The sequence below is a fragment of the Vigna radiata genome, chromosome 9 (genome assembly GCF_000741045.1).
Source record: "Vigna radiata var. radiata cultivar VC1973A chromosome 9, Vradiata_ver6, whole genome shotgun sequence".
Classification (NCBI taxonomy): domain Eukaryota; kingdom Viridiplantae; phylum Streptophyta; class Magnoliopsida; order Fabales; family Fabaceae; genus Vigna; species Vigna radiata.
This window is the reverse complement of record NC_028359.1, coordinates 11,539,615-11,611,703: the sequence shown is the minus strand read 5'-3', so window position 1 is coordinate 11,611,703 and position 72,089 is coordinate 11,539,615. Positions and strand designations below refer to the sequence as shown.

Below are 72,089 nucleotides of genomic sequence, written 5' to 3'. Positions count from 1 at the left end.
AACCCTACGGGACACACCATTTCAACAGAAACTAGGCAACCCCTGGACGGGCCTTCAAAAATATAAGGAAACCACCCATGAGATTGGTTTATGCAACGCACCATGCAAAGGTGAAGAAGGAAGGAAACCTTCCTCTCCCTACCATTGAAACGTTCATTGGATTCAAAAGAACCCATGAATTCTTTAAATATTTTCTCTCTCTTAACCAAAGAAACAATTTCATTTGCAGGAAGTTTATTTTCTCTCTCTTCCATTCTACAAAAATAGTAGCTTGCAATTGAACTATCTTGCATGAAATAAACATGTATATATAAACAAGATACCCAAATGAGAGGCAATTTCTTACCGAACAAAGCATCGTTCCTTCTTTGAGCTGCAACACAGTTTGCAGCAAAAATTAGAACACAGCCAGAGTTCAATTCATGAAGATGGATGCATCTCGTGCAAAATTGCACATGTACATCAATACACATAGATAGTTGGACTACAAAATCCAAACTACACAAAGAGCAGGATTCTGAATAATGCCTTTTATTTATCTTCCATTAGGCTCATCAATTCGGGGTATTCTGCCTCCTACTTGTTGTCGTTCCATGTACTTCATTACCCTCATGTGCTTTGCATTCCATTCCTCAACCAACTTCTGCTCCTTGCTTTCTGCATCTCTCCTCAATCCTGCTAACTGTTCTTTATATTCTGTTTCTATCCTGTCCAAAGCAGCATTCTGTTCTTCCCCTAGAGCCTTAATCTTTGCTTCAATTTCCTCCATCTTTTCCCTCCTTCTGCCTGCCTTCTCTTCCTCCAACTGCTGCTCCACCCTTCTCAACAGCCACGCCGCCTCCTTCCTATGCGCCACCATAGCATGATGTCCTTCTTCCAACTCCTTACAGCACTCTATTAACTCTAACACTACTATGTTATCACCATGAGGTGTTGTGACATTCAACCAAGGGGGAGGAGGTGCTATTGAGGGGGAGAGACTAAGGGTAACAGAAGGGGAAGGTGGCCTGATTGCTAGTGAGGGACTGGTGGTGCTAGAATTTGAAAGCCAAAGAGGAAGGAATGCTGCCGCTGATGCAGATGCAGATGCAGATGCAGAAGCAGTTGCATCAGTGTGGATAAAGGGTCCAGTAGAAGCAGCCATAAGGTATGATGATTGTGAAGGATGTTCTTTCACTAGCTTCTCAGCAAAAGTCTCAAGAATATGATCATATTTGGTATTGTCAACTGGGCCAATTGCTTGGTTAATCTCTTGTTTCTCCCTCTGTTGCTTCTCTTTGAACACTTCCCACCATTTCCCTAACCTCTTGGCAGTTCTACCTGGAACTTCTGCAGCAATTTTCTTCCATTTATTGCCGTGTTTCGCTTGAAGCCGGATTACAAGGCGCTGTTCTTCCTCGGTTAGAGACCCCTTTTTGATGCCAGGCTTGAGATAGTTCTTCCACCTTTCTAAGCATGACTTTGCATCCCTGTTGAGAGGTGTGTTCATGCGATGAGACACAAGATTCCATTCCCTAGGACCATACTCTCTCACGTAAGCACATAACAACGCATCCTCTTCGGCCTTCCAACGTTGCCTTTCCTTCATTTCCAACTGCAAATCCAACAGCCCATTTCTTCAATTTTGAACTCTTCATTACTGTATCTGCATAATTCATCACCACAATGACGTGAAATTGGATAGTTACATAAACTTTATACGATTTCAAAGTTGATTCACAAGACAAACATTATTAAAAACCAGGAGTTTTACTAAGAATAGAACACTTAACCCACTCGGGAATTAGGTTTACTAAAAACCCAGAAATGAAATTTAATCCAGTACACAGTCAGTATGTATAATGCATGTAAAGCATACATAATAGAGAATGACTATTTAGTCAAGATCTTCCATAGACAAGTGAAAATTGATTATAAAACGTTGAAAGCAGTTTAAAATAATGGCTACTTTGTCATCATCTTTCAGAGAAAAAATTCAATTGGCACACTACTGAATAAAAAATGTCTTCAAAAGCCTTTCTAAAAGTGAATAATTTTTCAGGTCCTTTAATATACAGTTATCTGAATTATTAATAATCATATAAGGGTAGTAGCCAAAAACAATCACATCACTCAATAAAACAAAACTATCTCCTTATCTCTTATTCCGAAATAGAATAATAGAATCCGAAGCATTCATTTCGATGAGACAAAAAATACACTACTTAATTAAAAGAATTTCAGCATATCACTGCATTTCGTATCGAGAAGAATCTCAAATGAAACGGAACACATAAATAAGAACCGAACCAGTGATTCATTTTCATTATAGAATCAGCTACAAAAACTCCAAAACATAGCATATATGCATAGTGTACAGAAAAAAAAAAAAAAAACAGATTCAGTATCCCCAGATAGTACAATAAAAGAAAGAAAACATAACAAAGTCTAAGAAATATTGTTACTAGTTTATAAAGAAAATATTCAATAAAAGAGTAAATGCATTTAGTATGTTAAAGAACTATTCTAAAATCAAAACTTAAATCATGACCAAACCAAAGATAACAAAGCGTTTCAATAGAAAACTTCCACAATCCAGTGCCTTAAACAACATCTAAAGAGAAATGCAGAAAGAGAGATAGAAAAACATAGAAAAGAACATTGTATGAAAGCGCACCATCCTAAAGCCCTGAACAGAAAGAGAAACTGATCCTTGGTTGGTTGCTAAGAGGAATGGTGAGAATGCAAGAAGAAAGTGATGATGATGTGGTAAAAGTGTTGATGTTGCTCCCTAACTACCTAGCAGCTTGGTTGACTGTTGATGGAGGGTACTTATTTGGATAGCTAAAAGAAAGAGAAATGGGAAAGGAGGGCACAGAGTTACCATGATTGTTGAAGAGAGAGAAAATATTTTGTGGGGTGAGATGGGTGTAGGATAAAGACAAGGCACTGTGAAGGAGAGAGAAAGTGATGGAATTAGACAAGACAAGGGAAGAAAGGCCACAGGGTCACAAGAGAGAAAAAAAGAGAGGAAAAAAGCATTAATGGAGCAGGGTGGTTCGTTGGTTTCAGTGTTTCAACTCTTTTACTCCTTTCTAAATTATTCACTCTGCTAATCCTATAAGAATATACTTCCTATTTATTTAAATTTAAATATATATCAAATTTAAAATAAACTTTAATTACTTTCAACTTCTATAATACATGTATCATACTTTTATTTGACATACTTTTGTTTGACATATAATATAAGAATAAAATAATTATAAATATATAAAGTTTTTTATCTTTTTAAGAAAATAAAATAAAAAGTAAAAAAAATTGTATTAAATGAATATAAAAAATATGATGTGAAATTTCTAATAATAAAGTAAATTAAATCTTCTTAAATAAAGTGTTGCAAGAAAATCAGCCCAATAAAACTATAATGTAATGAATATAGTGTACTAATAATACGAAAATATAAATCTTAAGAATATATTTTAATTAATTAAAATTTTATTTTTAATTCTATATTAATTTTTAATGAACATAATTTAATGAAAAGAATATTATTATATGAATCAATAAACATGATATTAACTAAGTTTTCATTATTTAGTATTTTTAATTATCAAATTGAAAGAGAAAGTCCAATTTTGTACAAAAGATAATAATTAAATTTTTATTTTATTTTATAAATTTGGATGCTTAGTATAAATTTATGTCTTATTTGATTTTGAGTTAAATATGTTTTTAGTCCTTGAAGTTTCGCTGATTTTTTGTTTTAGTTCCTGCATGAAACATTGATGGCATTTAATCCTTATAGTTTTGAAACTGTTATAAATAGTCCCTAATTTTAAACGGTGTTAATTTTTATTTGACGTGGCTAACGTCTAATGCCAAAGTGTGATTTTATTCTCTCCACATTTTCTTTTTTTTTTTATTCTAAATTTGCAATGAAGTCCCTAATTTCTACATATTTACACTTTAGCATTAACACTGCAATTAGGGTTCAGAAGGGGTAGCCATCTCACAGAAACACACAAGGAGAAACGTAGATCGCTGTCGAACCTCCAACGCAAGGCCGCCGCCACCTAGCCTCCATGTCGCCACAAAAACCTTAACCAACCACCTGCAAACTCCGAGCAGGAGCGCCACCGTCATCTCCTTCAAATTGCGCCGCCACCATCGACAGAGAAAACCAGAGCCACCAGTGTCGCGTCGACGTCTTTGCAGAGGTGAGCAGCCCAAGTCGCACCATTTCCGGCATTGATTTCAGCGACCCCGATTGGAAAGCAAAGTTCCAGCAAGATTGGGAGGCTCGTTTCAGACTTCCCCATCTCACCGACATCTTCCCAGATGCTCCTCCCATTCCTTCCACCTTTTGTCTCAAAGGACGGAACAGTAAAAGAAAAGAAGGTTTGTGATTGGTTTGGATCTGTTGTTTGTAGATAAACTAAAATTGGAAGCAAAGAAGCACATGATATGAATATGATACTGCCCCATTTCTTCCCTTTTCACCATTGACTTCCACATTTCATCAATTCTTCTCTCAATTTTTTCCCTTTCTCCAGGTTTGTCATTTTCTATTGCGCTCTTCTTTCCTTTATCGTTTCGATTTATTCTTCTTCGCGCTGTCAATTCCCCCAATCTGTAAACCCTTCTGATATTCTTTGCAGCACTTCTTAATTTTGCATGTAAGAAAGACTTCAAAATTGACTAGTTTTTCTTTTTCTTCATCAAACGATATTTGGCTATTTGGTGACCTTCACGCATTCCTGTTGGTTTAATTTCCTCTTATTATCACATCTTTATCCCTTTCTTCATATTTTCTTTGTTTTTGCATGTGACCTGTTTTCTTTCAGTTCCGTTCAACAATTGGTGCATATTACCCCCGTTGCCAGATATTATAACTGCCCTCAGACCGTATATGCCATAACTTCCAAGAAGTTTACTTTCAGTGTCCACCAATTCAGTTCTGGCTGATGGAAGGTCCAGGTGAAGACACAAAGTAGAAACAGAGAAAAGAACATAGAAGAGATTAAGGGCTTTTGTGCAAATTTAGAATAAAAAGAAAACAAAATATGGTTGAGAATAAATTCATAGCTGACATGAAACGTGGATTGGCCGTTAGCCACGTGAATCAAAAGTTAACGCCGTTTAAAATTAGGGACTATTTATAACAGTTTCAAAACTATAAGGATTAAATGCCATCAATGTTTCATACAGGGACTAAAACCAAAAATCAATGAAACTTTAGGGACTAAAAGTATATATTTAACCCTTTAATTTTTAATTTTAGTTTTTTAATTGGTTTTTATGCTTGTTATAATTAGACTTATTGACTATAAGTTAAGAAAATATATTAAATTGTATAAATATGATTTAGATATTTTAAGAAGTATTAGTGAAATTAGAACTAAAGATAAACTCATAAAAATGTGAAAAAAAAAATAATTAAAGTTTCATAATACTTTTAATACTGAGCAAAAATTAACAAATCATCATATTCATGAGAAGTCAAACTAAGCATCATCCACATACGATAAAAAGAACATGAAAAAGTATAAAAAAAAAAAAGAGGAAATGTTGAAAACTAGGTCTAGTCTAGCTAGTTGTCCACTGTCCTAATGAAAGTTTTTGTACAATAGTTCGCTAGAATTTTTGGCCTCCAACAAGCCTAAAAACGTTGGGCTTAATAAGAGAATTGTTGGGCCGACGAACAATAGGGAAAACCAAGAAAAGAATGGTCGGTATGATTTTTTTCTATCTTTTTTCAATTTGAAAAGCTTTGATAATACAATAATATTTATAATGAAAGATAATTCGAGAAATATATATCTTTAGATGTTTTTAATACTTATTTTATTTAATTATATACGAAAACATCAAAAACCATGAATTGGTCTCTTTATTTTATATTTTCGAAATCACAAATCATTTTTTCTATTTTTTTTAATTGGGTTCTTAATTTAGAAAAGTTAATAGAACTTGATCATTTTCGTCACTAGTGTACTAACATTATTGAAAAGAGTGTCACATGTCAATCTATGAGTTTTTTTTTAAATATTTTTATTTTTTATTTATTTGCTATTTTAAAATATAAATACATATTTTGTCACGTGTTAAACAAAGATTGTGTCATATGACCATGATGGTGTGATGTGATAATGCCATTATCATGTCAAGTGTCATTATCTTGATCTTAATTTGGTCTACGTTTCTATTTTATCTCAATTTAGTCTATTTTTTTTTTAAAATAAACAATTTCTATTTCTCCACATTGGAAAGAAATTTAATTTTTATATAAATGTATACAATTTTTTTTATTAAAATTGATATCTTTATTAAATATTTTTTTACATAAACATATATGTAATTTCCCAAAAGTTGTGAAAACCTACACTATGCTTTTGGAAAAGAAGTGAAAAATTCATGCTTTTTCTAGCTTGAACATCTGATAAGGGAGCAACCACTAAATTTAGTCCTTATGCCAACATTTTATTGTATAGACATCTTTCAATTTGGTTTTTAGATTTGACAACGGGCAAACAAAGTTTAAAGTTCAGTGTGTTGATAAGTTCCCAATATGAGTTAGTTTTAATGATAATTTGACACTTATCTTATTTTGATTTTGTTAAATATTTATGTTAATCACCCCAATATTACCTATTTTGGAAGTTTTGATGAATTTCGAAAGTCAAATTTGAATTATGAATAAAACAAAGAAATTATGAGCAAAATATAGCAAACTAGCTTCAACGCGACTGCAACGTGGAATCTAGGGCTTGAACCACACGAACAAAACCCACCTTGGAGGGAAACCTCAAGCCTTAACTCAGCCTTAAGCTATGAAGAAAACATCACCTAGAACTAATCTCAGAAGGGTCCAACATAGAAACACAAGGCCTGAGCCATAGAGGAAGCCCACCTTAGGAGGAAACCTCACAACTGCAGCCACCCTAAAGCGCCCTAAAGCCATACTATTAGTGTCTACAAAAATAGAACTTCTCCTTTGTTTTAAAGAACTGTTGAGAAATTCTATAGAGAGATTTAGAAAGAGACTTTAAAGAGTCTTCTCAAACACTTCCTTTATATTTAATGAACATACTTAAAGGACTAGTAGATGGAGTTTCTTTCATGTATTAACTTCTTTTCATCTATTATGAGGAGCTAAATCTCTTAGGTGTTTAAGTTAGATGTAAACTAATTTGAAACTCTTTTGTATTTGGTACTATTTTTATTTGTGAATGTTTGCTTTTGATTAGATGTTTATGAATTGATTTATACTTGTTGTTGGATGAACTGATCACTTATCTTATTTTACTGGCTTGATATTGAGTGAAAACTAGTTTCAAGTTGTGGTCTAATCAATTCTCTTGTACACTTTTAGATGCTAGGAATAGTTATAATGTTACAACTGGATATAATGCCTTAATCTTAATGCAAGTGATGCATTCAAGCAGTCATTGAGGGATCATACTGATGTTTGATCATTCTAGGTTCTAGGTGCCAAGAATGGACTTACAATTACATTCGAACAGAACTCCCAAGACTTGAATAATTGTAGTGTCATATTTAACATAGATTCATTACAAGAGAGGGACAACGTGGTGGAGTCAAACCTCAACACATTTTAATCATCTGAAAGTCACTCGTTTTTAATCCAAACTATTTTCCAACATTTTTACTATGCTTTCATGAAGCAAATCTATTTTATACACTTCACAATCATTTTGATTATTTTATCAACTATCAAATTAGTTAGAACATCGAATTTTCTGCCAAATTCCTATGGATACAACATTTATTATACTAAAAACTATCCAGTATAGTTGCTGGTATATTTGGTTACTGTGTGGGCTCCCAACAAAAGACTATCCTAGTGAACTTAAAGACAATAAAGAATTGTAATTCTCCATATAAATTCCAAGTTGATTTTACAAGGTTGAGCACTTCTATTTATAGGATATAGAGCTAACCAAATGCTTAATTAAAAGAGGGAATTTCAAAAATTGAAGTTAAGAATTGGCTTCAAAACATGCACGCTGCAAGTGTAACTGGCCAACTTAGTAAGTCCATGCTTTCCATATTGCCACATGTGTAATGGAAGATAAAGCTCTCCAAGCAAGTGTCATAGGGTCCTTAGGGCTCAAGCTATACCAAATAAAACTCTAATCTTCTTGCCAAGGTCTGGTCACAAAAGAACTAATGCTAGAAAGCCAAATTTACACACTTGTGGGACATGCCTGATTTAATCGATTATGCCACTTACAAAATCGTTTCAATTGAGGTTGTAACACTAAAATGGCCAAAATACACAACACAAAAGAATGTAAGCTTCACCAAAATGCAAAGCCTAAAGAAATTACTTATTTACATTTTTACAAGACTAAGAGGATAGAAGAAACTCTTGTATTTCACTTTTCAAATTTAAAGTCTTCCTCCATTATTTCCTCCCTTTTGAGGAGAATTTGTCCTTAAATCCAAGTGATGCTTATTGATAACAACCATGGATTTATTTGTCATTACATCCAGGGTCAAATATGAATCTACAATAAGCATCAAACAAAAGTTGAATGCCTTTTTGTATTATCAGAAAAGTATATCTAAAGAAAAGAACAAAGAAAGAAGGCCTTTCATTTTTTTCCTTCATGCTTAATTAGGGAGATTGCAATAATTCCTTGAGATTCCTAGACTATAATTGATGGAGTTGTTCTTATCTTGCATGATGTTAATTTAGTTTTGTGCTCGCAATTGAGTATACGTTTAGCTGTCCAATTTGTGTTTAATCTTCGCTTAGTTGGTTAGAGTTATAGTTGCTTAATCTGTGATAATGCATAATTGATTAAAGGTGTGCATTGTGTTTACTTAATTCATAATTTTGAAGGCTAGATTAACCTTCACTTAGTTGGTTAATTCATGTTGGATTAGGGGTTAGATGAACGTTTAAATTGTTGTTAATCAAGGATAGGAAGCATTGGAAATTATCTAGATGCCAACCTATTGTTAATTTGTGTTAAATTCTTGCTTTAATAGTTTAATTCAGTTCACAAAACTGTCCATAAACTACCCCCAACACGTGTTTGATCTAATGAATAAACCAAATGTTAGTCCTTGAGAGACGACCTAGGAGTCACTTCCTAATGACTAAACCAAATGTTCTTCTTCTATGTCTTTTATCTCTCAATCATATTAAAAGTAATGATTTCTACATCATAAGGTGTTTGAATCTACATGCATATTGATCATATGAGTTCAAGNGTTTCTAGGTTTGATTGAGATCTAATGACTAAACCAAATGTTAGTCCTTGAGAGATGACCTAGGAGTCACTTCCTAATGACTAAACCAAATGTTTTTCTTCTATGTCTTTTATCTCTCAATCATATTAAAAGTAATGATTTCTACATCATAAGGTGTTTGAATCTACATGCATATTGATCATATGAGTTCAAGGGTTTCTAGGTTTGATTGAGAATTTACTTTGGTTGAATTCATTGTGAATAATAATCTAGAAATGTCTTGCATTTGATAGAGAATTTACTTTGGTTAACTAATTTTGTATTCATTGGGAGACGACTCAGGGTTACTTTAACCCTATCTACTTTTTGAATACTACTTGGCAATATTGAAGTTGTCTTGAAAAAGTAGTATTAATTTGATAGCTTCAACGACAACATAAACAATATTCACCTAAGGGACAATGCATTCCTAGCCATCCAAGGTTCGAACTTTTTTCCCCGAAGACAACCATGGGTATCAACCAAACCAACCAACACACATAGCATGTCATAATCATACACAACAATGCATATAAGCTTATTTCATCAAAACACATAATCAATAATTATTAAAAGATAAATAAAGCATATTATGCACACACAGGAATCAAACACAAGACCACCAATCTAAAACAAAATGCTTTAACCACTTGAGTTACACTCCACTCCTTTTAAATGTATAATTTTTTAGTTTTAATCATTCGCTAGGTCTTGTTTTTGGATGAAGATCTCACATAGGTTCCTTAATTATTTTTTGTCTCAATTGAGTCCTCACTTTTGTAAAATTTCTCCAATTAGACCCGTGCCATTAAATTTGGTCAAACTCTCTTAGACTCACCTTAACGTGACATACTCAATATGGTTTTTTAAATAATGTGGGTAAGTTATTTTGCTTTTTTTGTGTGATTCTAATGTGTATATTATTACTTTTAATTAAAGAAAATGTTGAAAAAATTAATTAAACTCATAACTTTCTTGCAAATAGGGATTGCGAAAAGAAAGTCAATAGTTTTTTTTTTAATTAGGTGTGTATTGGCAAAAAATTAGGAATCAACCTGGGGATTATTTTGGAAAATTAGGGTTTATATGAATTTCAAATTGAGTGATTTTAGGGCTTTGGTAATTTTCATGATATGTGGTTCGACTTCAGAAAAAAAAAGTCGACAGATGCAATGAGCAAGAGGTAGAAAGCCTATTGTCAGTAATAGTCACCAAGAAGACGTGTTTGTTTTCAGGGGAGGACCACGATGGTGATGATCAAAGTGTAGCTTAGTTCATCGAGAAATGTTTGTTTGAATTTTATTGTAATTCGTTTTGCTAGTCTGATGAATATGAATCATAGCCACTTATTTCTCACACAATTCCACAAACTTATACAATTGGTAATAGAATCAAATCCTAGAAGAGAAATGGTAATTTAAAAGAATACAGTTTTTGACACTTATTTTATGTTATGGTTTGGGAAACTAAGATATATGTAGATCAGCCAACTTTTTAAATAGTTTACAATTTGTAATTAGGGCCATCTAAGATCTTAGTAATGAGTATCTTGAGCAAGTTTGTTCTCTATTGCATCTTCATCTAATAATGATTTATAGTTATTTTGTTAAGTTATGCAAATCAGTGACATAGACACTTTGTATTTTGAAGCGCCTGCAACGACATGCAATGCCATAGAGAAGGATTATGTATGTAATATATATACATATACATATATATATATCTTGTTAAAAGAATTATTTTTTTCACTATCAATTTTAAATGTCCTATAACACGTGTAACTTGTATTAAAAAGGTTTTGAAATAACATGAACTCATGTGGAAAAGCAATTGTGAATTTGAAAGACTAAGAAACATGTAAAAGTTTTGTTAAATGAGTGGTGATTAAACATGTAGACAGGAGAGGTAGCATCTTGTTTACTAATGAATAATAGCTTAAACATTAGTGAGAGCTATTTAGGATCCAACAATCCCCACATTTCTGAATGTACAACATGCTTAACTATTTAGGAAAAAATATATGTGGTGTCACATTGCTGAAAATTTAGTAGTGAGATTATACAAAATTTTATCCCATCTAAATTAAATACCTGGATTACAACATTTAAATATAAGAGTTTCTCATCTATCATGGCCCAAAAGCTTGTAGCAACATTTCATTGATTCAAAGAAAATTACAAACAAAAATTTCACAGAAGTTATAATGCAACATATAGAAGATCAAAGAGTAAAGAAATAAATGTTCTGTAAGCAATGGCATGCAACAGAACAAGACCAGAGCTCCTTCAAACCACTCGAATCCTCAAGCAATGATTCCAAAAGTAAGAAATAAAGAAAGAAAGAAAGGTGTTGTAGTTCAACCACCACTCTCATCCCCCAATTTTTTTAACCTATGTTACAAACTCGATCCAACTTTTTCTACCATTCAGTTCAAACCCATTTCAATTTTTGTTCTCCGATTCCTCAAGCAAGCTTTATAAGCTTGCCTCTCCTAGATCATGGCCGGAATCTTCAAAACCTTCTACTTCTATGTTGTCTTCATCATCGTCTTCTCCCTCTCTGTCATCCTGTTTGGGGGGATGCAGCGAAGCCTCGTATGTTGGTACACAGGTTGCAAAAATGGGGTTCTATTATAAACTCTAATTTCCCAAAATTATTTTCCGTTTTCTCTGATTGATTTCCAATTCGTACAGACACTCACTTTCTTTTTTATAATGAATCCTAATTCGAATAAACACTTACATTCCTAATTCGAAGAAAGGGATTGAATTTAATTAAATTTACAACAATTTCTTGAATTAAAAATTATTAATTTCCACGTTAGAATCACCTTATTAACATATTACCTAGGCCACATCATTTAAAAAGTACCATCAACATGTCATGTATAGGTTAGTCTAATGGCGTAACTCTAGTTTAACTGCAGGGCTCTAATTGTACCAATTTTGCAAAAATTAGAATCCAAGTAAAGGATATATTTGAGATTCCTAGGCAAAAAAAAAGGACCTAGTGAATTATTAAATCAATTCTTTATTATAATATACCTAAAGGACATCCAAAGATATTCACATAACTTAGCTATTTTTCTAGGATCTTACAAAATGTGTTATGTGGTGAAAAGTAACAAGAGGACTTAATCTATGGGTTTTGTTTGACCTAAGGCACGAAAAGGATTAACCTTATGTGTGACAAGATGAAACTCATCAGCAATAGCTTTACAAAGTAGTAGAGGCCACCATAAATGCATATATCTAGTGAATCGGATGTTAATGCATGTATCCAGATAATTTAGTCTAGAATATCTTGCTTGTGTGCATATCCTTATATTGTGTCTATCTATGACTAAATTGTATCTATAACATGACTTATTTTGTATCAGATAACTCTTTGGTAAATTAGTTTACCCTTTTGTGTGTTTGTTTGTTCTTTTACAATAATTAGCTACCAATATGAGCAGATGAAGAAGTAGGTGATGATGCACTTTGAAGAAAGTGATGCTGTTATGTAGTTTTCTTAATTGATAAGGGTTTTTTTATAGGAGTTTTTTAAACGCTTTAGTCATTATTAGTGTATTTGTATTCTAGTTATGTTTAGTCTCTTAGTATATATATTTTATTATCAATTTTATAATACCTTATTTAATAATTTTATACTATTGTATTAAATTAAACGTTTCAATAATCTTCTAATCTTTTGATAAATTTGATAAGAATACTTATCATCTCGAAGTCCTTCAACTGCACAACTAAACGGACTTCACAACTAAACATGTTAGTTGATTCATCTGCACAACTAAACATATTAGTCGATTAATAACATTAACTTTCATAACTTAATAGAGTTTGTAATCATCGAATCACTTAACAATTTTTTCTAATGGGATATAATGTATCGTCCGGTCCTAGCAAACGCAAGTTTCAAAACAAAAGTTACATGACATGAACTTTAAAGCAGACCCGCCTATATGAAATAAGATATTATTAACTTTAAAACTATCTACATATCATCTAAACATATAAATGTTTATCAAACATAAAAACAACATATACTAGCATGATTTTTGTCTTTAACAAAGTTTACATGTATAAAGTATAACAATATTTTATTGTTCAACACTTAAACAAACTATGAGAGTTTAACTTTTCCTTAAATAATAATTACAAAATAAAAAAAAAATATTTTTATTGATTAATCGATTTTATCAATAACTTGTGAACTAAAAATATTTTTACATAAAAAAACTTTGTAAGATACATAATGAATTGGTGAAGAAAGCTGACATATAATTTATAAAAGTTTTACATAATAAAATATTGATAAAATGTTTTGAATCATAATCATTTTATCCAAGTTATACTTCTTAACATTTATCATTATAATATTTATATAATAAGATGAACTATAAAGATTTATAGATCAAAAAATTTATTAATATATTTATATAGTCTAATAACATTAAAATATTAAATTAAAATAATAATTTAGTTATATAAAATTTATTAATTAAAATACTTTTTTTTCCATTTATCATATTTATCAAAATAAACATAAATTTTGTATTGAATTTCAACCCTAAGAAGCTTGGTGAATGGAATCAATTAGTAGCAATAGTAGTGATGGTTCCCTCCCTTATCATTCGCGTGCCATCTTTCTCGCATATTAAGCGCTGAAACCGACGTACACACCTGTCCCCATTTTCTCTCTCTTCCATGTCTTGTCTATTCTCACTTTCTTCCTCTCTTTCTCTCTCTCTCTGCTCCATTTCAGTGCTGTCTTCTCCCCACCACATCACTCTCCCTTTCTCTCACACTCATCCTATCATCATCATCATCATCATCGTCCTCAACATGCCATCCCCTTTGACCCTCCTTCTTCCCTTCTGTCTCAACGCCGCCGTTTCATTCACCTCAACATGCTGTTGACTATTCATCCTTCCAACTCTCACTTTCCCCACTTCTTCTCCTTTGCCTTCCCCCATCTGGGTATGCTCTACTTTCTCCATTCTTAGAAAAAGATTCATTTTTTATTACTGTCTCCACTGTTCGTTCCTTTGTTCGCTGCTTCACTTTTCAATGCACTCACTGTTCTTTTTATTTTGAAAAGGGCTTATTATTTTACTTTTAAATAAGCCAAATCGAGCACGCGCTTGATTTAAGTTACTCTATGATATGAATTTGATGGATAAAAAATTGCTGACAGCCGGGTATATTTTATTAGATACTTCATTTTATAAAAAATGGATTTCAGTTGGCTGTTTTCCCATTGTTTTCTGGAATTCTTGATTTCGGAGCTGATACATTTTACACACTTTTTTTTTTTTTAATTACAGTTATTGTCATCCATTATCTGTGTCCATGTGCAATACAATTGCTGGGGGGCTTACTCTCACTGAATGCTTCTTTTTTTCATGTGGTTTTTTTAAGTTAATTTCACTAAAGTTGGTTCCTGCACTTCTCAGGGCTAATGTTAAACTTCAATCTATGATTATTCATCTAATCACTTGGGTTTTCTAGATGATTTCAATTATTCGCGGTGGTGATTTTAGTTCATGGTTCTTTATCATGTTGCTATGTTGAACTAATGCAAAATTCTCTATTATTTCAATTGAAACTCTTAGTTTTCAAATTTCCGTAAATTAAACTTATTGGTAGTGGGAGGTGTTGTTTTTGCATATTGCTGTTTGCTCAATAACAAAGGCTAGAAATTGATTCATGCAGACAACTTAATGTGGTCGTCTTCTTGTTGTCTAATTGCAACTAATACTAACATCTGAGCAAAAAAAATAGCTATACTTTATTGCTTTCGCTAATCTATTTTGGACTATTAGATTTCTACTTGTAAAATATTATAACACTCGCACCTAGGTAGCGATTGTGGTTTCACCTTGGTACTTAGCTAACTGCATTGAAGTTATTCGTCCTCGAGGTTTATATGTTCTTTTCATTTTTCTTCTTTCTTGCTAAATATTTGATACTTCCCTGCACATTAATACTTTATCCCTCAAGTATGTGTAAAAAATGTAAACAAAAAATTTCTGCCATATGGACTCTGATTTTTGTTATCTTATGGTCTATTGCTTCGCTGCAATGCCATTGCAATTATAGATTACATATGGGAGAAAATAATATGATGCCACTGCATGTGGTTGATTTTTTCCTTGCTATTAAATTTGTAAAGGATAAAAAAACGTGAGTTGCATCTTGAACTGTTATTCTATTGCTACTTGAGGTGGTAATCTAATGATGTTGTGAGTCGGTTTCTGTTGGTAGATTTTTGTCTTCCTATTAAATTTGTAATGTATGTGTTGAGTTTCATTTTGATGTGTTATTCTTATTGCTCTTGAGATGATCTGGTACTGTTGTTTGTCAGTTTTCATTCCTGATCCCTACAGGGTTTTTTTTTACATAGCTGTGTTTTGATATCACCAAGCTTTAAGTTGATCCAAAGGCATTGTGACTTATATAGGAATCACCCAACAACTAGTGATCTTTTGATTTAGTTGTTGAGTTGAAGCATGCTTGAAGATTTTATGAAATCGTTTCCTGTTTGGTATTTCTTTATTTCTCACCTAGTTCTTGTGAATTGATGCTATGAGTTGTCACAATTGTTCCAGAGACACGATGAGTTCAAGATTCAAGACATGGGATGTCGGATTTGCACTTGGAAATGAAAGAGAGGCAACGTTGGAGAGCTGAAGAGGATGCTTTATTACGTTCTTATGTCAAACAGTATGGTCCTAGGGAATGGAATCTTGTTTCTCAACGCATGAACACCCCTCTGAACAGGGATGCAAAGTCATGCTTAGAAAGGTGGAAGAACTACCTCAAGCCTGGCATCAAGAAAGGATCTCTCACCGAAGAGGAGCAGCACCTTGTAATCCGGCTTCAAGCAAAATATGGCAACAAATGGAAGAAAATTGCAGCAGAAGTTCCAGGTAGAACTGCCAAGAGGTTAGGCAAGTGGTGGGAAGTGTTCAAAGAGAAGCAACAAAGAGAGAAGAAGGACCTCAATAGAATCCCTGACCCCAGTAACAATAGCAAGTACGAGCATATACTTGAGAGTTTTGCAGAAAAACTAGTCAAGGAACAGCATCCTTCACCTTCATTTGTTATGACTGCTTCTGATGGGACATTTCTGCGTACTGATACACCAGCACCTGCATCAACCTTGCTTCCTTCTTGGCTTTCCAATTCAAGTAGTGCTGCTGCTGCTGCTGGTCCAAGTTCCCTTTCTGTGACACTCAGTCTTTCTTCTGCAACAGTGGCTGCAGCTCCATTCTCATGGCTGCAACCTGATAGGGGACCAGACATTGGTCCTTTTGCTTTGGGGAATACACCAGCTTTCAGTGAAAATATGCTGATATCTCAGATGTTGGAGCAGTGCAAAGAGCTGGAAGAAGGGCACCGAGCTTTGAGTGCTCACAAGAAAGAGGCAGTTTGGAGGTTAAGCCGAGTGGAGTTGCAGTTGGAGTCAGAGAAGGCGAGCCGAAGACGGGAGAAGATGGAAGAGTTTGAAGCAAAGATTAAGGCTCTTCAAGAAGAGGAGAGAACTGCTTTGAGCAGAATTGAAGCAGAGTACAGAGAGGAGTTAGCTGCATTGAAGAGAGATGCTGAAAACAAGGAACAAAAGTTGGCAGAACAATGGGCTGCAAAGCATTTGCAGCTTACTAGGTTGCTAGAGCAGATAGGATGCAGAGCAGGGCTCCTTGAGCCAAATACGAGATGAAGATATCTTTTGGAAAAATAGATTTGGTGGTTCTCATGTGATTTGCACTATATGCAGTTTACAAGATGATGATATTTTTATGGTGAAATGGATATAGGTGTTTTTGTGACTTGAATTATTTCCGGTTTATGCTTGTTGTGATCTTGGTATATTGCTGTTGTAGTTGTGTTATATCTGTTCCTACAACTTGAGTAATTTCCTTAAGCACTTGAATTATAGTATCACTTCCAAGCATGTGACTTAGTTATATTGTTCACCATACTTGCCTCAAAATTCTTTTCTTGGAGTGGCATTAGCTGAAAGGTTATATGTAATTTGTATCTAATCTTTAGACATGTTTGAAGCTTTCTCACAAATACTTCTAGAAAGAGAAAAATAAAATGAAATGATTTATTCCATTGCATAAAATTAGTTTACCAAGAAGTTCTTCATTGTTGTTGTTTTTTTTTTTTTTTTTTTTTTTTTTTTTTTTTTTTAATTCTTGTTAGCATAAGTCAATTTCAACATTTTCTGTTTTTTAGAAAGTTTGTTTGTTTTTCCTTATATTTTCTTTTTAGAAATGCTAATGGGGAAATTTGACTTGAGAAAATAAGGAGACTAAACCCTACCTTTTTTTATTTTAGAAATGCTAATGGGGAAGTTTGACCTGAAAAACTAAAGAGGCTAAATCCTATCTTTTATTTTTATTTTTTAAAATGCTAATGGGGAAGTTTGGCTTGAAAAAAAATAAATAAAGAGACTAAATCCTAGAAGAGTATTGAATTAGTGTAAAAGTTTTTCAGAAACAAGTTCACTCCAATCAATCTCGAGTTTGGTAAGAAAATGGATTATTTGGTAAGAAAACCTAGAGTTTGGTCCGGGGGTAACTACAAATGGTTTTGGTTGGCAAAGTTGTAAATATTAAAAAAAAATTAGCTCCCTTTTAATTCGTTTGTTACATGAAAAATATTTAAATTTTTTACAGTTTGTATCCTTTTTTAACATTTTTTTAAGACTAGAATATAATTCTAAACGTTAAATTTATATGCCCAAATCATTTTGAAGTATTTTGGGAAACCAAGAATTTTTTTAAGAACTAAGTAGTACAATTTGTTAAGTTTTCTTTAAATGGGATCTTAACCACTTTTATTTTGCTCTATTAGAGTCTAATGGTAATTCCTAAATATATAAGATCGATAGGTCCAACCTTCAAATTGGTTAGCATGAATATCGTGGTATTTTTGTATTATATGTTAGTTGAGTTGTGAAAATGTTGAGTTTATTATTGTTATATTGTTTGTTTATGGTTGTGAAATTTATTAGATTTTCAGAAATTGTATATTACTTTTTCCTTATGAGAGTTAAGGTCATAGAAGAAAATATTTTACAATGTTTAAAATAGATACTAAAGAGCATAGTTTAAAAAAGATCCATTAGACCTTTTTTTATTATGGAGTAGCACAAACTTAGAGCAATATTTTCATATCATAACTAAAATCGATAGTTTAATATTATGATTATTAATTATGATGATGTGTCCTTTTGTTATTATTAACATTGGTCATTTTTATTCAAAATAGTCCTCAAAGTTTTTTTCGGCTTTCAAAATGGTTCTTTCTTTTTTGAAATTTGTTCAATTTGATCATTTCTATTGGCAACATCTAAATCTGTGTGGTAATTGAAAGTGAATTTTGTGAAAGGAATTCACTTTGTTTTCAAAGGAGAGGTGTTGAAAGTTCAAGAAATTAGTAAAATTGTTGTTCTATTTGGGTTCGTTCATTCAAATTACAATTGGAAGAATCTAAGTTAGGTAAGTGTTCTTAACTTAAAGTTGTGTGTGTTGTATTGAGGTTTTAGGATTTTTTGTAGTGTTGAATGTGTTAAATGTGTTGAATGAAATTGTTTGGGTGTTGGAATTCGTTGTCATCATATTTTCTACATAATTTCGATGAAATGTACTTTTGATGGTCCATTGTATAAACAATTTTGAAATGCCTATTTCGAAAACTCTGAAATCTTGTTCCATAACTCTAAGTTTATCTCCTACTAGAGGTTTCGTTCAACTTTATAATGTTCCTTTAAGTCACAGTTTGAACAGCACTAAACAAGATTTTTAATGACCTTATGGCCTTTACATATAGGGTGGACTCCTTTGAAGTTTTTCAAATGTAAGTATCTTATAATTGAATGCTTCTTAAGCAGGTGAGTTCCCTGTTCAGATTTTATCACCGAGGCTTTTTTAACTGCTGATTCAAAAGGTGTACTTTCAATGTTTTTCATTTCTAGAGTTGTCTACCTGTATATCAAGTGTACAATAGTTCTGCACTTTCAACTACTTTCATTTGAATAATGTTCATAACTTCATGTTTAGATTTGTCTATATTTCGTGAGTTCTCCAAAGAAAGAAAAAGGTACGCCTAAGGTAAGGAGCATTCCCTTGTCATGAACATTTTTCTTTAATGCATTATGAGTTCTTTTTTACAACTAATTACCAAACATGATATTTGGAGAATGTCTCCTACAAACAATTTTTTCATTCCAAACCTGTGCTAACTAAAAGGCAAACACTTTATCTTCGGTATGGGCAATCTCCCCATAGCATTTCTGGTTTCAGACTTCCGAGACATGACAGATAACAGCACCCCAGCGTCATCATCAACTCACTTGATCCAACAGACGTTTTATCTTTGCATGCATATTTACAATTGAAAAGGTAAGATAAGTAAGATATAAACAGGCAAAGAGAAGGTAGTTATAGAATAAGAGGATCACAAAATAATAACCATTTGTGGAAAGAAACAAAGCACGGAAATTAAAATGCCGAATGCAAGAAGACACAATCATGCTCAAAGCTGTTAGATACATCAATTTTCATATGTAAAGCTACTTTATATATTTGGGTAGCATGCATATACGGTAGAGAACAATGTTCATGTTCCAAACATATCAATTTGCAACAGTTTTATATAATTTCACTGGGATGTACGAATAAAGACAAGTGCCCAAATTCCAAGACTTACCTATATAATGTTCAAATACTCATTCAAAATCTTCGGCATACTGAATATAAGAAAAAATGATAAATCAAAACCATTATAATAATGCCAGTTGAAAACTACTTTGGTATGAAATTACTCCCTTTTGCATGAACTGATTAAGATCGTATATAATCAGTAAAGAGTTAAATAGTCAACCTCTTTAAGACCATTTACTGGAGCATATATGCGCTAATTCCTAGTGGCAGAATTGATAATCCATAGATTATCAATCCCTTATCCAGTCAGCAGCAGCATCCATATTTCATAATTCACTGATATTTTGGCAGACATTAGTAATCAATAATGATAAAATTCTATCACCTGCATTTTATTTTCCCATTTATTCCCTTTTTGTACATTTGCAGAGACACAGCCAAATAATCCATCGGAGCTGAATCTGGGCTGGGTTGCAGGCTTGTGGCTGTGGTCAGCGACTATGAGTGACCTCAAAGGTACCTGAGTCCATTGATCAGCTATCCACAGAGCAATGCTCAAATAGGTTGATCCTTATGTGGAATATAGAGATATTATTGCCATCTGTACAATTTAAAATGACCAGTACTATTAGAAAAACAGCAGAAAGGAAAGATAGAAGTAAACGGAGAAAAATTGTATTTCTGAAAAGTTGCTTACGATTAGAAAGGATACAACTATTTACAGAAGATGCCTGTACTTACCATAACCATAACAATTCGGTCCTAATTCAAAACCCAATTTATGGTTCACCTCTTGTAATATTTACTTATAAAAGGCCTAAAAATAGTCTCCCACAAAAGAGTCACCTTGCCCTCAAGGTGAAAAGAAGGAAACTGCTTCATGATGGCTTTCATGGGTTCCCATGGGGCTTGAAATGCTGGTAGGTCAGTCCATTGGATTAGCACCGCAGCAGTTCCTTGGGAATATAATCATGGCACTTACACAATCATTAATTTCAGCAAACTGATAATTGAGAATGGTAACCCTGGCCTCAATTTCAGATCCAATAAGTTCTCTCCGGCTGGACTCTTCTGGCATCAGATACTGTTTTTCTGTTAAGCAAACTTTTTCATTAATTTGCTTTTTCAGAAAGAACTCTTGATCTTCTGGAAATGTCTAACTCAGTTTTTGGAGAACCCGTATCAAGCTATATGTTTTCAAATGATGAGAACAGGGAACCCAATTCTCAATAATCTACGAAATTTGGAAATTAGAAAAAAAAAACTACTTTTGAGCATTCCCATAATGACACAGAATGTAGCCGTCTGCTAAACCTCAACATCTTCATGAAGAGATCTTATTTCCAGCTGATCATCTCCTGTATTTGCTCTCAATAATTCCAGAATGGTTGTGATATGTTCACTTTGTGGATGAGCCTGATCCCCAGCAACAAATGCATTTAAATGATCATTGACATTAATCCAAGACCATCCTCTTTCCTTTATTACTCCCTTTGACTTCATTAACTTTCTTATATCTGCAACTTCCTTCCATCTCCCCTTGGCAGCATATATGTTAGCCAGAGTAATATGAGTTCCAGCTGAATTTGGATCCAACCGAAGCAACTGTTCAGCTGTCCATCTTCCACGGTCAACATCTCCATGCTCTCTACATGCCCTGAGTAAGGTAGACCACACAACATCATCAATATGGAATGGCATAGCTCGTATTATGTGCTCAGCTTCACTCAATTGCCCTGCTCTGCAGAGAAGATCAATGATGCAACCATAGTGTTCTTTTGAAGGACTGATCTTGTACTCATTAGTCATTTTCAAAAAATAGAAGAGACCAAGATCAACCATTCCAGCATGGCTACATGCTGTCAGAACCCCGATGAATGTCACGTAGTCTGGCTTTAAACCAACTCTAGAAATCTTCTCAAACAAGTCAATGGCCTCTAGGCTATAACCATGTTCAGCATATCCATTAATCATGGCTGTCCATGATATAATGTCATTCATTTTCAAACTGTCAAAGATTTTTGACGCATCTTGTACACTTCCACATTTTGAATACATACTAATAAGAGCACTATGAACCATTGCTTCATGATCTATGCCAATGCAAAGTACATGTGCATGCACCTGTTTCCCTTGCTCAAGAAGTGCCATGCTTCCACAAACACTCAGTATGCTAGAAATAGCAAATTCATTTGGTTTTGGCCCTTCCCTTCTCATCCATGATAGATAGTCAAAAGCTTCTTTTGCATAACCTCCTTGAGAATAAACAGCAATTATAGTGCTCCAAGATATAATATCCTTTCTAGTTATACCACGAAACACTAATGAAGCTGAAGTCAACAGCCCACATTTTGAATAAAGAGTGATGATGGAATTTGCCACTGACAAAGCATCAACAAAACCAAGACGGAATACATGACCATGTATTTGTTCCCCCCATTTAGCAATAGCAAGATTTGCACAGGCAGAAATTATGGCTGCAAAAGTGAATTTATTAGGAGGGACATCTGATTTTCTCATTCTTTTAAACACTTTCACTGCTTGTTCCTCTTCACCCACTTGCACATATGTCATAATAAGATTTGTCCAGGAAACTACATCTGGCATCCTCATTTTTTCAAACAATTGCATGACATAATCTGGTTTTCCACATTTATTATACATGGTTGCTAGAGTATTAATCACAAACGAGCTCTCATCAAATCCTTGTTTTATTGTTTGTGTGTGTATAGCTTTCCCATGATGTAAAAAACTCAAATCAGCAGAAGCTTTTAGAGCAATGGAAAATGTATGTGAATCATAGCCCACTTTTGATCTCCACATTTCAGAAAAGTACCACAGTCCCTCCGCACTGTAACCTGCATGTACAAGCCCTGCAATAATGGCAGTCCATGATACTACATTTTTAGCCATCATTTTTTCAAAGACTCTGCAACCTTCTCCTATTTTGCCTACTTTCATGTACATATCTATCAGGGCACTGCTGACAAACACTGAGGTTATCAAACCAGATTTAACTGAAAATCCATGTAGTAATTCTCCAAGGCAAATATTGACACCAAGTGCACATGCCTTGAGTGCAACACTAATCATGAATTGATCTATTTGAAGTTCAGGCTGGACCCACATATTTGAGAACAGGAACAAAGCTTCGTATGAATCTGAGGCATTGACATAACCACCTATTAATGTAGTCCACGAAATCTCATCTCTGTGGTCCATTTTCTCAAACATATTCCTAGCTTTACAAAGTTGTCCCTGTTTCACTAATTGCTTCAGTTCAGCGTTAACTTCAATCATATTATGAACAGAATAGACAATTGGAGCTAGCTGTTCTCGTTTTGCTTGCTGGATAAATTCAGTGGCAGTTCCTGTAAATAAATTGTTAGAAATATGATTTAAAACCATTCATGTCTCCTTATTCAACAGCTTAATTGACTTAAAATCAGAAACCCTCAGCATAAGATGACACCATCCTGATAAAAAATCTTCTATTATAAGCTAAACAAGGGTAGGAGGTAAAACAACAATTAGCACTACGCTCCATAACATACGAATTTCAAAATGGCATACAAACTGACAGAACTTTCATCTACGAAGTTAATAAGGAAGCCACGTGGCAGCCAATCAGTTTAATTCTGAATAATTTATCAAGATTTTTCTTTATGGCACTAATAGTTAGTGAGTGCAAGGCATTTCTACAAATAAGCAAACTCTAAACAGAGTTGGGCACGCTAAACCTTCAATTACGCAGTTCTTGCAATCTTTTCCCAAATCAATATAATTTGTCGGATTCTATTCATGCTTTAGAATCCCTAAAGTTCTGCAGTTCAAATAGTTCCTATTCCTATTTCTACATTCATCCAACTTATAATATTAATCAACAACAGAACAAAAATTTAAAAAACAAAAACAAAAAACGAAAAACGAAAAAAAAAAAAAAAAAAAAAAAAACTAGACCGTGCTGAGACGATTCCTTGATCAGTTTCAACAATCAAAACAAAAAATAATGAGCGCGCACATTCACCTGGAGTGGAACAACTGAGAGGTGAGTCGAGGTTCCTTGAGTATAGGGCCGCCTTTGGATTGCCAGAAAATGGAGGGCGAAGTGCGAGTGCAAGCGAAGAAACATAGTGAGAATGCAGCCAAATGTCTCGGTGGAAGAGGTTAAAGTGTTTGAGGAAAAGGTGCATCCTCGCTATTGCTTGTTTGTTTGGCCTGAAACAACGGGCTTTGCGCCTTGCTTCCGACCTAGCACACTGTCTCTCAAGGCGTTAATGGAAGTACTTCTCAACTGTTTGTAGAATAGAAAGAAACAATAGATTGTATCAATACCCCTATTTTCTCAAACTATTTCTGTCGTCCACTTTTTTTTTTTTTTTTTATAAAATTCTTTTATTTTAAAATATTAAATTATAATTCATGTTTATTTTACAAGTATAATTTCTTAAATTTTGAAAACATTACTTTATATCTGGCAAACAGTGTCAAAGTGTTTGGAACGAAGAAGAGTCAAATACTTAGATTTTAAGTCTAAAAAATGACGATTTATGATAAGTGAGGTTTTGAGAAATTGGTTGGTTGAGGGAAACAACAATTTGAGGTTAGTTGTGAAGTCATTTAGGACTTATGAAACTTTCAAACCAGAAAAATATGGTGTAAGAGGCCGTAAATGGTTGGTGAGTGTGTTTTTACATGTTTTTGTCAAAAATTAGAGTTTTGAGTGGTGAAATTTTGAAGTAAGGATAGTACGTTACTTTGGGAAGTTGGAAGTCTATTATTAGACATATTATGACTTGTCTAGATATTTAAATAAGAAAAATCTGGTGTGGAAGTGTTAGTTCTAGGATAGGGTGAGTTTTTTGGTACTTTTAATTTAATTTTGAGGTTTAATTAGTGAAAAGTTGAAACAAAAAATTTGAGTAATCTAAGGTGATGGGGTCTACTATTTAGTGTATTATGACTTGTCCATGATGATAGTTTGTTGATATAGGAATTAGAAGAGGTAGAAAAGAGTTTAGGTAGCTTAGAGAAGTGAGTTTGGTTTCAAATGGTCAAATGGAGTTATATATATGTGTTTCTTAGGAAAGTGTCCAAAGTCACAATAATTGTTTAGGCAATAGTTTATGTTTTAATCGATTATGACACTAATTTAATCGATTGAAAGAAACGCTTTAGCCTAATCGATTATGTGACTAACTTAATCGATTAAAACATACACTTTAGGCTAATCAATTATGTTATTAACATAATAGATTAAAATAGATAGTTTTGCCCTGTTTTTCTTTATATGAATTTGGACTTGCCTTAATTGATTATATTACTAATCTAATCAATTAATACTACTAGTAATGTGCAGTTTTGATTAATCTAAACCAAATTCACTCGTACACATATAACATATATTTCATTGTTCTTTTGTGATCCTAAACAATTTTATTATCAATTTCATATGTTGGATGCAAAGTATCATGAGATGATAAATGTGTGAATGGAAATGGTGGAAAAGAGTTCCATGGAGGAACTTTTTATGGAATGGTTTCAAATGGTTTCAAGGTTGGGAAAGTTGGTTCCGAGGTAGAACTTTTTGGTGTGGTTCCGAGTGTTGTTAGAATGAATGTAGGTAGCTCAGTCATAGGGGTTATCTTGACACTTTAATGGTCTTTCATTCTCAAGTAGATAAGACTGATGCATGTGGTGAGAGTAGTATGAGGTCTTAGTCTAGGTGCTTCCAGTATGGCCTACGACACAGTACAAACTAACCTTGTGAGGGTGACAAGGTGAAACCCATTTGGCAATGGCTTTGCAAAGCAGTAAATGCCTCCATAAGTTCACAACCCGCCATAGTTCGACATTCATTCTAAGTCCAGACAGTCTAGTCTAGGTCATTGCATGTTAAGATGTTTGGTCAGATTTATATTACAATTGATAAATGTATGAAATGTTTTAAGTTTATGATGACTTGTTTTTACATCAAGCTTATCCTTGCCTTTGTCTTTGTTTGTCTGTGTGTTTTCTCTTTTGCGATGATCACTTTAAATGGTGTGAGCTTAGGGAAGACGTCTTTTCAGTCATTTCAGTGTGAGTTTGAGAGTGAAGCAACAACATAGATAGAGTTTTGTTCTCCAAGTGTAAGATCTTCTTCATCGATAGTCTGTAATTTCTGATAAAGTATCATCCATGTAATGTTTTATTTTGGTAGTTTTATTCTACTAAAATGAGATGTTACCATTTTTGATCAAACAAATTAATTAATTTATTTTCTGCATTTTTCATTATTCTTTACCATTTTCTAAAAATATGGCATTTTGGAAATAATAAAACCACAGCTTGATTCTTTGCAGACATTAGTATTTTCTTTCTTTCTTTACATGCATTATTCATGTATCATTCATTATATGCTTTTTCTTTCTTTGCATATGTTTTATCGGTAAATAATGCCTTTCCATTCTTAAACCATTTTACATCTCATTCATCATTTAGCCTTAGTAGATACATGCATTTGCATCATTCATTAGGTTTCTTTCTTTTAAATTCAATTTTATTATTTCCCCACCTTATTTTAGTTATTTATAGCTAGGATTAAACTTTACATTTCTAAAACTTAGCATGAACTGAATCCTTGGATTAATACCTTACTTATCACTAGCCTATGTTAGTAAGAAATTGAGTTTGTTTGTTTTTATGCAACCTAAAAGCAATTCAACAAAGTTAAAAGTTCTTTTAAAAGTAAAAATGAAATTTCTATATAAAGACCTTTTTGAGTTGATACATTTAGAGTTTTTTAGACTTATTATAACTGGATTTTTAAGTGGTAAATATTATGATCTAATTGATAATGATTATACTAGATAGATCTAGATAAAGTTTTTAAGATATAAGGATGAGTCTTTCAAAGTGTTTATTTTTTTCTCAATTTTTGAAACTAGTTCAAAATAAAATAAAAAGTATTAATTATTTTTAATGGAAATGATCATGAAAAGAGAATTTGAAAATGAAAACTTTCAAAATCTTTCCGAATCGGGAAATTAACGAGAACTTTTCTATTTGAAGGATAGTAAAATAAAAACGTTTTATTGAGAGAAAGAATTGTACGAAATTAGTAGAACTATACTTAATGTTAAAATAAGTTTTATATTTTTTAGGATAATGATATTTAGATAACATTTTTTTGACAATATTTGAATATTGATTACGTGTCAATCTATAATTGATAAAAAATTAACGAGAACTTTTCTATTTGAAGGATAGTAAAATAAAAACGTTTTATTGAGAGAAAGAATTGTACGAAATTACTAGAACTATACTTAATGTTAAAATAAGTTTTATATTTTTTAGGATAATAATATTTAGACAACAATTTTTTTACAATATTTGAATATTGATTACGTGTCAATCTATAATTGGTAAAAAATTACTCTACAATAAATAATAATAATCATAAACATTATTGTGGAATAATTTTTTACCAATCACAGATTGACACGTAATCAATATTCAAATGTTGTCAAAAAAATTGATGTATAAATATCATTATCCAATCTTCTATACCTATTATCTAATTGGTGATGCTTTAAGCTTTCAACAATCTGTCAGACACACTTAATGTATCATATTAATTTTGTTTTCACTTTGATATTTTTCGGAAAGATTAAATAATACAAATAACTAGCTAAATAATTTGCAATTTCCTTTTAAAAAGAATGATATCGATAAAAATAAAGGTTATTAAAAAATAGACAATTTTGATTTAATTAAATTCAAGTTTAAGGTTCTATTATAAACACCTATGATCTTTCATGACAAAAATAATACCATATTTTTATATGTTTAACAATGTAATTTAATAAAACTAAAGTTTAAGAAAGTCTTGGATGCCAACATAATAAGCTTTCTTTCTATTCATCTTCCTTCAACTTAATAACTTTAACTTTTGCTCTATTTTTTTTACTTTTTTTTTTCTTTTATCTCCACGACTGGATGCATATATACGGAGGAAGAGGAAACCTATATAAAGACAAGTCCATATATCTTGATTTACTTGCCTGTTTTATTTTTTATTTTTTATGTTTAAATTAAAAATAATTTAAATATTAAATTTTTCAATTATTATTTAAATTATCTAGTTAAAAATATTAAATAATTAATTAAAAGCTTAAAAAATATTTATCAAATTAAATATGTTTTTAATATTAATTTTTGGGTTAAATATGTTTTTAGTCCCTATACTTTGGGGTGATTTTGGTTTTAGTTCCTCTTTCAAACTATAGTACAATTTAGTCCTTCAACTTTAGAAAACTCTTGCTTTAGTCTTTTTTACCAAATTTTTTAAACTTTATTTGTTGTTTCAAGCACCTTACATTATAGCATTTGGATTGTTTACACTGTTTGACACATTTTTGCTTCAATGTTAACTGAGAAACGCGTTTGAAACAACAAATAAAGTTAAAAAAGTTTGGTAAAAAGGACTAAAAACAGAGTTTTCAAGGACTAAATTGTACTATAGTTTGAAAGAGGGACTAAAACCAAAATCGTCCTAAAGTATAAGGACTAAAAACATATTAATTTATAATAATAATAAATAGGGGTTTATTAATAGGGGTTTATTAATTTATGTTTCCTCTTAAAGTGTATCAAATCTTAGTTAACAAAAATATCTTCATATATTATGGATTCTAAATTTTAAAATTAAAGGTATTTAAATAATTTTTTATTTTAAATAAAAATAAAAATTATTAAAATATTCTTGTATTTAAAATATGTCTTTTTGATGGATAAAAGTTTTTTTATCAACTAAAATTTGGTACATTTTAAGAGTTTACACAAGATAGCTCATATATATATATATATATATATATATATATATATATATATATATATATATATATATATATATAAACAAATTTTAAAAATAATTTTTTAAAAAAAATTATCTACGCTATAACAGAAAGAGTTATAATTTTTGAACTTTTTTTTTCACACTAGTCCAATTTATCCTATTTTTGACAGGTAAAAAACGTCAATAATAAAATAACCGACCCATTTTATTGTGACATGACATATACTTAAAAATCCAAGTAACTTCATTAAATAAAAAGAGAAAAAAAAAAGTTGAATTTTTCAAACTTTGAAGATTGATGATGGCTTTATAAATATGATTAAAAGCATAAGTTTCAGTAAAAAAATATTAAAGGTTAATTATTTTATTACAATAACATGATTGTATACGGCAAATGAAAACAATTTAAAAAAGCAAGTTATACATAATTCTAAGAATCAACAATAGTTATCATCCCCGCAAACCCGAAGGGTCAAAAGAGTGAATCAAATTCGAATAGGTTGCGTAATCCAAAAGAAACTTTTGCATTCAACACTGTTAGCTGGTTATTAATTGAAGGTCAAATTATATAAAAAAAATGAAATAATATTAAATGTCATAAGAAACTAATGATTACATAATTGCAATATGAAACAAATCTCGTTAGTAGAACTTGTAAAGTAATTGTAACAAAAATTAATTATTTTACTGTAAAAAAAGTGTTAAATGACTGTAAAATTCATTCTATAAATATTTTTTTTCTTATTTTAATCTTAAAAAAATATTCTATATTATAGCTTAACCAAATATTTTCATGGTATGGACAAATTATTGTTATAATAGTTGATTAAAAACTTATATCATTCAATGAATTGGTAAAAGTTATTATTTTTAAGTGTGGATGCACAAACGTTATATTCTGTATATGACAAATAGATGAGAAAAATGGGTCTGATTTCTAAGTTAGCCTGCATGCTAATAGTCGAAAAAGGCAGGGGGCTTAGTCAATCATTTAGATGTAGTTATTTCTCATTATAGATGTAAAATATTAAAATTTAAAGCATTCGGATAAAAAGATAATAATTAGATTTATTTATTTTACATTATAGATGTAAAATATTAAAATTGATCAAATGGAATAAGAATAAAATGGTAATATTAAAATTTGATGGGATGGAGTAAGGTTTTTAATTCTCACTAATTGTAAGTTATTAGTCTAGCTTAACTCAAATTTTAACATATTATAAGCAAATCAAGCTATAATTTCTCCCACAAGCTCATACTTTTTTCAAGACCTTTAAGATAGGGTTTTATTCAGACAATAATAAGTTTGGATTTCGAAATAGGGAAGTAGTCGGCATGCCGATGTTTCCAAATTGTAGCATCCCATTTGAAGGTTTGTGACTTTTCCATTAGTTGGATTACGGGCCTTGTTTTTTTTTTTTTTTGTTTTATTTTCTATTTTCTATTTTTTTTTTTAACTGAGAGGTTTGAATAGTTGTAGTGACACAAGTCTAGCAATTAGGCATTACACTTCTTTCATGTTATTTAGACTTCATATGTTAACGACGGTCTAACACTTGTTGGTATTAATCTCTTTTTCAATTTAATTGGTGAGCATGAAGTTGAGAGTGTTTCGGGTATGAGATCGAGTCACTCTAATACCTACACAATTTCTCTTGGAATATCGTTTGGTAACTGCTCTTCTATGTCCTTGCTTTTGCTCTACCGTTTGGAAGTGTACCTGTCAAAGGTTCTCCAATGCTTAACTTAGTATACTGTCAGTACGAGAATTCTGAGTAAGTATTAAATGCATAGTAAATGCGATCACCTACCTCTTACCTATGACCTATATTTATAGTTTTAGACATAGGCTTGAGATTAGTGAAACCTTAATCCATACTCAATCTCAGCCCAACATCTATAATTACCATTTACCTTAATCCTTGTAGAAAAACCTGTTTATCGTCTATGGCCGACCGTCTCTGTTCTTAACCGTTCAACCTTGCTTATTGGTTTTGCCACATTCACCTGCTAATTAGTTGCTTCCTGTCCTTTATGACCCTCCAGCTTGTTCAGTATAAAATATTACGCATGGCCATTTGAGCCATACGGTACAATTAGTCATATATATATATATATATATATATATATATATATATATATATATATAATACTTAACTTTATAATTTTTATTAAAGTTTTAATTAATAATAAATGAAGATTTTTTATTTTTAATGTTAAATTACTTAATTAATTGTAATGAATATTTGAAATTTAATTTATAAATATTTATAATTTAAATTACAATTTTATTGTATATCTCTCTTTTTAAGTAATGTAATTCATGAACTGTAATATTTTGAATTATTATTATTTTATTCTAATTGTGATAGTTAAATTTTAATATTTTACATCTGTAATGTAAAATAAATAAATCTAAATGATTGACTGATTCATGTGTTTTAGGTAATGTAAAACTTCATGAATAGTTAATGAACTGAATATGCTACCATTTACCTATTAATGATGGACTAACATAGGAATTTTGACTAATTTTTCTTATTACTTTATCATATATAGATGAGAAATAGACACATTGTAAAGCATTGTTTATGGTAGGCATCGAGATATGATTCAAGCATAGATACCCAACATGTCAACGAATGTCTAAATATATACAATTTTAGTTGTATGAGGAAACTCATTAAGAAGGTGGATATGATAAGGGTTAGAAAGCTCTAGGTTTTGTGAATTTTGAGTGAGTTTTAGGTGGTGAAAAGTTAAAATAACATGAACTATGATATGGTGGTGGTCGCAATTTATTCGAGAAACTAGGTTTTGCACAAGGATGTGAATAAAGGGATGAGACTTGCTTTTTTTATTTTTTAATTTAGGGAGTTCTTGACAAGTTTAAGTGATGGAAAAGGTTAAGGATGAAAGTTTACTAGGAATACAAATATCTTTGAGTATTATATCATATTAGACTTAAGTGTTATGTTTAGTTTGTATGAAACAAGTAATATGATTAATCAAAGATAAATGGTTTGTTTATGTTCTTTACCTTATAAGCTTTTGTTTGGATGAATGAAAAACATACTTCATCAAAAAGACATGAGTCTTGAACCTTTCACAATACACATCAAACTTATTCATATTTATTTTACAGATTTCGTAACGTTTTGTCAACATCAAAATTTCTTGAAGAACATTTAAAAGTTGTTCGATGCAAACAACTTATAAAAAAGGGAGAAATGTTAGCATTACAAAGTCAACCAATTGTATCATACCTCACTTTACTCAAGTAGAAACAATAAGGTGTCATGTGTAAGAAGAGTTGCACAAAAAAGTCACACATTTAATGCTAAGTTAAGAGAATTTAATACATTTTAAGCTCCAACAATGAATGAATAGTGGTTGAAGAAGAAGAATTTAAGTTTGACTCAAAATGAATACAAAATATTTGTCATCACTCTTTTCTTCTCTATTTTATATATAAATAATATATTTGTAAAGAACAAAGATTGGTAAAACTTTTTAAACAAGAATAAGAATAAGTTCTTATAATCTTAAGTAATCCTTAACCTTATATTTGTGTAGAAGAACATTGTTCTTATTTCAGGGCAACATAAAAAAGTATATATCATCTTGTTTTTTTCTTTTTTTATAATATTGTCCATTTTTAGTTAGTAACCATCTAATCTTTCAATCACATTATTTATAAACTCAGGTTTAGCCAAGCATGGTTGCAGTCCAAATAATTATCAATCCTAACCAAGAGTAAATATAGTCCAAAAAAATACTCAATTTTATCTAAGAGTGGTTGTGTTCTAAATGATATTCGATTTGAGTTATGAGTGTTAAGACAAAATCGTTTATGCACCTAAAACACTCTCATGTTTTGAAGTTTAATCAAATAACATTAAAACGGAAAAATAATCTAAAAACAATTTAGGGTGAAAACACAAGACTTAGAATCTGACTCCCCAGCATAGAAAACCTACAACCTGAGTCCCCAACATGGAAAAGCTTAGAAAAACACTTAGGCTTTTAGGAAATAGAAAAACATCTAGGTCAAAACACCCAGATGCAAAGCTAAATGATATTACGCCTAAAGCGTCTAAGAGAGTTAGAGTTAAACGTTTGATTCTTATCATACCTGAAAAAGGTATTCAACTTAGCTTTCGAAAACAAAGCAGGTCAAGACAATGTATTTGACAAAACAAACTAAAAGACTCAAGATTAAAATATAAAAGAAAGCTTAAAACAAGCTAAACGCTATTTGTCTAAGAAGAGACAAATACGAAAGAAGTGTTTACTTGGCTAAACGATACCCTAAGCTTAAACGATACTTTATCCAAACGATAAAGTTTCTATACAATACCTAACATCTTTAGAAAAGAGCTTAATTGTTAAAAGCTACCTAATAGTAGGAAATAAAAAATCACTTTGTTGATCTGAGCAAGCATTAAATGACACTAAAGGCTCAACATTCAAAAACAACAAAGGTGATAAGAAAATACCTATTTGCTGCATGCACAATTTACTTTATTCTTTGTAGATAAGTTATTCTACATGCATCCACATAACTATACATTAAATATCAAAAGTGGATGTTAGAGACAAAGAAGATATTCACATAATGTTCTTCATTTGAAGCCATGCCTAAAAAGAACGTATAACCTACTTCAAGCAAAGTACTAAAAAAGTATGTCTGCTTTGACAAGTTGACTTACCCAATGACTATGTACGAAGAAAGAGAAAACACAAGTATCAAGGTTAAAAGCTCAAGTCTAAGAAACATATATCCATGAAGCCTTTGAATATAAAAGCTTTCAGAAGAAAAATCAAGAGGATAACTTAAGAAGATAGTCAAGTGAAAAGCTTACAACGAAATATCCATCCTAGAAGCATTCAAAAGAGAAGAGAAGAAGGAACTCAAGAAAAAGAATATATTCGAGCTGCAAAAGAGAAAAAGAAAAGAGAAAAGAAGATAAAAAAGAAAAAGAAATACTCTCGAGCTTCATTGTTGTATTCCTTACTTTGTAAGAGAAAAGAGAGAAACACATGCGATTATTTAGACTGCTTTGTATTGTATTTACATCCTCTCTATGAGAGTAATAGTCTGAACTACTAGTAAGAAATCATTGATTTCAATTCTGAAGAGAATTAAAACACTTACAAATGAACTCAATTTGAGTTGAGGAATCCAGGCACGGTAGTCTAATACTAGGAGTGGTTCGAACACTCAAAGGAAATTTAGGCACGGTAGTCTAGTACCAGGAGTTGTGCGAATACTCAAAAGAAATCTAGGCGCAATAGTCTAGTACCAGGAGTAGTGTGAATACTCAAAGGAAATCTTGGAAAGGTTTGCTAAGTACTAAGAATGGTGCTAATACTCAGAGCAGGAGTGATGAGAATACTCAGTTATAATCGTGTGAAGATTATAGTGGAACCCTTTGCGGAGGTGACTGGGCGTAGCTTAGTTGGAGTGAACCAGTATAAAAATACTTCTACAATTATCTATTCTCTTACCTAAACGCTTCTCTTATAAAAACTTGCAGTTGTGCTTTTATTTCCAAATACAATAGCTCTTCAAGCTAAATGATTATCTTCAACTAAGGAAGTTCTTATAAAACTCTACAGTATGTATTCTGAATAACACATCAAAAGCAACTATTATTTACAACCTTTATTAGGTCGAACGTCTAAGCCTTCATGAGATATAATCAAAGCTCGACTGCGTGCTATATCAAAAGGGTTGTAATAAGAATTTTTCCAAAAACACTATACAATCCCCCTTTTAGTGTTTTTCAGGTACTTTAGGGTTTGTATATATGTATTGTATATACTTTCTCTTTAAATCACAAGTTTCCATATAAATCTTGAAGTTCCCTACCGAGAGCCATGTTCTTCCTAGTTGAATAAAATATTGAAGTTCATTGTTGAGAACCACCTCGGTCTTGGTTGAAAAAAATCTTGAAGTTCCTTGCTAAGAACCATATCCATCCTAGTTGAACAAAATCTGGAAGTTCCCTATCGAGAACCATCTCGATCCTTGTTAAACAAAATCTTGAAGTTTCCTGCCGAGAACCATCTCAATCCTGGTTAAACAAAATCTTGAAGTTCCCTACCGAGAATCATCTCGGTCATGGTTGAACAAAATCTCGAAGTTCCTTGTTGACAACCATGTTGGTCCTAGTTGAACATCTTTTGAAGTTCCTTATCGATAAACATATCAATCATGGTTAAACATCTTTCGAAGTTTCTGTTGACAACCACGTCGATCTTAGTTGAACATCTTTCAAAGTTTCTTGCATAATTGCTCCTAATTGAACATTAAACATAATCTCTAATATTTACCAACATGTTTGAAGGATTTAAGTACAGTTGAAAGATTAAAACGTTGTTTCAATGTTTTGGTTATACACAAATTGATCTCGACATGCAAATATTTTTGAGAAAACAATACAAGTTATATGAAAGACGTGCAATGAAAAAGATGATATGAAAGAAAAGGAATTCCATTTCATTGATCGCCAAAAAGGGGAACTAAGTACATAGTGGGGATACAACTAGTTCTTTTAAAATAAAAAATAAAACAAACAAACAACAAACAACTTGGTAATCTATTTAACATTTTCAAGGGTGGTCTCCTTAACGTTTTTAGCTTCTTTGGAAGGAGGGCTTAGGTTGACAGTAGTGGATGACATCTTGGTGGCCTTATTGGTTTCATCTTCGACATTTTCATCAACATCTTCAAGGATGGGTGGTAATGTTTTTGCCATCATTTTGAGCAATAATTATCTAGTCAACATCCACCACAATATCCTGTTAAGACATGATTGTCTAGACCATATAACAACTCAGGTTTTGAAGTTTAACAAAAGAATTAAATGAAATATCGCTTTGAATGAAAGATTGTTATAAAGAAATAATGTCTAAGAGAGATATATTTTGGAACATCTTTAATAGCCAAAAAATGAGCTTATAACAACATTTTCTAGACTATATTGTTTGATGGACAAAGCTTTATGAACTACTTCTAATAAAGAAAGTGTCTTTCTTAAATAATCATCTAAAAAGTCGATATGAGTAACAAACAACATTTTACAAATAGTACTTAAACGTCTAAAGAGATAACATCTTACAAACAAGCGTTTTATGAATAAAGTTGTCTATATCTTAGTTAACACTAAAGCTTAAAATATATTATATTAAGAATAGTGTTAATTCAAGCAAGCGTTTTATGAAATGTATTGTTTAACAAAAGCCCGCTAAAGGCTACATATCTCAAACAACTTTTGAAAGTACGCATCTAATGCTTTACACCATCTGATGATCATATATGTTGAATGCTTTAACTAAACGATGGATTTATTAATGAGTTGACATATGATAAAATGTTTTGAACATGCTACATATATTAATGTTTATCAACATTCAAAATATTTAATGCATGTACAATAAAGTCCTTCAATGCTTGTATACTTTGTTCTTGATAGAGAGATCTTCTGAATGCTAAAATAAGCTTGTTGTTACTCTTCCCATACATTGTTTGAAGCTATATATATTTTTTTTAAGAAAGAACTTAGCAAAAATTTCATATTTCATTGTATTGATTTTATCCTCTCTTTGAGAGTTACTATTTTGTATTTTTTCATAACACTGATTGTGTTGTACATTCTGAAGAGAATTAAAACACCTGGTATTTAGCTTAGTTGAGTTAAACAGTCTAGACTAGTTGTTTAGGGTTGAGACCATAAGTGGTTAGAATACTTGAGACCAGAAGTGGTTAGAATACTTGCATACCAAGAGTGGTTAAACTCAAACTAGTCATGTTGGTTAGGTAAACTAAGAGTGTTACTAATACTCGTTGTAAATTGGGAGAGGTAAAACTCGTGTAGTCTTCATAAAGATTAATGAAACACCTTAAGAGTTCTTAAAGGAGAGCTGGACGTAGCTCAAGATTGAGCGAACTAGTATAAAATATGTGCTTTAATGCTTTGCTCTTTTAAACGTTTTCCATATTCATACTTCATAAAAACTAACGTCTAAACATCATATTCAAATTATATAACTCTTACAATCCATTAGATGCTACTTTGCGAAAGAATTTTAAAAACACTATTCACCCCCCTCTAGTGTTTTCCTATGATTTCATATCCTTGAAGACATCATTGTTTGCATCGAAGTGCTCGTCCTTAGTAGGAACCAGGTAGATGAACTCTACTTGTCTTAGTTTCTTATAGAACCCATTAATGTGCTCAACAAGAAAGAACTTTTGATACTCAAACAACTCAACCTATGTGTTCTTCTCATCGACTAAGGCACTTGTCAACTCCTTTACCTTCTCATTGCCTTTCTTTTCGGAATCTAGGCATTAGGTCTTCCAAGTCCTTAAATTTTTCTCTCATTCATCTTTCTCCTTGTCTTATTACTTATTCAATGCGTATCGTTCCTTTGCCCTGACATCTTTGTCTAGGGCATATTGCTTCTTCCGAGCCACCAACTTATTGGCCATCTTCACTTTCCCCATCCTCAATTTATTTTTTCAAAAGGTCGATGATCTTGCAACCATATACAAATGTCCAACTTTAAAGTTCAGTAAAAGCTTGCATCAAAGAATTCAAATCGATCTCATATATCAGGTTGTTTTACTCATCATTTAAGTTGTACAAAACATTATGGTGCATATTAAGCTAGGTGTCGAGCACTCCACCCTGCCCAACAAACATGATCCCAAAATTAGTCGTAGGTGGGTCAACTTCAGGTCTCTTCCTCTTTCTTTCTTTGCCCATGAGTCTTTGATGGTTAAATCTTCCTAAGAGTGTCTTGGAGGGATGTATATCGGCAAAAGGACTTGTCAACCATGGAATATAGGAGTTTTCCCTTCTCTTCTTGCTCTCTACAAGCATCTTGTTCTTTAGATTGAAAAACACGTCGACATTCCCAAGCTTTGCTTCATATTGGACCATCACACATGAAAATATTTATAAGTATTCAAATTAGCTAAACATTACATCAAGTTATTAAAAGGGGAAGAAATTTACCAAGTAAATTAGTCTGAGTTGGGTCCATATAAAAACTCTCTGACAATTTTCCTAGTCCGAAGTCGACATGGAAGTTCATCAAGGACACATAAATTCTATTATCCTCCTTGGTCATGCAATCCCTTTACCAACCTTTATACCTCAAAGGGTTATTGGTCAATAAAATAAGATTCAAGGAGAATAAGAGTCAAGGAGGAAAGTTCATGGTTGAGTGGCAAGAGAAAACTAGCTAATGGTTGATCGAGAACATGTACTATAGAAGTGAAGAAAACACTGAGTGGAATGGTTCAATTTTAAAGCTTTGCATATTAACCAAAATGCTTGGAGATATCCCCAACTATTCGGATGGAGTTGGGTCGGAGCAACATTTAAAAGACGTAGCAAACCCATAGTAAACTCGTCGAAAGGAAGTCATATGTATAGTTGAGTCAAAAAAACCATATACATATAAAAGAACTCTCGATCATAATCCTCTCGTCTATGGCAGACATTGTCTATGGCACATACACCCTCAAACGAAATGGTATCCTCTACCTCAACCCCATCATACATACATATACTATTTAAATGCCACCTGAGGGTTAATGACCATCTAAACTTAGAAAAAGTACAACTTGACGTTAAGGTCTACCCAGTCATATCCCCTTGTCCACGATAGGTCTGACTCTACTATCTCGATTGTAAGGTCTTCCTGAGTCTCTATGATAATATCTCAGATTCTTGAGGATGAGGCACCATAAGGTGACTTAGATTTAGACTCAGTGCTACCTAACCTCTCCATATCAACAAAAAAAGACATACTTGAGCTACTAAAGGAGATATTTGACAACTAGTCGACAGAAACACTAAGAAGCTTTTGAAAGATATCGAAGATAGTACGATAACGTTAAGAGTAAAGTGATCGAATAAGGCAACCTCATCCCTTGTTTATAGCAAAATGTTCATCCCTCTTCATCTCCTACCTTTTCAATATCAACCATCAATCTTCTTAGATCTATTGATCAGGGATCACAACTATTACATTCCTACCAGTCACATCGATCTTTGACACACTAAGAACTACACATCAAACTTCTTCGTCACTATGCTTCTCGAGGTTGGGAGCTATTATACCTATAGGTGAGATGACCAAAGAAATACAATTTTTCTTTGAATATCAGCCATACTAATACTGACATCATAACAACAATAAGAAGACTAAAAAATGTGTTATATCAAGCCTAAGTGGCTGATGTGTTATATAAATCGGACATCATCTTGGTTATCCAACCCGATATGATGTCGGCCTACATTTACTTGAAAAACATGATATCATGTCGACAAAGATATCAAAGTAGGAGTACTTGTGATTAAATTAAAGTAATGATTAAAACATATTAGTAGAGTATTAGATAAATTAAATAAGGTGATTAATCACATGTATAAGATCCATCCAAGTAAAAGCACATAAATATAGTATAAATAACATAATATACAAAGTAAATTAATAATGTTCTATTATTACAACATTCATTATCATCTGATGCATTTAGCTAATTTGAGCGTCAAAGTGTCTTCTACGTACATATCCCATGTCAATCTTGAAGAGACATAGACCTATGACATATTGGCTTCAAGGCACAAGGTTAGAAGTTGGACTACACTTGAAGAGTTGTTTGTGAAAATCTTTACAAAATATATTCAGCCTTAGAGATGCATACAGTCTTGTCATTTCCGAGTTTTAAGATGTCAATCTCTTTTATTTTTTTTTTCTTTCACTTTCGAATTTGGATTTTTTTTTTTTAAGTTCAAGCAATAACATCATCTCGCTGACATTATTTTCACGTATACTTCTAGGGCTTTTTGATATTTGCTTTTCATCATGTTTCTTGTTAAGAATGTGTGGTTTTAGAAAATGTTATTTAACCCTTCAACGAGTGACAAAATGTTCTTAAAAGATCTTATATAACTTTTTCAAGATCAAGAAATATCTGTATTCTTGGATTGAGATGTGACCTTCATGCTCTTTTTGACGGTCAAATAATAATCTACTTCAAATTACAGAATGTGAGGTGTTAGTATAAAAACAATTTAACATTGAAGTTAGTTGTAGTTGAGAAATAAAAGAAGGTGTCTAATAATGAACTATTCATCATTTGAATTTGCCACACCTATTTAAGATTCGAGATATTATCTAGTGAAACGCTATTGACTTTTAATCCATTTTCATGTCTACATTTCTTCCAAACGTAAAAGTTGATGTGAAACATTTACGGTGATTAAACTTTAAAGACAAACAATTTACACTTTAGATTTAATATATAGATTAAACATGATTTTAATCATTGAACTTTGATATCAAATTAAAATTTATTTGATTTAAATTTTGATATAATTTAATCTTTGAATTTTAAAAATAAATAAATATAATTCTTTTAATTTAATTATATAAAACTTTTTTATAGGTTAAAAAATATTTTACAATCATATTTAAATTGTTTATATCATTAAACACGTTTCAACTTTAATATTAATTTAAAATACTGTTTAACAGAAAAAAAATTGACGTGTTAGATTAAAAAATTATATCAATTTATTTTTTAAATTTAAAATCAAATTATATCAAAATTAAAAAAAAAAACTAATTCCAATTTTATATCTAAATTTTGAAATTTATGTCTCTTTTTATTTGGACATACAGTATAATAATTGTATAACTTTCTTATTCAAATTATGTTTTCATTTATTATGCTTATCAATTGATAAAATAACATTATAATCTGACTTACCACAGATAAAAAAAACTGTATTATATATATATATATATATATATATATATATATATTATAACATTAAAGATTTAACCAAGACTCTTGAAAAATAGTACTAAGCTTTTACCCTTGAAGAGTCATCACACTATACAGTGATGAAAAAGAAAGTGACTGAGTAATCTTTTACCCAAAGAGTCATTTTCCTGAGCCTGAAAATAAGAGTAAAAATTCAAAAACGACAGTACTATATCTGAAACCAAAAATATTTTTTATTTTTTCTTTGCTGTAAATCAGAACATTCTGTAGTACGTTATCCCCGTTTTCCCAAAAATCATTCAGAGATTATGAAAAAGAGAATTCCATGTTGAAGGAAAAACGAAAGGTTAGATAAACAAATACAAATAATGTCGAAAAAGTCCACCCGAAGTGGTTGAGCTAAACCTCCCATTTTCCCTTCTTAAAATCCTTACATCACCTTCTCTGACTCGATCCATTCCACTCCCAAACTCTTACCAAATCAACCACATTCATGCCCGGAGAACCACGCCCCTTGGAGATCCACCTCAGGGTCAATTCCAAGAGAAGCAACGCCAACATGGTGCACCCTGTGGCCGTGGAAACTGTGTACCCGGTTCAGCCCCAGAGACAGGAAGTCAAGCATTACCGCAAGTGGTTCCCTTGGTTGATACCTCTCTTTGTTGTTGCTAACATAATTTTGTTTGTGATCACTATGTATGTCAACAACTGCCCCCATAACTCTGTCTCCTGCATTGCCACCTTCTTGGGTCGCTTCTCCTTCCAGCCCTTCAAAGAAAACCCCCTCTTGGGCCCTTCATCCTTGACGTGAGTCACTTTTCTTATTATTCTTGTCACTCTTTTGATAGGAATTGAAAAAAGCTATTTTTTTTTTTTACTACAATTAACACACGGTTCAATCAACTCTGTTCGAGATCCCATATAGATAAGAAAGTTTTACTTTTACATCATATAAATGGAGCAATCCTCATCTCTTGGAAAGCTGGTATTGGAGTATTGAGTTAGCCTCAAAGTTCCCTTCTTAAGAAACTCAATTAGAATCTTGTATGTTATTGTTGTTGCAAGCTTGGATTTTTGGTCGATTATGAGACTAATTTGCGTTGGTGTTACTCTGGGTTTAATGAGTTTTGTTAGCCTGTTTATGTATATTTTGGGTAAATAATTGTTTATTTTTCTTACTAAAATGGGTTTTAAAAAATAAGTAATTATTTTTAAAGTGTTATTCAGTTATGGATAATTGTACCAATGTTTTAAACAGTGATCTTTGATATTGCAAAAAGTTATGGATAAAAAGGGACCGGAATCGTTATGATCTTGATATTAGGAAAAGTTGTGGACAAATCTGGCTGCAATTTGTGGTTCAATGGAAACCTTGATGTTGTGGTTGTAATTGCGGTTGGGGAAGTGGGGACTTTCCTTTAAGACGTTTAATTGTATTGTTGTTACTCTTATTAATGTATTTGAAAATTTCAGTACTCTTTTTTTCTTAGTTTATTTTGATATTATGTGTTCAGTACAGTTACAGTTTTAAAATTTTAATTTTCTGTTATTGTTTAAGTTTCACCGTGATTTTAAGCCTAAGAAATGGAATAATGTTACTGTCTCTAGTTCTCTTTCATTTTCAATAAGTGTCACGATTAAAGTGAAGTGTTTGAAAGAGAATGTTTGAAAAAATGTTTCTGAGATTCCTCTTTTTAAAATAAGAAAAAAAAAAAAGGAAAGAGGGAGCAAACAAAGGAGAATGAGGGAGAAATAGGAAAAGAGAGTGAGGAGTTAACTCTATATGATAATGAGGAAGTTAAAAAGAGCATGAAATGGAGATAAACATGCCGGTTAATTAATAAAAATCAAGAATAAAAGTGTCCAATAAAAAAGGGAAACTAGAATAGAATATAACATAGTAATTGTTATAGATCATAGATTTGTAAAAGTGTTGTTGGCTGACTTAGATACTTTAAGTAATATATTGAGTTTGAGAAAACGTTTTGAGAGGAGAGATTTTACTAGAGATAACTAATATTAATGTCCTTGTGATCCAAAAATCATAGATGACAAGGCAGATTTTTAATCTTGCCAGGGGAAATTGGCTATATGGATCACATGACATCATTGGACTTCTTAAGACCTGAGTTATCCTTGTTGAGATATCAACAAGTTTTAATTGCTTTGGCTATTAGGTGTTTATGATTATATACTATTTAAATTTATCATCGCATAATGGTGATGATGGTAATGATGTTGAAATAGTACTGAGATTTATTTGTTTGGTTTTCATTATCTGATGAGAAATTTGGATTATGAATTTGACTGTTGCTGGAATTGAAGATACGGGATTTGATTATTGTTCAGGTTACAGAAGATGGGGGCTCTTGATGTGAGCAGAGTGGTTCATAGACACCAGGGGTGGCGCCTTATCAGTTGTATGTGGCTGCATGGTGGGGTTTTCCATCTGTTGGCAAATATGTTGGGTATTCTAGTAATTGGAATTCGGCTTGAGCAAGAATTTGGGTTTGGTATGTATGTGTGATAATGTGACATATTCAAGATTAAGGCTTGTTTCTTTTTTATGTGGCTTGTGATTATCAGCTTCTGTCATAGTAATTTAGATTTGATCTCTCTAAAATTTCCCTTTAGACTTTAGTTTCTCAATTAAGACGTGTGCTTTTCTTGTGTCATGTTATTGTTTGCCTGGTTTAGCTCTAAATTCTTAACTGATTCTTCCATACTTGTGCAACAGTGCTTATTGGACTGCTATTTGTCATATCTGGATTTGGGGGAAGTTTGCTTTCTGCTCTTTTCATCCAGTCAAACATTTCTGTGGGTGCTTCTGGTGCACTTTTCGGCTTGCTGGGGGGCATGCTTTCGGAACTCATTACTAACTGGACTATATATGAGAACAAGGTGCTTGTTAAATTGCTCATTTGAAACTGTGAGTGTTTCAAAAGGAGAGAACATCTTAAAAGCAACCTACTGACAATCAAGGTTTTCTTTTCATGTGAAGCTGGCAGCACTCCTCACCCTTGTGATCATCATTGTTATCAATCTAGCAGTGGGAATTCTCCCACATGTGGACAACTTTGCACATATTGGAGGCTTTCTTACAGGATTTCTTCTCGGATTTGTGTTTCTGATACGTCCCCAGTTTGGATGGGTTAACCAACGCTATGCTCCCCTAAATTATTCTCCAGAACGAGCTAAGCCTAAATTCAAAAAGTATCAGTGCATCTTATGGGTCCTCTCTCTCGTCATTCTAGTTGTTGGGTAAGCATTCTTTAAAGTGTCATTTTTTTCAAGATCAAGTTGCTCTTTTTAATGCATGATGCGAAGAGAGACTTAACATAATTAACCCTGCTGACATATAACATGAAACCTGGACTTTCCTCTAGATGTTGGGGTAGATACAGTCTTGGTTTACCGAAGGTAGTAAGAGGTTTGGATTCAGTTTGTAGTATACTGAAAGAAAAATACATATACCTTGAGAAGCCAAGTTGTATGCTTTAGGCAGAAGCTAGAAACATATCAAACCCATAAAAAATCTGCTCTTACATTTACTGTATATTATAACTCAGTTTCATGATTTTAGTTAATTTAACAGTCATTTCTAAAATAATTGTTCTTGCTAATATTAATTAGATAAATGGCTGGTGTGAAAAAGGAAGATTCTTTTAAACAATTATAGTAGTTATATGCAATTTTAAAAAGACTAACTGCAATTTCTACTTGAATCTCTGAGGACTATATAGAACTCAAACATGTGATTCCAAGTAGCACTGATGAAATGAATAATGTTAAATAGATCCTAGATCGGTGGTTTTCTGCAGAAAAGATCACAACAGGAAACATACATTGATAGATGGTTCTTTTTATATGAGAAGGACCCTAAGGTCAACCCATGAAAATAATGTTTAATGCTTCTTGAAAAATTTGTGGTAATGTTTTACTGGCTTGAATGACATCAGAATTTCCCTAACAACCATTTCAGGATTGTATCCACTGGTTACAGAAGCAGAGGTGAGAAAAGATAAAATGTCACCAAATATAAATAGAGATGTCTTAAATAATAAAGATTCAAAGAAGCTTTGCCCTAGCTCTTAAAGTTACAAGTTGATTATACCATGTTCACAGGATGTGTTGTCGGGGAAACTGGTCCAGATTCTTCTCTATTGATGTGTAGTCGGTGAAACTGAGTCCAGATTCTTCTCTATTGAGTTTTTGGTGCTGTCTCTCTGTTGAACATTCAAAATACACTGATGGACACCAATTTTAATGTTTTAAAATATAAAATAAACTTTTTAAATATACTAACATCATTGTATTTTGAAGACTCGGTAGAAGAACAGCACAAAAAACTTAGTAAAGAATTTAAATTCGTGAAACTCTATACACTGGAGTGGATGCATGCTTTTTAGTTGTTAATTGCTAAAGAAACTTGATTGCTTTGAAACTCAAGAATTTTAAATACGATAGGAATTCTCTTTTCAGAGCTGAAGTAGAAATAGTCAGTTCTGAGTACCATAATAAGTTGACCAGGAAAAAAAATCTCTGGTGTTGTAGTCATCTCAATATGCATGTTTTCATTTTGGTGCCTTGGGGTAGGAACATTTAGTTTTTGTTTCTTCACAAAGCTTAGCAACACAAGATTGATGTAGAAATGGATCTATCCTTCAATATTGTAAAATATGAAATTCACTTTTGTGAGTGATTGCATTGCCATTTCTGCCTGCTCCCTCATTTTATTTGTATTCTTGTGTTTTTCCGTTTATTCATATTTAACATAGACCATTTGTTCTGTCCATGTTAACTTTTCGTATGTAACAGGCTTTCTGTTGGGCTTGTCGCGCTTCTCCGTGGTGTTGATGCCAATGACCACTGCTCCTGGTGCCATTATCTGTCTTGTGTTCCAACGTCAAAATGGAGCTGCCATACAGAGCCATCATATTGTGTGGTAAGCATTTTACCTGAAAGCTTGTTCTCATTAGTAATATCATATCCTGTGAATTTACATACAAAAGTTGTCTTCCTTGGTCTTGTTCACTTGAGTGGATTTGAGAAAGAGTAATTGAGAGGATTTGAAGATAATTTTTGTTGTTGTTTATTTGAATAGATTTGGAAGTAAGTGAGAATAAATTTGGAACGAAATTTTTTTAATCTATCGTATAAATTAAATCCTACACTAATTCTCACAAATTTTACTTCTAAATCTACTCTCACTTACCTCAAAATCTATTCAAATAAACAACAACAAAAATTATCTTCAAATCCTCTTAAATCCTCTCAATTACTCTCTTCCAAATCCATTCAAGTAAACAAGACCTTGGTCTCTCTCGTTTATGGAAATGTATTAGATGTAGTTCTTGATCATCAGAGAATATTGTTTCCTTCTAGTCTATTGTTTGTTCATAGAAATAGACACTACATCTGACATTTTTCTATAAACTAGACAAAAAGGGATTAAAAAATATTTGCTTCAATGTTTTTATTAAATGCAACTTTTTGTTAGAGATCTCACTGACATAGACAAGTCAAATTTACCGTATATAACTGTGTTCAAATCTAAGTTAGACTTTGTATTCATTTTTTAAGACTTTTTTATTATCAAAGTCCTAAAATGCCTTGTACTCATTAACAGTTTAAAAATGTTGTTTTCTGTTATTTTTGGTTCTTAATGTATGGTGTTAATGTTGTTTAAATACTACTAATGCAGTCAAATCAGCTTGGTAACCAGCTGAATGTAACATGCTCAAGCAATGGTAAATCCAGTACATACTTCATGCAAGATCCAACCAGTTCCCAGATCCAGCAACTATGTACTCAACTTTGCAGTTGAGTTTTTACAAAAGTGATGATCATTGGAAGATGTTCTTCTGTCCATAGTAGGGTTTCTGTCTCTCAAACAAACTTCAGTGCTCTTTCATTTATAGACACGATTAGAAAATATTCCTTTTGCTTTTGTAGATTTGTTCATTTTCCACTGTATATAATATTGATTGATTTTGCATTTCTTTAATACCTTTGTGTGAGATCAAAGATACAGTTATTGATGATTAATGTATCACCCTAACTCCTGTTTGCTAATAGCTTGTGATTGTATTACAAATTTAGTTTAAGAAAATATTGTCTAAATATTATTATCCATTAAAGAATAGACTCTATTTATGATTAATGTAAACTAATTTAATATTAGTTAACGCTAACTAATTACATAGAGTTCGTTTAATTTTTCAATAAATACTCTTGGAAGAATAAAAGTAGTCGAAAAATGAAATAAATTATTTCATTTACGAAATTAGTTTATGCATTCCTTTTTAATGCAGAGTATGCATAAATAATTTTTTTTTTTGAGAACTTGGTATATTAGCTAAAGTTTATTCCGAGCTAAATTATTTCTCATAATATTTAATTTTTTTCCTTCTCAGTTTTCCACTTTTGTTTTCCTTTGTTCAAATTCAACCATAGCATAGTAAAAACTTGTAAAATCCAAAATTTCACTTCTCAACAAAATCCTAGTCTAGCTTCCTCACATTTTCCTTTTGTATTTTTGACATTTTTTTCCTCTTTTTTTTTGTTTGAGGTACAATCTTCTAAACATTAGTCTAGAAATCTGCATTTTTCTCTTATATCACTATGTTATAGTGAGAATATTTACTTAATATTTTTTATTTAAATTACGTTTTAGAAAATATTTATTTTTTAGAAATGTTTTATTAATGATAAAAATATATTTATTAATTATTTAAATTTAGAAAATAAAACTTGAGATGTAGTAAATATTTGATATTTTGTGACACTTTGTCAACTGTATGAATAAAATTAAATAATGAGTTTCTTTATTTAACATATCTCTTAAACATCTTATATTTTCGAAACATATTTCTAAAATCCAAAAAAAATTTAACAATAGTATTAAAGTTATCATTTTTTTTTTCACGATTTTGTAATGCAAACTTATCTCGAGAGGATATATTTATAGAAAGATGTAAGCCAGATGACACCTTTGATTTCTTGCCTGAAAGATATCATCATAGCCTAAATCAATATACAAAAGGAAAACAGAACAAAGAAGATAAAGGTAAAGACAAGTTTGTTTGTTGGTGTTTAACATATGATACTTACTAAAATCACCTTAAATTCATCTAAACAAATTTGAGATTATTTGAAAGGAGAATACAAATTAAAAGATATGAGACATGAAAGTTCTAAATTTGATCAGAAAGTTTGTATTACAAAGGATGAAGAGCCTAAAATCACTAAGAAATATTAAAGCATATTATTAGATATTGCTAACAAAATAAAATTATTGCATAATGTGTTTTTAAATTCCAGATTCATTGAAAAAAATTCTAGTAATAATGCTAGAAAGATATAAAGCACCTATTGCTTTTGGTGAATATAGTGAAAACTATGTATGAGATTAATCACCTTTGTGTTAAATATACACATACAGTCCTCTATTTAAAATAGAAGAAATATGGATAAATCCAAAATACAAATAAGAAATAATAACAAACTAACTAAAGATAAAAGATAAAGATAATATATCTAACACTCCCCATCAAGTTAGTACATACAAATCTTATGTACCAAGCTTGTTACTAATATAATCAATAAAGACTTAGTGAAAATATCTGCTTCTACACTCGAGTGATACACCAAATTGTTAATGATTTGCGCAGATGACACAGAAGACGGAACACCAACCTAAAAGACTCCCCTTGAGTAGCAAATATGGGAGGTTGCTCCATATAAATTATTAAGACAAAATCGTTTGTGCACCTAAACGCTTTCATGTATTGAAGTTTAATCAAATAACATTAAAACAAGATAATAATCTAAAAACAATTTAGGATGAAAACACAAGACCTAGAACTAGAATCCCCAAACATAGGAAAACTACACAAAGACTTAGAACTAGAATTCATAACATAGAAAAACTTAGGAAAACACTTAGAATTTAGGTAACAGAAAAACATCTAGGTTAAAACACCTAGATACATGGTTAACGCTAATGTGACTAAAACATCTAAGAGAGTTGAAGTAAAACGCTTAATGCTTATCATACCTGAAAAAGGTATTCGGCATAACTCTAGGAAGCAAAATAGTCAAGACGATGTCTCTGACAAAACACTTTAAAAGACTTTGGTTATTAAAATATAAAAAGAAAGCTTTAACAAGACAAATGCTATTTGTCTAAAAAAAGACAAAACCAAAAGAAGCGTTTACTTGAATAAATGATACCATGAGCTTAAACAATACTTCGTCCAACGATGAAGTCTCTATATAACACTTGGTATTTTTAGAAAAAAGCTTAATTGCAAAAAGCTACCTAAGAGTAGGAAATCATAAAACACTTGTTCTGGGCAAGCATTAAAAGAAATTAATTGCTCAACGTTCAAAAACAACAAAAGTGATAAGAAAAGACATATCTATTGCATGCACAATTTACTCTACTTTTTGTAATATTATAGACGCATCCACAGAGCTACAAATCAAATATCAAAAGTAGATGTTAGAGACAAAGGAAATATTCACATAATGTTCTTCTCTTGAAAAAGCATGTTTGTTTTGACAAGTTGACTTACGTAACAGTTATTGTACGAAGAAGAAAGAGAAAACACGAGTATCAAGGCTAAAAGCTCAGTCTAACGGAAAAATACTCATGAAGCCTTTAAATAGAAGAACTTTTGAAAGGAAAATCAAGAGGATAGGTTTAGAGGATAGTCGAGTGAGAAGCTTACAACGAAACATCCATCTTATAAGCATTCAAGAGAGAAGAAAACAAAGAGCTAGAGAAAAAAGGATACATATGAACTGAAGAAGAGAATAAAAAGAAGAGAAGAGGAGAGAAAATGAGAAAACAAATCCTCTTAAACTTCATTATTGTATTGCTTACTATTGTAAGAGAAAAGAAAGAAACACTTGCGAGTGTTTAGACTGTTTTGTACTATAATCATATCCTCTTTGAGAAAAATATAGTCTGAAGTACTTTTAAGCAATCGTTGATATCAATTCTGAAGAGAATTAAAATAATTACAACTGAACTCACTTTGAGTTGAGGAATCTTAGCAAGGTTGCGAAGTACTAGAGTGATTCGAATACTTAAGGAAATCTCAGCCAGGGTTGCTGAGTATCAAGAGTGGTGCGAATACTCAAAGGAAATATTGGCTAGGGTTGTTAAGTACTAGGAGAGGTGCGAATACTCAAAGGAAATCTCGGCTAGGGTTGTGATTATCAAGAGTGGTACTAATACTTGGAGACCAGGAGTGATGCTAATACTCATTTGTAATCATGTGAAGATTATAGTGGAACTCTCTACGGAAGAGACTAGACGTATCTCAGATGGAACGAACCAGTATAAAAATTCTTGTGCAATTATCTCTTCTCTTATCTAAACGACCCTCTTACAAAAATATGCAGTTGTGCTTTACCATAGGAGAAAAAGCATATATGAATGGGTCAAACGTAATGGAGACAGAAGGGAAGCTAGAAGAGAAAACAATAGAAGAAGCCATTGTGAACAAAATAGAGAAACCTTAAAAATTCAAGATTCTTCAATCAAGGCACCTAAAAGAGGAAAAAGAACAACCTTGACACTCTGAATCGCTGTTTGGGAGGAGAAAGGACGTGCCACCATGTACGATGGTAAAGAGAGCAGATCCATAACTTCAAAAGGCGCTAAAAACGCATAAGATCTCCAATGAAAGTGTCATTGACGACATGGTGGTTGCCTAGCCAACATGATCATAATCATGTGATTGTTAGTTGAAACCAGAACTCTAGTAGTGGCAGCGGTAGACAACGACGCTAGCGGTAGCGATAGACAGTGCTGTCATCGACAACGACGAGTGTAGTGTTAGAGGCAATAGGAATTTTTCCTTAAAAGAACCAGGCTTTGATACCATGTTGAATATAGTGAAAACTGTGTATGAGAAGAAATATAGGCTAAGCCCAAATACCATGTTGAATATAGTGAAAACTATGCTTTAATCTCCCTTTGTTGAATATACATATAAGGGTCCTCTATTTATAATAGAAGAAATATAGGCTAAGCCCAAATACAAATAAGAATTAATCACAAGCTAACTAAAGATAAAAGATAAATATAAGATAAAGATAATATATCTAACAACTTTGTTGGAAAACGCAAAAGATTTGTTTACTTGTACTTTGGCAGAAGCGACATCTGTCTTACAAGCACAAAACCAATGAAGATTAATGAGAGAAGATCATGTAGTTGAAGGTATTTAATTCACATTACAAAGGTACTTTTGAAGTGAAGAACAACAAATTGAACAAATACAACCAAAACAACAACACATATTTTTCCATCTTGATCCTATTGTAAGAAAAATAATCACCAAAGACAAATAAGTGTTGGTGGAGGCCAGATGCAAAAAGCCACAAATTTGGGAAATTAGGATATGTTTAAAAGATGGATATAAAAATCTCAACATCCTTAAGAAGATGTCAACATCATAGAGGGCGAACCAGAGGAGGAACTACCTTTTGCAACTACCTTTTGCAACATCACGTGTTACAATCAAAAAATTCATAAAAGGTTGGATTATAGATAGTAGTTGTACAAATCATATGACTAATAGTTAAGAACTTTTAAAAAAACTTAATAAATATGATATTTCTAAAGTAAGAATTGAGAATGGAGAATAACTTGTTATGAAAAGTAAAGAAACAATTGCAATTAAAATTCATTTAGGTGTCAAATTAATCTTTTACATCTTATATTTTTTTAAGTTAATAAAAAATTGTTAAGTGTCGTTTAAATGTTAAATAAAGGTTATAATGTATTCTTTGGAAGCAAACTTTATGTTATTTAAGATGCAAATAACGTAAAAAATATTCAAAGCTCATATGAAAGATAAAAACTTTGCTCTGAATTTGAGAAAATAAGAGTTGACTACTTTTTTAAGAAAAAAAAAAAAAAGGATCAACATCAAAAGAATATAAATATCTCTTCAAGAAGTTTGATCTCCAAGTAAAGAAAATATCGAAAAAGGTTTAATGTCCCTATCATAGAATTTACAATAGACAAAAAGGATTGATAAAAGAAAAAAATTAAATGAAGAATGTGATCTCATATAAAAAAAGATGAGGAAGAAATCAATCATTAAAAGGAGAATCAAATTTGAAATTTGAAATACAAATAAACAAATATTAAGGTAAGGAAGAATGTTTAAAATATTTGATTAATATCTTTTATTTAAATTAGTTTTTAGAAAATTATTTTATTTTTTTAGAAATATATTTTATATAAAGATAAAAATATATTTATTTATTATTTAGATTATAAAAGTATGATTGAAATATTGTAAATATTTGGTAATGTTCTATATACAAAATTCATAAGTAAAATAAGATAACAAATTTCTCCTTAAAACATATCTCTTATTATTTTCATAACAAAAAAATGTCCCAACATTAGTCTTGAAACTTCCACAATAAAAAAGAGAAGCATCCATTTTTTTTTATCTAGTTGTGTTATAAAACCACGTCTTAATTAAAGACACAAATGGTTAGGAATTGAAATGCGAGTAGTAAAAATAAAATAAAATAAAAAGTTGAATAACGTATATAAAATTAACAGAATAATTAATTTTGGATGGAAAGTGATATTTTATAAATTGATTTATTTGGATACTACGTTATATATATGACTTTTATTTTAGAATTTGTCCAAATTTTTCTTTTTTGTGGCAAAATTGTGATCAAGATAGCTGCAAATGCTAACAAAAGAAAAGTACTGGACTTTGCTTATTATAATATATATGGTGCTTGGATTCATTTTAAAAAGGTAGGGAATCATATGTAATTATCGTGGCCAAGGTATAAATGCAAAGGTAACAAACATGGTATCAACAACTTTAATACAGACATCTATGGATGCCAAAGGAACCCAAATAAGAAAGTAGAAAAGAAACAAAAACATTTGTGATAACAAATAAAGTGAAGTGGTCTTGAGGACGTCCATCATGGAGAACATTTATATATATATATATATATATATATATATATATATATATATATATATATATATATATATGATATTTTGACAATTTTTTTAATAATGAGACACTCGCATCATTTTATTAATCTATTTAAATTTATATTTAAAAAAATATTTAAAATAGACCAATTACAAAATGTCACATATGCATTATCAAAACATTGTTAAAAAAATGTTGTTAAAAGAATTTTTTTTCATATATATATATATATATTGAGTCACATTAATAGATATCATTCACTTTTACACTTGCCAATATATATGTAATTTTATGGAAAGAGGATATCTTTACATTTCAAATCATCAATCTTTCTTGAATTCTTGAATAATGGGTTCTACAAAACTTCTTACATCTTTAATTTCAACAATAATTAATTTGAAGTTAATTATTTATAGAACATGAACTATAGATATATAAAAAGTTAAAAATTTGTCTATACCATTATTTTGAATTTTTTTTAAAAAAAATTATATAATTTAAAAAATAGTTCAAGTAATAAAAAATAAAATAAATACATTAAGTGAATTAATAATGGTATTTTTAAAATTGGGCCTTATGAATATACTAATTTAAAGTTCAAAGTATAACAATATCATAATATTCGTAAGCTCATAATATTAAAAGTAAATTTAAATTTAAAATGTCATAAGTCATAACAAATAAGACAAAATTATGTAACCAAGTTAATATGATATACAGTTTAATTTTTAAGATTTAAAAAAAATATGACAAGTGTAAAACTAAATAATTGGTATAACTATCTATTCCTAAAATGTTCACTTATGTTTTCATCTAATTCAAATATGTGAAGAGCAACAGAAAAAATACGAAAGACAAATTTTATTTAAAACATGATCGATCTTCATTTGTAAAACGCAAGTGTTTTGTCTCTCAAACGATATGGCAGTATGATATATTATTTAACATTGGATATAAGCATTTATATGATTAAATGATACACATATTAGATTAACATTCTACTGCACAAATATATATAAAATATATATATATAGGTTCATTTTATGTGTGGTATGGAATATTCATTTTCTTTATATAATCTAAAGGATCACTTCAAAACTTTTATCATGTCAATGAAACACAAGGTCAAGGTGCTTTACTTCACCAATTCATTGATGCTTATTCTATCAAATCTAGAAAGGACTATCTGCTCATTATAAATTTGAGCTTTACATGATTTCATGTAAAAAGTTCCTTAATTAAAACATAATAAGCTGAACAAGTTATTGAGATGTTTCTTGAAGAAAAGAAGTGCATTTAAGGTCTTTTCAATGTCAAAGCTTCTCAAATGTAAGAAAGGATACTCAAGTGAGCTTAAAGTCAACTCAATGCCTAGAGAAGAATTTATGACAACTATTTCTCTTCCACAACTATATAAAGTCATCTAAGAAGAAGAAGACAAAACTCACATTGTATAAGTGTCAAAATGCTACAAATTGTAAGAACATTTTTTGTGTTCATTTTAGCAAACTAGTAGAATATGTTTAATCTTGTATACGTTGAAATGCAATATTCCTCTCAAATGAGAAACTTTGTAATATGTTGATCACTATTCAAATAATTTATTCATCTTAGTTACGAGTACTTGTTTGGTAAAGAATAATTAGTTAGTAACCAAAAGTGGCTATTGTTCAAATAATACTTATTTGAGCTAGAAGTGACTTGTTTAAAGAAAATTTGGTTTTGCTAGAAGTGACTTGATGAAAAAATACTTTACTAAGTCAAAATTGAATTATTGAAAAAAAAAATACTTTATTAATTAAAATGGGATCAATCAGGAGTGAGTGCAATTCAAAACAATACTTAAAGGGTTAACCAAGAGTAACTAAAAGTTCAAACAATACTCAAGAGGTTAGCTAAGAGTGACTATAGGTAGAAATAATGTTGAAGGAGTTAGTTAAGAGTGTCCACAAGCACAAATAATACTTGTTGTACTTTACAACATTAATTTGCTTAGTGAAACATAATTTGTTTATTGAGAAACTTCACAAAAGTTAAGAATTTACAAATATTTTTCACTCAACAATTATTTGATAAAATGTACCGAGACTTTGTATCCAAGTTTCAACTTTGGATCACATAGCCTTTTTTTTTCATGCAAGAATGCACAACTTGTCTAGACTGAACGCTTTTTGTAATGAGGTTGGAGAACGCTGAGCAGTTGTCACTTGTTCTTCATGCTCTTTGATTAATCTTTGGCCTTGATATACTCTTAAGGCCTCACGATTCTTTAGGCCTCTGTCTACTTCACTAAATCCTCTCTTTAAAAATTTCATAGAGAGCACTTCCTTTTGTTCAATGCTTTGATGAGGGGTTGCTGCTTTATTTTGCCTTTCAGTTGCTATGCACTTTGTTTCCAAAGGGGGAACTTTGTTGAGTTTCTTCACTTCTAGTTTCATTTGCTTGAGGTTCCCATGTTGAACTTATGGCCTCTAATTGCACCATTCACTAGTATGGCATTTCTGACCAAGGTTGAGGTGGAGGTTGACATCAAATGATTCGTAATCCCTTGATGTTGCATTATTCTTGATACCAGGCAGGGATAATAGGTCTAGAAATTGTAACCATCCATTCCTCTAATACAACCCATCAAATTAATGTTAATCAAGTGAGGAAGATTGAATGGAATACCAATCATCATATAGTAAATGGAAAATCTACCCAGTTCTGTGATGTGGTCACGAACACTTTTCTTATGGAGAAAGGTCTTAAAGTAGACATGTTAAAGTATCTTTGCATATAGGGTTTGATCCTTGTAGATTAGCTCTACACCAATATATTTTGGTTTGAAGTTTTTCTCGTAGAGTAACTTTTCAACTTTGCTTAAGTCCTAATTATCATAGAAGCAGTTGTCCACTCTAAGACACTCGATAGCCTTGGTCATGGTCTCGATGTTCATAGTTACTTCTCGTTCCATATTTTCGAAATAATTTCTGGTAGGATAGGAGAATCACATTCAAAGAAATGGTGAATCCCGCAAAGATGTGTGTCACACAGTATGTCGTAGTCATGGATTCTCACTTCTTTGAGATCAATCCAGTGTTCCACATAAATTTTGATTCTTTTGTCCATTAGTGAAGGTAGAGTAGATGCTCCCCTTTCATTAGAGAGACTTCCTCGATAGTGATAACTTCTTCCAGTTGATCGACCATGATTTCTGTTGGGGTAAATCGACAAGTGTACCGAGTCGCACAAGTAATATAAAATGGTAAGACCAAGTATCGTATCCTAGAGGACTCTCGACGCTGAACAGTTGTTTGATATCAAGATTAATTAAGACTTAAATAAAATAAAAAGAGATCATTGGGTTTGAATGCAAAACACATAAAATTAAATATAATGCAATTGATCAATGACAAAGGATCATAGAGATGAACGAATGTTGATTGCTATGAGATGGATATGATGTTGAGGTTAGATTTCACCAAGTTTCCTCTCATGTATATAAGAATTCTTCTTTATGCATTAATGCCAACGTCTCTCACTAAATTACCTAAACCCAATCTCTCGGTGAATAAGCCTGTCCCAAATTACTACTTCATACAATTCCTAGCATTCCTGGTAATAAGATGTGAAGAACAAGAGATTAAGACGACCAAGACTCATACCCTCATCCCTTAAGAATATAAGCGTTAGGAGTAATTTAAAAAGAACCTGAATTGTAAGGAACCTCCTAGCACTCATGCAATTCATAAATCATGCTAATGAATAAGTTAAACAAAAGCAAGCATAGAAGGAGATGAATTACTCTAACAATTAATGGAAAAGCATATGAAATTTAAGAATCAATTCAAATACATGAGAGTTTACAAGGCTACATCATCCCCCAACAACAAATAGAAATTAGTTCCCCATAGACATAGGGGAACTCTATAAACAATGGTAGAAAGAATGAGAATGAAAGCCTAAGAATTGGAAAAAGAGTGTATTGCTATGCTCTTCTCTGCCAAGGATACAAAACCTAGAGCCCCAAGGTCCTTTAAATAGTGTCAAAGGCATGCCAAAATAGGGTCCGATCCCAAAGAATCGAAACAGAGCAAAAATAGGGCCCGATCCACGAAAGTCGATGCCTAGGCGGTCCAGGAGGACGCCCGGGCAATCTGGACACCTCGTGTAAGGCCCAGGCTTTGAGTTGGACGCCCAAGCTTCGAGGCCCCGCTTCCCGGGCGGCCAAGGGCACCACCCGGGCGGTGGACGTCGATTTTCTTCGCCTAAGCTTTGGTTTTGGACGCTCGGGCTTTGTGTTTTCCCTCCTTTTGGTGCCTTTTTAATCCCTTCTGAGCTCCATCTTCTTGGCTTTTCATCTCTGCTTCCAGTATTACCTCAATCTTTGTCAAAACAAAGGGAATTAGTCATAAATCCATTGAAATCAACCTCAACTCTCTTATTCATACAACTTAATGAAAAAGCATGAGTCCAAGCAAGTTTCTAAGTGAAAAAGGGTGCTTTTAGTATCAAAATCATATCACAAATAGCGGTGTTTTAAACTGTTATCACAACCCGAAACTTAGAACTTTGCTTGTCCTCAAGCAAACAGAATGTTACTCAGTTCTTCAGAATAATCACTACAATGACTCAACCTTTTTCAAAAACTATTTCCTTCAAGATAAGAAATTACTTTTATCAATTCAGCATAAAGATCTCAGTCAAGATGTGCAGATGCCTTAATTCAATCAAAGTCAATGTGATGCTCATACATTTTCAATAGATGTTATCCTTAAGAATGATCAATCAACTAGGCAAAGATGCAATCAGAAATTCAAAGAACCACTCCTCACAAAGGAAAGTGTTTCACTCAAGCACTCAAAAGTATATCACTCAAGCACTCAAAAGTGTTTCACTTAACTCAAAGGTGTATAGTGAGGTGTTTCACTCTGCTATCACAATGTCACACAAATTAATTTTGCCTTTCATATTTAATCATAATCAAACATACTCATAAGCAAGTTTTTATCACAAGGGCTTTTCATGGCTTGTAACTTGGCTGGGCTAAGAAGGAAATTGATTTTTCTGGTCAGCAAAATTCCTTAAGTTAAGAGAGACATATATGAATTTATCATTCAAGAACAACTCTCTTTCTTTTTCCCAGCTTTCCCTTGCACTGAGCTTTTCTTTTCTCTTGATTTTTCTTTTCTTTTCTTTTCTTTTTGCCTTTGCTTTTCACTTGTTTTTTCTTTTTATTGCTCACTGCCTAGAGAAGTGGGTTGTTACCTGGCAACCCCAGACATGAACCTTTATCCGTACCTTATCAAATGTTCTCAACTTAACTCAATGTAAAGATTTTCAAAAAGGTTTTTCAAAACATGCATAAGGTTCAAGGTTCAAAGGTTAGAACAAATTGTTCTCTTTTCAGTGGGAAAAAATCATGTGAAGGCTAAAAGAATAAGGGATAACAAAAGATGACCTTAATCATATGGAACTTGTAATCAAGTAGTTCAATCACAAAAAATTTGGGCAAAATTATTCATGCTTCCAAAGTATTAGCAATTATTTACAAACAACTCTGAAGCCCAAAACTCACACGGGTAAACTCACAAGTCCCAGAATTCAGAAAAACACCCTGCTCAGTATCTCAATCAAACTTTATCTCAAGCACGTGTTTCATACATTGTGAGCCATCACTTGTATATTATCACATCATGCATCATCTTAACATCAATCAACACACAGGTAAACTCACAAGTCCTAGAATTCAAAAAAACACCCTGCTCAGTATCTCAATCAAACTTTATCTCAAGCACGTATTTCATACATTGTGAGCCATCACTTGTATATTATCACATCATCACCAGAATCTCACAGAGCAAAACTTATCACGCAAAATAGCACATTTGAATCAAAGTAGTTCAATTCATTTAAGCAGAGCACAATAAAACTAAAATAAAATAAAATAAAAAACAAGAATAAAATTTAAAAGGAAAAGTTCAGAAAACTGGGTTGCCTCCCAGCAAGCGCTTCTTTAACGTCACTAGCTTAACCCAGTCTCCATCATCATAGCATCCATCAGTAGATGTTGTTAGTAACATCCATCAGTAAACATAACATCCATCAGTGGATGCTAATGTTTCTTATCTTCATTGGTATCCCTTAGTAGACACCAATCTTTCTCATCTTCATTGGCAATCATCAGTAGATGCCTAATCACCTAACATCCATCAGTAGATGTTTAGTCATCGTCCTCTTCCATAGCAACATCCATCACTAGATGTTGTAGAAGCGTCCATCAGTAGATATTGTCATTACTGCCATCAGAAGTAGCATATAACCTAAAAAAAGAACTCAAACACACAAAAACAAACTCAAATCAAAATCACACAAATAATAAATTAAAAAGAAAAAATAAAATAGAAAGAAAAGAAAAAAAAAGAAAAAAAGAAAAAAAAATAAAACAAAATAAAAAAAAAAATTCAGGAACTGAGTTGCCTTCCAACAAGCGCTTCTTTAACGTCACTAGCTTCACCCAACTGGGTTGCCTCACAGCAAGCGCTTCTTTAACGTCACTAGCTTGACCCAATAAGCTTAATCAATAGTGTCCTTCAGTAGACGCTTGATCACATGCAGCTACCTGGTGCCTCAATTGTTTCCTTTTTCTGGGCATTTTTTTTCTTTTTGTTGAATTTCTTCAGGAATTTAATATAACCAGGAGCTTGCTGCTGTGTTCTAATCACAAGAAGTTTAATCTCCAATTTCTTGAAGACTCCCATGAATCACTTAAACTGTTTTTCTTTCTTCTTCATGTGATGTTTCTTTGAGTGAGGAAGGGATTTTTCATATGATTATTTCTTTTTGCTTTCATCCTTCCCCTCCCTCTTTTTCTTTTCTTCCCTCTCTCTTTTCTCCTTGGGACACTCCTTAAGGCATAAAGGACTTTTCTCAATTTTTTTCTTTTCTCTCTCAACCTCTTCTTTTTCTTTTCTCTCTTCCTCCACATTCTTCGCCTTTACTTTTTTCTCAACCTCACTTTTTCTATCTTCTTTTTCTTCCTCCTCCTTTGCATCGTTCGTTTTTTCACTCAACCGTTCTTCTTCTTCTTCTCTCTCTACTTTTTCTCTCATCTTCTTCCTCTCTTTCTTTCTTTTCTTCTCTCTCACTCTCTTCTTCTTTCTCTTTTTCACTCAAGCTTTCTTCTTCTTCTCTCTCTACTTTTTCTCTCATCTTCTTCCTCTCTTTCTTTCTTTTCTTCTCTCTCACTCTCTTCTTCTTTCTCTTTTTCACTCAAGCTTTCTTCTTCTTCTCTCTCTATTTTTCTCTCATCCTCTCTCTTTTCTTTTTTCTCTTCCTCTACTTTTCTCTCATCTAAAACCTCGTCACTTTTGTTGACAACATCCTTGCATTGCTCTCTGGGGTTCATGTTGTCCTTGATATAATTCAGCTTCTGAATTATGAACACACACACACAAAAATGTGTGAGCAATGATATTTTTTTATTGAAATCAAATTAATTAAATTAATTACCCATTCAGGACTCTAATTTAATAGATGAATAATATTATAGATTGGTTAATTCAGGAATATATCATTTGTTTTTTATCTTGTTTTTAGACCTATCTATAATCATGACAGTTTTATCTTGCGCTATATATTTTTGTTAATGACTATATGTAATTTCTTGGTCAAACGGTTGTGTATGTCTCATTAAACTAAATTGGCAAAATTTTATGCTTGATAGCATAACAATATAGTTCTTTTGTTTCATTTTCTTTTATATCAATTGGTCCAATTATTACTCTTTCAATTTGATCGATCAAAGTAACATGTTATAAAAAACCTCAGAAGAAGATGGTAAAAAAAAAGTTAAGTGAGCCAATGAGCCAACTCGTTTAACCCACCAACCCATGGTGGATCGCGTCGGGTTCAAATTTTTTCGGCTCGCTAATAAATGAGCCGGGTTGGGTTGACTCACTAAATAACCAACCCATGGTAAGTCGAGTCGAATCGGGTCAGACCGAATTATCCGTTTTGACAACTCTATCAATAATACATATTATTTATTATTTATTTTTTATTTTTGTAGTTTTAGCTGACATGTTACAGTTTTTAGTTTAGGAAAAATGAAATACGGGAAATCAATTTCTAATAACTCTTTTTATCATTTCAATCATTTTCTCCTTTAATAATAGAAAATGTCTCATTTATCTATTATTCTTTTGATATTCGTATTATTCTTTTATCAATTCATATTTATTTATTTTTATTATTTAACTTGTTTAAGTACTTTCCATTAATTTTTACTCAATTTAAAATTTCATTTTAGTCTTTATTCATTGAAGGGTGATGAGAGACTAACATCCAAATTTTCATTCAACCTCTATCCCACACCTATTAAATAATATTATTTTAAAATATAAAATAATTTAAAATAAATCTCCTAGAGAAATAAGAATAATAATTTTGTTTTCAGTAGGTGTGATATAGGAGTTAAAAACTCAATAGGTGTTCATCAAACTTTTTCTATAAAATGTATTCGACAACTTTGTTCATTTATTCATCAGCAATAAATTATATTAATTAAAATCGATTAAGAAAATTATTAATGTTAATATTTTTAAACTATTAATAATCATTGAATGTTTTAATTTTCTTTCCATATTACATAGTAATTAAAATACCTTATACAAATAAAATAGTTAAAAGTTAATAAATTTAAATTACTTACAATAAAATAATTTAAAAGAATATCAATTTAAATTTAATATAGTAAAATATCTTAAAAATCATAAAATTCTTCATTCAAATAGGTAGTAAAATCTCTTGTAACGATATCAACCGGAGAAGAATGAGGAATGAGAAAAGAAGTACATATACCAGAAAGGAAACAAGAAAGCTTCGTTTTTAGGTTTTGACTTTACTCTTTTTTATGTCCCCCAATTGATTTTCAAAGAATGATATTATAATATATTTTTACATTCAACATAAAAATATAAATTTTTATATTTAAAAAAAAAGAAAGTAAAAAATAAAGAAAAATAATATCAAAATGAGTGGAAAAATTTAGATATATCGAATAATATTTTTCTTTTCAAATTTGTAATCTTATCACAAGCAAATGAGGTAGCAATTAAAGAAAAGTGAGGTGACTTACATCAGAATGATATATAATGAAAGCGTGTGGTTAGTCTATTACAGATCAACATTAATAGTATTCCATTTATAAGCACATAGAGATTGATGATTCAAACTACATAATTTATATAAGCCAGAACAAACACAAAGTGACCATAGCTTATAACACCCACAACAAATCCAAGAGCATTTGAACTTCCAATAAGGCCAGCCATGCCCACTTTATTATGAAACTTCAAATCAAGTTGATTGAACACAACACAAACTTATTATTATCATTAGGTGTGTACTTTTCGTACATATATATATATATATTGCAGCTATATCTGCTTCAAGCTTTATATATCTTCACCTCATTTGCAGTTGCATGGGTCGCAAGTGCAGTTTGATCCGCACTTGCAGCCACTGTCCTCAGCTGCAACTTCACCACCTTCCAATTGGGGCTTCACAGGTCCAACGCCCAAAACTAGAGTCTCTGTGCTTGTCTTCTCGGTCATGTCAAACGAGTACTTGCTGCAACTGTAAAAAAAAAAAAAAAAAAAAAATCAACGAATTAGGTTCCTGAAAACATGTGTGAAAATAAATGAGAAAGTATCATTTTTCGGAGTAAGAAAATCCGTGCAGAAAACAGAGAAAACAGACAATTTATCGAAGAATTTGGTACAAAAATATGTAACAATTATACTCAGATCTTTTTTTTACACAAAAGAAACTTGAAAGGTAACTCTATCTTATAAAATTGAGATCAAAGAAACGATTCTGAAAGAGATGCGTATATATAAAGTCGAACCAAAATATAAACAAAAGTTTCCAACAAAAAAATTGAGATCATATAAACAAAAGTTTCCAACAAAAAAATTGAGATCAAAGAAACAGAGCTAAACTAATCTCTGGATTAAAACAGCAATTCCAATCGCGTAGAAAACTGAGCACAGAAAGTAATCAAGTATCAATATCGACACAACTCAGTAAAACGAGTATCCAGAAACCAATCAACACATTCCGTAAAGAAGAAAAACAAAAAGCTGGTTTAAGGAAAAACCCTAACAGATAAGAATTCACGTATTGCAGAACAATTTCATACTGAAACGCGGTTTAAAAATTAATTTTAAGAGATAATCAAACATATTAGAACAAAAAAGTGATTATATACCCGCAGTTGCTGCCACAGCTGCAGCTACTTCCGCATCCACACTTGCTGCCACAGCTAGACATTCTCAAAATGGAAGAAGTGATGTAGAACAAAGAAAAGGTTATTGGCTGTTTACTAAACTCACTCCAATGGGTTTAAACGAAGCCTGATCCCAATTTATAAGGAGTCGCTCAGAGTGTGTGAAATCTCGAACGTCCACGTGTCTCAATCTGTATTGGGGGCACACCTATGCTACGACTTTTCCCATGTCGACGTCGTTTTCGCTCTATTCTTTTTCAATTTCTGTGGTGTGCGACAACGATAATAACATTTCATGCTCTTGGAAGAATACGTATCACCATAAACTGAGGTTGGTTTTATTAAAAGTGTGGTAATGGTCATTGTTTATCATAGCGATATTTTTTTTTAAAATATTTTTATTTTATCTGTTGTCGGATATTTTTGGATCATTTAATTTATACTCTTAAGTATTGATATTTATAAGTGAAAAAGATTTGTTGAAAGTTCTATATCAATTGAAGATAAGATTAAATTATAATATATAAGTGAGATTCAAACAGTACTTTATAAATCGATTTAATCATATTGAGTTAGATTTAAAATTGACTTCTCAATACTTAATTTTAAGCACTATTGTCCCAAATATTAATTTCACACCATTTTAGTTTTCTAATTTTTAATTTTTCTATCTTTATTTAACTTTTAATTTTTAAAATATTCTGAATTATTATGAAAGTGTATTTTTTAATAAATCTATGCGCCTATTATTCTCTTTAAATTTGTGAAAAAGAAAATTCTATCTTTCAATAATTTGTGTCATTTAAGTTTATAAAAATAAAAATAGTGTTCAGACCGTATTTCCTAGACATCGTGAAATTATTAAGTGTACTAAACATACTTTCCAATCAATGATTAAGAAAGTTCTTATTCCTATAAATAATACAAATATATCAATATCAAATTCACTAAAATAAAAAATTTAAAATTAATCATTACATTAGAAATATTATTTGTTTGGAATCTAAAACTCTTATTACACTGGTAACTCCACTCCTAAATAAAGTTACATACAATTAAATTCAAATATTGACTTTTTAAAAACAAAAAAAAAAGATAAAAATTGCAGGTAAACTAAAATTAAGAATCTAAAATTAGAAAATAATAACAAAAATAAAATGGGAGATTGGGTAGAGTATAGGATCAAAATTATAATTAAATCGTAGTTTTTACGCAACTCGTAACTCCATGGTTTACTTTTTAATAATAATAACATTAATAATAATAATAATAATAATAATAATAATAATAATTTGATAATTAAATTTTCTTTTATGGATACTGTGGATATCAAAGTGTGAAAGAAAAAGCAAAATGAATGGTTACGAGACAAAGTACGTAATTCATTGTGACATTGAGAGGATTTCTAGATTCTTCTGAGACATTCATAATATCGAAAGTTTCAATTGTTATTTTTCTTCCTTCTCTAATCTCGCATTCTTATCTTCTGCATAATAAAATAAATACGATATTTTTGATAACTTTTTTTAATAATAGGACACGTATCATATTTTATCAATCATAAACTTTTATATATTATTAAAATATTATCAAAAAAAAATTGTTAAAAAACTTTTTTCATAAAAAAAATACGAGTTTAAACAGTCGTGTTCCAAAATTTTCATAAGGTAATACGTATTTGACTTAATTACTTTTATTTTTAGTGTTTATTTATTTATTTATTTTATTCGTAATATTAATCAAAGATTCAATTTGATGCCTTATCCTTCAGATTGATCCGATTTACTCTTGTATGCAAAGTGACATAAAATGGTGATGTTAATTAGTGGTAACAATTGTAAATTGTTATTAGAAACTGTTCATAATTAATAATACCATTTTTTAACTACACTATATCATTAGAGATTAATCATGTTAAGTCAATTTAAATAAAAGTTACAAAAAACTATATTAACGACGGGTTGAAATTAGTTGTCATAAACCTAAGACTTTTGAGAAGACTTCTTAGTAAGGTTGTTAGAAAAGCTAGATTCTCACTCAACAAAATTGGTTTTTATAAAATCATCCAATGATAATTCATTAGGCAAGTTGACATGTTCTAAATGAGTCAAAATTTACTTATTGTGCTAATATCTTTGGTTTAGTGACTAGAATCCGACTGGATGAATTTCAGAAAATTCGTTAAGTGAGTTAAATTTTGGTTAAGAGAATTTTTATAAATTATAAAGGATAGGGGTGGACAAATGGAACTGTACTGAACTGAACTGCTAAAAACCGTACTGAACTAAAAATTAGTTTGCTTAAACTGAACTGTAAAAGAATTCAGAGAAACTGAACTATTTTTTGTTTTATCAAACTGAATTGAACTGTATTGAACTAAATTGTACTAAACTACAATATAAACTGAACTGAACTACTAACTGAACTAAACTATACTAAATTGTACTAAACTACAATATAAACTGAACTAAACTATACTAACTAAATTGTAAACTGCACTAATTTTATAAACTGATTTTTTATATTTTCACTTAAACTTAAGATTTCCACTCATGAAGGAATATCAAAACTATGTTTTTTTAATTTTATTTTCGTTCAAACAAATGACGTTTTTTCAAAATTATTTTCTGAAAAACTTAAAAAGTCACTTAAGCCATACAAGTTTTTGCTTATTAGGCTATTTTGTTTTCTTCTTTTTCATTGGTCTTTAGAGGATTGCATGAGAATTTTATTATAAATGTAAAATAAATATTAACACCTAGTAATATTTAATTTAATTTAAATTAAAATTTTATTTAATAACTTATTAATATATAATTAATATTATTCTTATTTATTCCTGATGTTTACTTTTTTGTTATTATAAATAACATAAACAAATATTTTGCCTGTATATGAAAGATAACGTTGAAACAATAAAATTGTGTAAGAATGTTAACGTACAAATAATAAAACTTTTAAAAATAAATAATTTTGAAATAATGACTTTAAAAATTTAATGAGTGGAGAAATAGATAGAAAAGTAATTAGAGAATAATAATAATTAATTATGTCATGGAAAATTATATCACTAAAGTGAGAGTTATTAATTATAATATATGATAAGACTTTACACGCATTCAATTTAATACATGAGTATTTCAAATTTTAAATATATATTATTAATGTGTTTTAATGAATGATATATTGGGATTTAATGGTACATATGTCTTTCTTGAATTGTGGTAGGAAGATGATAGGGAGTGATGCATGAGAAGAAAGGGCTTAAAACACAGTACAGTTAACTAATAGTTAACTGAACCAAAAATTTCTTAAGTTCAGTTTTTAAAAACTGAATCATAAAACAATATATTTAAGTTATAGTAAAAATGGATCAATAGTTTTAGTATAATATAGTACAGTTAACTAATAAATGAATAAGTTTTCCAATGTTTTTAAATGCTAAAATTGGTTTATATTTCATTGTTTTCTCATATGTGATTAATATATTACATTTGGATATTATATTGATGCAATGGAAAATTAATTATGATTTATTAGCATGTAAATTTCCACAAAGTATATATATCAATGATGATATGGGATGAATTTTGATTACGATGAGATGTATAAGTGGAATGTATGATGATTTAATTTGATATATGATATTTGGTATAATGTATTGAATTTGATATTGGAATCACAAAGATGAAAATACGAGACGTTAGAATTCATAGACGTTCCTATAATATAACTTGCGGTGTAAAAACAAATGTTTGATAAGTCATAAAGAATTTAACTTATCATAGGAAATGTAAATCTATTATGAATGTAATATAATAAGTGTAGATCTCTAATTTTAATTCAACACACTAGTGTATGTGTATATTATACTGTATGAAATTTATCTATCAGAGTTACTAGATATTAATGGTCAGATTGTCTTACGCTTTATAAATATACGATATTAATTATTGATTATTAGGTTTGATTGTCTAAAAATATATTGCATTAATGGTTAATTAATGAACTTGATTGTCAGTCCTATAAATATACAATTAATGTCCAGGTACAGACATCCTTTTCTAACTTGGATCTATCCTAATAAAATATGGATAATGATATTTAGACAATATTTTTTTGACAACATTTCAACATTGATTACGTGTCAATCTGTGATTGGTCCAAAATTACTCCTCAATAATGTTTATGATTATTATTATTATTGATTGTGGAGTAATTTTAGACCAATCACAGATTGACATGTAATCAATGTTGAAATGTTGTAAAAAAAATGTTGTCTAAATATCATTATCCAATAAAATATAGACCTCTTTATAAAACATATCTGACTTAAGCGTTAGTATGTCTTCTGCAGGTCAACAATCCATCAGGGTGGATTGCGTTCTCGAAGCGTAAAACAAAGCAAGGAAGAATGACCGATCGTCATACCAATTCAACTGAAATATTTTGGCTCCACTGTGGGACCGAGTGGTATCCCCATAATTTTGAAACAAGAATAAAAAATTTCATAATAATTTCATAAAAAAGATCATATATATATATATATATATGTATGTATGTATGTGTATGCATGTGGTGATCTTTTATATATATGTGGTGATATATATCACCGCCTATTAGGTATATCTTCCAGTAATTTTAATATGTATGTTAGGGTTAACCTATAATTGAGTAGTAACTAGTCTTCATGTGGTAGTTCACGAGGGCTTTCTGTCGTAAGTTCAGAGGTTTTTATAAAAACAAGGGAAGAGTTGATAGATGAGTTGGCCAAGTTTAAATGGTTGTCCAAGGGTGGGTATGAGTGGGTGGATCCCAAAAATTTAAATATATATATATCTAAATTTAGGTGTTCTTCTATATTGACGTCATGGTTGAATAATATAGACATGTTTGAAGGTGTCGAGGTCGAAGACATAGTGACCTTTTAGAGGGTGAACGCCATAAATAATGTCTACTATGGCTGAGAGGGTTATCTTAAGGAGATTTTTACGTGTATATAACTTTTTCATTCAATTACATGTATGTTTACCTTTGACGAGTTCACAGTGGACGTGATACGTATTTTGAATAAAAGGGTTGGTTGTAGATATCCACCCTCTTCACAACTGTTTTCTCCTATACGATCACAAGATCACCAAGGTCCTAAATAGAGAGATCAAGAATGAAGGGAAGGTAAAAATAGCCAATGAATTAGCGAGCCTAAAATAACAATGCACTACAAACAAGGAAGCCTTGGAGAAAGAGATATAGGATGTGAAAAAGGAGAAGGATGAATTGTGACAAAGCTTAAGAGCTGGAAGAACCGTTACTTAGATTTAGAGAAGAAAGGAAAGGACAAAGTTAAAGAGCTGACTATTGCATTGGCCGAGGAGAAGAGCACATGAGAAAGTATAGAGGTCGAATCCTCGAAGTATCAAAGGCTTTATCCTTTTTCAACATAATAACAGTTTTACATATTCTTTGAGGACGGTCGAGTTTCTCTTCTAGATATCGACCAATGATTAGAGATTTGATGTGAACAAGGACGCGGACTAAACAAATTCAGAAGATACTGCACTAAACAAATTCCAGCAGCGTCAATTAAATTATCACTCATATTAGCCCAAAAACCATCACCAAATAACAAGCATTGCACCAAAAGTTCTGCATGTACTGCACTAAATAAAATTCAAGCAATAGTCAATTAAATTACCAATATAGGCCAAAAACTCACTATAATTTGTATCTTAAAACAATGATTACGCATCCAACGCAAATCGAACTAGTTAAGACCTGACCCGCTACTTGTGTAGAAACCACCAATTTACAATGTAGATCACTTACCTTTAACCTAAGATTTTTTTGTACAATCTAGCAACACAAAAGAGTGTGTGGCTTGATAATCAAAAAATACATTCACTCATTTTTCATACAATAAATAAGTTAGCACACAAACAACTACACAAACAGGATGCACAACAAAAGCATAACACTACAAGAATACATACGAATATTTATATATGGATTATAATCCGGATGTAACTCATATATTACATACGGATTTTATATACGGATTTTGAAAAAAAATTATATACGGATATTATATACGGATTTTTATCTATCGAAAATCCGTATATAAAATCCATATATAATTTTAGAGCGTGATGGCGAGAAGATTTTCGAAGGATAAAATCCGTATGTAATTGTTGTAATCCGTATATAACTGAAAACAAATTTTATCTACTGATATTATATACAGATTTGAAAAATTATTATTTTAAAAAAAAATTAAGTTTCGATTGATTATTTAGAAGTCTCTTTCCTCAAACCCTTTTATCTCGAACTTTCTTTCCTTAACCTTCTTTACTTTTCTCTCTTCTCTAAGCTTATTCCCCATCTTTACTCCTCTTCATGCTTCTCCTTCAATTCGATGTGAACTTCTTGATCCTTCCTTCGCGCTTTTTCTTCGTTTTCATCAGTGCATGCGGCCTTTCTCCTTCATCTTGAACACGACCTTCCTTTCAGGTTTGCTCTCATTTTTCACATTTCGTCTTCCTCGAGTTTCCTCTTTCCACTTGAGAGCTCCTCATTCGCAAGCCATTTTTCTTCACACAATCTTCTTCTTCTTTCATATTTACCTTTTCCATAGCCTTTGCAACCATAGAGCACTTATTTTACCGATTCATTAGTCGATCTACATCTCTAGTTAGGGTTCTGACCTCTTTTCACCACTTTCTTAATTTTCAACCGATTAAATCCTCTTTCCTATCGATTAAAAGCCTTTCCACCGATTGATTCTTCGATCAACATCATTTACACCGATCAATCTTGCATTTACGCTGATTAATTGATCCATTTTAGGTTTCCTTCGTCAACCTAGGGTTTTAGGGTTCTTCGCGGCAAATCCTCTCCATTTTGGAGTATTCCTGGATTCTCAGGGTTTGTTTTCATTCTCCACTGATTCGACTCTCTATCTCGAGTTCTCTTCCCAATTTACATCATTTCGCTGTGTTTCTTCACCGGAGGAGCCTCGTTACAATTCAAATCGCACCTTCAGGCCTCTTCTCGGACTTGCTCTTCAATCATTATCTTGTCGGAGTTGCCATCGCAGCTTCCTAAGGTTAACTACAGTGCCACCTCCATTGCCGCCAGGTCCCTCATTATTGTTGCACCTTTCCCAGCTTGCCAAGGTCACCGTCAACTGCCACAGTGTCTAACCTAGGTTTTCATGTATCTAACCCTTATTTCTTCCTTTCTCGTACGTTCCCATTATTTAGGTTTAATTTATCTAAACCTTCTTTATTCCCATTGTTCCCAACCTCTTGGGAATGTTATTCATTCAGTCCATAAGTTTTTCATTGAAACTCTCTTATCTGCTCGTTCCCTAAATCCTTAAATAACTTTGGTGAGTTCCGCAGGTGGGATGCTGGTGATGTTCAACTAATCCCATCTCTCGCTTAAGCTTCAAGCGCTCTCCAACGTCAACAACTTAGTCGACACCTTCTGGCCGAGATCTCCACTAGTCGGCCTAAGATGTGAGCATTCTTCTTTTCTTCTTCGATCTTTGCGTTTTTGGGAATTTGTATTTGGGTTTTGCTATGAGAGATGTTATTCCAGGCGGCATTTTGGCTTATCTAGATGATGAAAACAAATCCCAATATGTTTCCATTCACTCTTTTGTTGTTGGCAAGAAAGTCATCATCTTTGGTGTTCCCGGTGCCTTCACTCCTACTTGCAGGTCCTCATTTCCCCTTTTCTCTTTATGCTTTCCAATCTTCATATCTGAATCATACGAGTTATAATAATTGGAAAAATCTTCGTGGGTATACCAGATTCTCCTTTTTGATCCCCAAAGTTTTAGTATTTTGAATGAAATGTGAACTAATGTTTCTTGATTCAAGATAATTTACAACTAGGGTGCTCAAAGTTCTCTTCATTTTCCTGCACCAATTTTTGTTTTAAGGTAAAATTCCCCTTTTGAGTAAAATTTTTCTATGTCGAGTGTTAACAAAGCAAAAAATAAAAATGACTCCTAGGAAGAAAAATATAAATCGTGGGAGTGATACGATGAATTGGGTGTTGGAGAATGTGTGGATCCCCAATTTTGGAGGGTGCTTTGTTGTTATTGCAAGGTTTTTTGGATCATAAAGTAGAGATGGTGGTATTTAAACAATTTGGTCTTCATGTGTGACTTTTTAATAGCTTGAAGCACGTGCCTGACTTCATTGAGAGCAGAATATCTGAAAGGAAAGGGTGTGGACGAAATAATCTATATCAGTGGTAAGTATAAAGGATAAACACATCACTCTTTTTACTACTTTAATGTGCAATTCAATATTAGTGTTAGCATAAAAATATGAAATGGGTTGTTGATTGGTTAATTTGAGTCAGAATGGTTAATTGCTTAATCAATTGATACTGATGGTCTAGTGTGTTGTCATATGTGTTGACCTGCGTTTGAAAAATCTTCCCAATTCTTAGTGTTGCGTGATTTAATCTAAACTTCCAATAAGTTAGTTGTCTAGAAAGTTGAAATTCAGAGATGATTGAACCAATTGTGACTTCATCTTCCGGTGGCTCAGGTAATACTGGTATATTAAGAACTTGTTCTCAATCAACAAGAGAACATGGCCGAAAGAGAAAAGGGACTGAAGAAGAAGCATTAGAGGAGCAAAGTAAGGTCATACTCTTCCTCTTTCTCTTTTCATAGTATATGGAGTCTCTAGAAGCAAAAGAGAAGCAATTGATACTTTTGCAGTCTTAGTTGAACTAATAAATCTACTAGTGTCTAGTATGATATTTATTATTGTAATGGTTTTGACATAGTACCAACAGATTGATAAGTTTGTTTATTATGATTATATATTAAAATTGTGGTTGTCGAATAGATAACATTATAATAGATTTATTAATGTAATTGTTCTTAATGTAATTGTTTAAGAGTTTGTTAAAGAAAAAGAGTTATATTTGTTTCTTTGAATTTTATTTATAAAAGATAATCAAGTTTTAGTATTTGAAAATTTGACAATTGTGTTTGACTTTTATTATATATATATATATATATAACTTTTAATTATTCAGCACAGTTTTGGATTCATTGATATTTTTTTTAAATAACAATTATATACGAATTTTTTCATATCTAATTAGATACGGATTTTATATGCGGAATTGTCCGTATATAATTATATACAGATTTTATATACGGATTTTCCGTATATAATTATATACAGATTTTATATACGGATTTTTCGTAT

At 31.4% G+C, this 72,089-nt stretch overlaps 5 protein-coding genes and 1 long non-coding RNA gene across 14 annotated transcripts; 3 read left to right on the top strand and 3 right to left on the bottom strand.

Annotated features, from left to right (window-relative positions):
- Positions 1-201: 201 nt before the first annotated feature.
- LOC106773607 (transcription factor AS1) lies at positions 202-3,115 on the bottom strand. Of its 3 annotated transcripts, none has more exons than XM_014660325.2 (2): positions 2,657-3,115; positions 202-1,645 (listed from the first exon to the last, which is right to left on the bottom strand). In XM_014660325.2, exon 2 carries the CDS (start codon positions 1,586-1,588, stop codon positions 536-538), a length of 1,053 nt encoding a protein of 350 aa, XP_014515811.1. In that variant the 5' UTR covers positions 1,589-1,645; positions 2,657-3,115; the 3' UTR covers positions 202-535. The 3 variants fall into 3 exon arrangements, with proteins under 3 accessions (XP_014515811.1, XP_014515813.1, XP_014515812.1); XM_014660327.2 differs by lacking the exon at positions 2,657-3,115 and adding an exon at positions 1,949-2,028; XM_014660326.2 differs by lacking the exon at positions 2,657-3,115 and adding an exon at positions 1,859-1,930.
- Positions 3,116-13,897: 10,782 nt separating this feature from the next.
- On the top strand, positions 13,898-17,224 carry LOC106774359 (transcription factor AS1). Its single transcript, XM_014661330.2, has 2 exons — positions 13,898-14,225; positions 15,857-17,224. Exon 2 carries the CDS (start codon positions 15,889-15,891, stop codon positions 16,966-16,968), a length of 1,080 nt encoding a protein of 359 aa, XP_014516816.1. The 5' UTR covers positions 13,898-14,225; positions 15,857-15,888; the 3' UTR covers positions 16,969-17,224.
- A 1,846-nt stretch (positions 17,225-19,070) lies between these two features.
- Positions 19,071-24,217, bottom strand: LOC106772883 (putative pentatricopeptide repeat-containing protein At3g47840). 7 transcript variants are annotated; one of them, XR_002669653.1, is made up of 4 exons: positions 23,949-24,217; positions 20,307-23,292; positions 19,968-20,007; positions 19,072-19,632 (listed from the first exon to the last, which is right to left on the bottom strand). XR_002669653.1 is itself a non-coding variant. In XM_014659504.2 (2 exons), the coding sequence occupies exons 1-2, from the start codon at positions 24,112-24,114 to the stop codon at positions 21,230-21,232; spliced, it is 2,229 nt and encodes a 742-aa protein (XP_014514990.1). In that variant the 5' UTR covers positions 24,115-24,217; the 3' UTR covers positions 19,071-21,229. The 7 variants fall into 7 exon arrangements, 1 of the variants encoding a protein (XP_014514990.1); XR_001376645.2 differs by having other exon boundaries at positions 19,071-19,632; positions 19,968-23,292; XR_002669651.1 differs by having other exon boundaries at positions 19,071-20,007.
- Positions 24,218-40,898: 16,681 nt separating this feature from the next.
- LOC106773531 (RHOMBOID-like protein 1) lies at positions 40,899-46,655 on the top strand. The gene is made up of 6 exons (XM_014660217.2): positions 40,899-41,385; positions 42,928-43,091; positions 43,316-43,479; positions 43,580-43,839; positions 45,397-45,523; positions 46,283-46,655. Exons 1-6 carry the CDS (start codon positions 41,072-41,074, stop codon positions 46,403-46,405), a joined length of 1,152 nt encoding a protein of 383 aa, XP_014515703.1. The 5' UTR covers positions 40,899-41,071; the 3' UTR covers positions 46,406-46,655.
- Positions 46,656-61,734: 15,079 nt separating this feature from the next.
- LOC106772916 (metallothionein-like protein 2) lies at positions 61,735-62,984 on the bottom strand. The gene is made up of 2 exons (XM_014659549.2): positions 62,833-62,984; positions 61,735-62,198 (listed from the first exon to the last, which is right to left on the bottom strand). Exons 1-2 carry the CDS (start codon positions 62,892-62,894, stop codon positions 62,033-62,035), a joined length of 228 nt encoding a protein of 75 aa, XP_014515035.1. The 5' UTR covers positions 62,895-62,984; the 3' UTR covers positions 61,735-62,032.
- Positions 62,985-69,339: 6,355 nt separating this feature from the next.
- LOC111242553 lies at positions 69,340-71,068 on the top strand. The gene is made up of 3 exons (XR_002669726.1): positions 69,340-69,357; positions 70,251-70,570; positions 71,035-71,068. It is a non-coding gene; the product is annotated as an uncharacterized LOC111242553 (long non-coding RNA).
- The last annotated feature ends 1,021 nt before the right edge of the window (positions 71,069-72,089 follow it).

What these genes read in the sequence shown, in the direction of transcription:
- LOC106773607 (XM_014660325.2), bottom strand. Translation starts at nt 1,588, where the DNA reads ATGAAGGAAAGGCAACGTTGGAAGGCCGAAGAGGATGCGTTGTTATGT.
- LOC106774359 (XM_014661330.2), top strand. Translation starts at nt 15,889, where the DNA reads ATGTCGGATTTGCACTTGGAAATGAAAGAGAGGCAACGTTGGAGAGCT.
- LOC106772883 (XM_014659504.2), bottom strand. Translation starts at nt 24,114, where the DNA reads ATGCACCTTTTCCTCAAACACTTTAACCTCTTCCACCGAGACATTTGG. An exon ending in TCTCAGTTGTTCCACTCCAG is followed by an intron (nt 23,293 to 23,948) that starts GTGAATGTGCGC and finishes ATTTATTTACAG; the next exon opens with GAACTGCCACTGAATTTATC.
- LOC106773531 (XM_014660217.2), top strand. Translation starts at nt 41,072, where the DNA reads ATGCCCGGAGAACCACGCCCCTTGGAGATCCACCTCAGGGTCAATTCC. An exon ending in TTGGGCCCTTCATCCTTGAC is followed by an intron (nt 41,386 to 42,927) that starts GTGAGTCACTTT and finishes ATTATTGTTCAG; the next exon opens with GTTACAGAAGATGGGGGCTC. An exon ending in GGACTATATATGAGAACAAG is followed by an intron (nt 43,480 to 43,579) that starts GTGCTTGTTAAA and finishes TTTCATGTGAAG; the next exon opens with CTGGCAGCACTCCTCACCCT.
- LOC106772916 (XM_014659549.2), bottom strand. Translation starts at nt 62,894, where the DNA reads ATGTCTAGCTGTGGCAGCAAGTGTGGATGCGGAAGTAGCTGCAGCTGT. An exon ending in AGCTGTGGCAGCAACTGCGG is followed by an intron (nt 62,199 to 62,832) that starts GTATATAATCAC and finishes TTTTTTTTACAG; the next exon opens with TTGCAGCAAGTACTCGTTTG.